The sequence below is a fragment of the Pinus tabuliformis genome, chromosome 7 (genome assembly GCF_031772625.1).
Source record: "Pinus tabuliformis cultivar Carrire ecotype Pingquan chromosome 7, CPIR1, whole genome shotgun sequence".
In the NCBI taxonomy this organism is placed as follows: domain Eukaryota; kingdom Viridiplantae; phylum Streptophyta; class Pinopsida; order Pinales; family Pinaceae; genus Pinus; species Pinus tabuliformis.
Genome location: NC_142293.1, coordinates 1,925,696,133 through 1,925,768,221, shown reverse-complemented (window position 1 = coordinate 1,925,768,221; position 72,089 = coordinate 1,925,696,133). Strand labels below are relative to the sequence as shown.

Here is a 72,089-nt window from a genome sequence, read left to right as displayed (position 1 = left end):
AGAAAGATGGGGAATGGCGGATGTGTCCAGACTTCAGGGCCCTCAATAAGTTGACAGTCAAAGATAAATTTCCCATCCCGGTTGTTGATGATTTGCTGGATGAACTCAATGGGGCTCAATTCTTCACTAAGTTGGATCTTCGCTCAGGCTACCACCAAATTCGCATGAAGGAAGTTGACATTCCAAAGACTTCTTTCAGAACTCATGAAGGCCATTATGAGTCTCTGGTCATGCCATTCGGTCTTTGTAATGCCCCATCTACTTTTTAGAGCCTTATGAACCACCTTCTCAAACCATATCTCAGGAAATTTTTCCTTGTCTTCTTCGATGACATCCTCATCTATAGTTGCACTTGGGCCACACATCTTCAGCATGTAGATCTGCTCTTGCAACTGCTCCGCAAGCATAAATTATTTGTTAAGATGTCCAAATGTTCTTTTGGCATGGAAGAAGTTGAGTATTTGGGCCACATTGTGGGGCGTGAAGGTGTCAAGGTGGACCACAAAAAGATCCAGGCAATGCAGGATTGGCCTCAATCTAAGACCTTGAAGAGCCTGAGAGGATTTTTGGGTCTCACAGGCTATTATCACAAATTTGTCCGCAATTATGGTCGCATTGCGAAGCCCCTCACTAAACTCATGAAGAAAAATTCATTCTTCTGGAATGATGACACACAACAAGCATTTACAGCTCTCAAAAATGCCATGTGTTCCACTCCAGTCTTAGCACTACCTGATTTCACCATATCTTTTGTCATTGAATGTGATGCTTCGGGCACGGGTATTGGGGCAGTCTTAATGCAGGAAGGTCGACCCTTGACCTTCACAAGCCAACAACTAAGTGGGAGGAATCTGGGACAATCTACCTATGAGAAGGAAATGATGGCCATCTTACATGTAGTAGATACCTGGCGACCTTACTTACTGGGGCGACGTTTCCAAATCCGCACAGACCATCACAGTCTTAAATATTTTTTGGAGCAACGCCTATCCTCCCCACAACAAAATAAATGGCTCGCAAAAATGCTGGGATATGATTATGAGATCATTTACAAGAAAGGGTGTGAAAATAGTGTAGTAGATGCATTATCTCGCCAATTTGAGGAGGAAAGTACCCTGCTCGCAATTTCCCTTCCCATTCCAGAATGGATTGAAGAGGCTCGCAGGGAATGGTTTTCACATACTAGGCTCTCCCAACTCATTACTCAATTGCAGGCGGATCCAAATTCCACCAAGGGCTACTCGTGGTAGGATGAGATTCTTCGCTACAAGGACAGAGTCGTAATATCACCAACATCCACCCTCAAAAGCTGCATTTTGGCAGAATTGCACTCATCCCCCACTGCAGGACATTCAGGCTTTCAAAAGACATATGCTCGCACTAGAAGATCATTTTTTTGGACAGGCATGAAAAAGGACATCCTTACTTTTGTAGCGGAATGCGATGTCTGTCAATGCCACAAAGGGGAGACAGTCAAAGCACCAGGCACATTACAACCGTTGCCCATCCCGGCATCTATATAGATGGAGGTTTCTATGGATTTCATTACAGGTCTTCCAAAGTCGAGAAACAAGTCAGTCATCATGGTGGTTGTGGACAGACTTTCTAAGTATGCTCATTTCTGCGCCCTACCCCACCCGTTTACACCGACTTTGGTCGCTCAATCTTTCATGGATCAGATCTTCAAATTGCATGGCATGCCCACTTCTAATGTGTCTGATCATGACCCGATCTTCACCAGTAAATTTTGGCAGGAACTCTTCAGGCTAAAAGGCACCCAACTAAAACTCAGTACTTCCTGTCATCCACAAACGGATGGTCAAACTGAGGCCGTCAACAAATTTCTCGAAACCTACCTTAGGTGTTTCACTTCAGAAAAGCAACATCTATGGGTACGGTGGTTTCCTCTAGCTGAATGGTGGTATAACACCAACTATCATGCCACCACCAAAGTGACTCCCTATGAATTAATTTATGGTCAACTCCCTCCTTCCCCTACTTCTTATATCAAGGGGTGCTCCAAGGTACAAGCATTGGATCAACTCCTACAAAATCGTACAACCATGCTCGCCCATCTTAGAGAGAATCTTCATCAAGCTCAAAACCGCATGAAGCAACAGGTAGATCAGCATCGCTCAGAGCGCCAATTTCAAGAAGGGGATCAGGTATTTTTGAGGTTGCAACCATATAAGCAAACTTCACTCAAAGACAAGGGTTGTCATAAACTATCTCCAAAATTCTACGGACCATATCAAGTACTTCAGCGCATTGGAGAAGTGGCCTACAAGCTAGCTTTGCCACCCACTGCAAAAATCCATCCAGTTTTCCATGTCTCATGCCTCAAGAAAGTGATTGGGAACAATTGCAGAATTCAAACCAGTCTACCTGAATTGGATGAAGAAGGGTCAATCTGGCTCCAACCTGAACAGGTCCTAGACACACGAGAATGGCACCTGCGTGGCCGCATGATCAGGGAAGTCCTCGTCAAGTGGAAGGACACCTCTCCGAAAGATGCAATGTGGGAACCAGCCACTATTCTCCAGTAGTTTCCACAGCTTCAGCCTTGAGGACAAGGCTATTCTTAAGGGGGAGGGTATGTTAGGGTCCCACCCTAACCCCCTTATTCATGTAGTAGGATCGAGTCATAGTTATAGTTAAGTAAGGAGTCAATAAAGCCCAAATTAATAATTGTAAGTGGTTAACCCACAATTAATGACGGGACCACAATTAGTTGCAAATGGGTCATGGTATTAGATAGATGGTATTAATAAGAACCATGGTATCGATCCATGGTATTGCATGTATGAGTCATATATAAAGGATAGAGGCTCCCTGCGAGGAGCATCATGTCTTATTTTGTAATCGAGCTCTGCTCTATTGGAGGTTGCCCCCTCGAAGAGGCAAGTGAACATTGCTTTCTGAATAATAAAATACTTGCTGTTGTTTCTCACTATTCTATGTTATGGGTATATTTCTTCGCATATTCTGTATTCCGGTATCGTCTTGCAGGTTAAGAGCATAACAGACATGCAACAGTGTCTCCATTAATTGAGGAATTTATCCATCAGTTAAAGAGATAAGGATGAGTTGTAATATTGAGTTGTAATTAGTTGGCTCAGTTAACTGAGTCAAGTCCAGTTAGATTAATTCAAATAGTTTGTTGAATTAATGTGAGTTCAGTTATTTAATGCATGTAACTACTGCACTTCAGATAACTGAATATTCTCTCATAAATAACTCATGCATGTTAGTTCAGACAGAGACCCAATTGAGATCAGATGGAGGGGCAGTGTACTATCAGTTGTTAGAATATTCCATTGTGAATATTCCTTACATGCAGAAGGAATTCTTTCCTTGAGGATTGCATAGTTACTTCTTCAGGTTTTGTGAGTGTGATGAGGCCAATTCACACATGTGGCTTCACTGGACCCCAAGAAAAACTACGCAAGGAAATAAGAGGCTTGGAGGGCTTGAGGAGGACATATACAGTGTTTATTCAGGTTGTGAGTTGTGTTTTTTGATTGCAGAGAAAGCAGGATAGCTTGAAAGCTGATTCTTTTTGTAACTTGAACAAGATTTCCACTTGTATGATAATATAGAGATTGGGGTTTTAGGTTGAGGCTTTCCCCGAGTTATTTCTTTTGTGTTATGTGTGATTGATTTCTCATTCTCACTTATATGTGTTCTCTTGATCTTGCTCAATTTGATTAAGCTTCCACAAAGTGTTGTAAAAGTAGATCTTGTATTGTGTTTTAGTATATTGCATAATCTGTTGATCTATTGTGGGAATTTCTACATGGTATTGGAGCAAAGGTGATCAAGGCGAAGAACCGTATACAAGAAGAAGAAGTTTGAAGTTTGTGATTTCTGAATATAGAAATCGAGTTCTTATCACATCTTAACTTCACCAATGGCGTTCAGTGGTTTAAGACTCGAGTATGCCCTTGATGGCAGCTCAAATTATATAGCCTGGAAGGATCGCATGGAGGCAGTATTAGAGGATAACGGTCTAAAGGACTTCATTGATCAAGAAGTCCCCGAGCCGACTGATGCTACTCAACTGACGGAATGGATTAAATGTGTGGCTAGAGCAAGGAGAATCCACCTAGAGGGAGTTCAAGACCACATTTACCTCCATGGGAAGGAGACACCGTTTTTGATGTGGAAAACATTGAAAGATCTATATCATAACAGCAACGATCAGAGGAAGCTGGTGCTGAAAGACAAGCTTCGTAAGATCAAGTGTGAAAAGGGCGACATGATCTCTACATATCTGAATACGCTCACCACCTGCAAGGATGAGCTTGGAAGTGTAGGGATCATGACCGGTGATGATGACATGGTGAGTCTTGCACTCCTTGGTCTTCCTAAGAGCTGGCATAACTACCAAGACTCGATTAATGGAAGAGAAAAACTTCAAGATTGGGAACGACTTTGGTCGAATCTGATGCAGGAGGAAATAAGAAGAAGCACCAAAGATGAATCCTCATTGAATTAAGATGATGAGGAAAATATAACCTTAGCGAGTAAGGTGAGGAAAGGGAAAGGGAAGGCGTCCCATCCCAAATCCGGTTCTTCCCATGGTGAGAAGAATATTGACAAATCGAATGTGTGATGCTTTCATTGTCATGAAGTGGGTCATTATGCTATGAATTGTCCATAGAAGAAATCCAAGAAGGGTTCCTCGAAGGGATCTGATGGTGAGGCACTGACCTCACAGTTTGAGCTAGATTTCTTGCTTATCGCATGCATGGTTTCATCCATGGTGGGATGTGTGTGGTACTTGGACAGTGGAGCTTCATTCCACATGTCAGGTGACAAGAATCTTTTCAATACCTTGGAGGAGAAGGATCTCCATATGCAAATCGAGATGGGCGATGATGGAAAGTACCATGTTTCAGGTGAAGGTACGGTTGTTTTTTAGAGGGAGCATGGAGCTCCTCTCACCCTGACAGATGTAAATTATGTACCAGGTCTGAAGAAGAATCTTGTGTCTATCTCTATGCTAGAAGATAAAGGCTATGATGTAGTCTTTAGTAAAGGAAATGTATTCCTGAGGCATATCAGTACTGGACAAACAAAGCGAATAGGGATTCGAGTTAAGAATATCTACAAGCTGGAGGTAGACGACTATGCTGCTTCAAGTTCCAAAGCTGAGATGGTGCAGAGCCAAGATGTTGGCGAGCTATGGCATAGAAGACTGGGCCACTTACACCATGGAGCCCTAAAGATCATGCAGCAGATTTCTACCGAATTACCCAAGGGAAAACTTGAACAGATGACTACATGCAAAGGTTGTACCTTGGGTAAGTATGCGAAATCTTCCTTTCCGAATCGAGACAGTAGAGCTGGAGCAATCCTAGAGCAAGTTCACTCAAATGTTTGTGGACCTTTCTCTACAGCGTCCACCGCTAAACAAAGGTACTATGTTATTTTATTGATGATTTTTCTCGTAGATGGTGGATCTACTTTATGAAAAAGAAGGATCAGACCTTCTTGAGATTTTGTGATTTTAAAGCCTTGGCAGAGAAAGAATCTAGAAAGAAAATAAAAGCCTTTTATAGCGACAATGGTGGAGAGTATGTCTCCCAACAGTTTAAAGACTTCTGCGTTGCAGAAGGAATTAAATGGGAATTGACGGCACCCCATAACCCATAACATAATGGGGTGGCCGAAAGGAAGAATAGATCAATTGTGGGAACAGCTTGAGCGATGTTGCATGACCAAAGCCTACCACTGCACTTGTGGGTTGAGGCATGCAATACAGTAGTATACTTGCAGAACAGAAGCCCGCACCGTATACTGGGAATGAAGACACCTATGGAGGCCTATTCCGGGAAGCGAGCTGATGTAAGTCACTTCTGAATCTTTGGATCATCAGTTTACTGTCATGTGACCAAACATGCCAGGAAGAAGCTAGACCCAACAATTAATTTGGGAATACTTTTGGGGTACACGGATACACCACACAACTATCGGGTGTACCTGCCTTCCACTTAGAGGACTGTGGTATGTAGAGATCTGAAATTCGACGAGCAGAAAGCCATGCAAGTGTCACTTGAGAGGGAGCTCAAGTTGCATGCAGAGGAGGAACTTTCAGTTCCTAAGGATGAGGAGCCTCAGATTGATGCAGAGCAGCCACATGCAGAGGATCTGGGAGTGGAGACATCCACTCATGCTGATACTTCCAGAGATGCGCTGAAACGCTCAAGGGAAGTTGACAGGTTGATGTTGGATGCGTGGGAGAATGTGGGACATCCATCTTCTCAATGCAGACAGAGGAGGTCACCTGATCGGTACACTGGGTACATGGCCCTGGTTGGGGAGTGTGTAGATATTGAACCTTATTCATTCGAGGAGGCAGTGCGGCAACAAGTGTGGGCTTATGCAATGGTAGAGGAGTATGACTCTATCATTTGGAACAGTGTGTGGGATGTTGTCCCAAGACCTCAGGGTAAGTCAGTGGTGAGCTCCAGATGGCTTTACAAGGTAAAGCAGGCAGCTGATGGCAGTGTTGAGAAACATAAGGCAAGGTTTATTTCCCAGGGTTTCTCACAGGTTGAGGGGATCGACTACGATGAGACTTTTACTCCCGTAGCAAGGTACTCATCAATTAGATCGATAATGGCACTATCAGCTCAGATGGGGTGGAAGATCCACCAGATGGATGTGAAGACAGCATTCCTCAATGCGAAGATTGAGGAGGAGTTGTACATTGAGTAGCTAGAGGGTTTCGAGACCTTCAATCGTGAGTCGCATGTGTGCCGACTCAAGAGGGCTTTGTATGGGCTGAAGCAAGCACCCTGTGCTTGGTACACCAGGATCAGCAGCTATTTCACCGGGTTGGGCTTCACCAAGAATGAAGCAGATGCAAACCTTTATCACATCATGGTAGAAGGTGAACCATTGATCATTGTTCTTTATGTCGATGATCTAATTTTGACAGGTGATGATCAGTTGATACAGTCTTCCAAGGAGGACCTTGCAAGAGAGTTCGAGATGAAGGACATGGGCCTTATGCACTACTTTATAAGCATGGAGGTGTGGCAGAAAGATGGTGAATTATTTGTATCTCAAGGCAAGTATGTCAATGAGATACTCGGGCGCTTTCACATGGAGAAGTGCAAGCCCATGCAGACTCCTCTAGCTAGGAACTGGATAAAGGAGGATGCTACTTCAGGTGAGGTAGTAGCTACTACTGTTTATCGGCAGATAGTGGGTTCACTTATGTATCTGGTGAACACACGACCCGACTTATGCTTTGCGGAGAACCAGCTGAGTCAAGCTATGGTTCATCCTACCAAGATGTTTTGGAAGGCAACGAAGCATGTGCTGAGATACCTCATAGGCACATCTCAGTTCGGATTGTGGTACAGACGGATGGAGGGAGTGAAGCTTCAGGACTTCACAGATGCAGATTAGGCAAGGAGTCCATCAGACTGAAAGAGCACTTCTGGAGGAATATTCAACCTTGGTTCAGCTGCAGTTTCCTGGTACAGTAGGAAACAGAGATCATTTGCACTTAGCTCAGCAGAGGCTGAATACATGGCTACTAGTCAGGCTACATGTGAGGCCATTTGGATGCGGAAGATTTTAGTGGGATTGTTTGATCAGAGGATGGATCCTACAGTGATCTACTGCGATAACCAGAATTGTATCAAACTCTCTGAGAATCCAGTTTTTCATGACAGGTCCAAGCACATTGATATCCAGTATCACCATCTTCGAGACTGTGTGGTCAAGAGGATCATGTTGTTGTTGTATGTTTCAATCGAGGAACAGGATGCAGATATTTTGACGAAGGCATTGTCAAAATGCAAGTTCGAGTTCCACAGGGACAGAATTGGGGTTACTGATAATCCCTTTCTTATTGAGAGGGAGTGTTGAAAATAGCAACAAGAAATGCTAAATATAGAAGTGCTAAATTTAGTACTGTTATAAATAGCATTTCGGGATACCTTCCTATTTTAGTCAGTGCCTAAACTAAAATAGTGAAGTAAAATTCGAATTTGATCTTAGCAGTTGTTTGTAAAATAATTAATTAATTCATCTTGAGTTAATTAGTTAAGGAAAATCAAACATCAAGTCTATGTGGGGACATGCAACAGTTTCTCCATTAATTGAGGAATTTATCCATCAGTTAAAGAGATAAGGATAAGTTGTAATATTGAGTTGTAATTAGTTGGCTCAGTTAACTGAGTCAAGTCTAGTTAGATTAATTCAAACAGTTTGTTGAATTAATGTGAGTTCAGTTAGTTAATGCATGCATGCATGTAATTACTACACTTCAGATAACTGAATATTCACTCATAAATAACTCATGCATGTCAATTCAGATCCCAGTTGAGATCAGATGGAGGGTGTTGGTCGCTTTAATTGTTTTCACAATTCGAGCTCCACATAAATTGTCAACCCGAGAAGGTCTTTTTATTCCAAAGGTAATAGCGCACTGTATGTGCTCAATTTCAAAAGCAGTTCAATGTTGTAGTAAAAGAAAATCACACACAATTGTTAAATTCAGTAATCTATCAATTTACAGTCTACTTAATTAAAGCTGAAGTCAATTAACTTATAGCAGACACGATTTCTCTGTTACAGCAAAAGGAAAATAAATGTATAAAGAAAGAAATCATTCAACTATAGCAGGAACAGGACCCTATTCCTTGGTGGGAACTTCAGCACCTGCTGCCTGGCACTAATCACACTGCAAAAGAAGTAATCTCGAGAGGTCAAGACCCTATTCCCAGGAACAGGAATCTTCAGCACTTGGCCTCTCTGTTCTAATCACACTGCAAGTAAAAGAAAGCAATCAATGGAGCAAGACCCTATCTCTCTGTACCGGGATCTTCAGCACATGCTCTCATCATCCACTCGTGCAATCAATACATGTAGCGCTAAGAAACAGAGTATCACAAACCATGTAACTAGTGTTTCAGCAACAGAACCAAACACAACGCAAATACATAAGAAATGAACAACTACAGGAATGAAGGGGTGAATCTTGTGAGGAAGGCGGGCCCTTTCCTTCTCACAAGATTCCCCAAGAGAAAGAATTAAACTGGAATGCTCAAAACAGGTCTTTATTCATCTGTCTAGAAAACTGGTACATACAAAAGAGGAGACTAGCTCCTGTCTCACACGATGCTGTTCTCAAAAATTACAAATTGATCGATCCCTTCTAATGATGATGTCTCCTCTTTTTAAAGAGGAGGCATCATTTACAATTTTACACAAGAACGGAGATCTCGATTCTGTTCTAAACAAAACTATTCTGTTCTTTCTTAAAAAGAGATACTGTTACAACCGAGACAACAGAGATGCTATCTTCAAGATGATTCAGGTAACCGTATCTTCTGGCTGCTGCTATTATCCACAAAAAGTTCTTCCAGAATCGCAAAACGCATAGCGGGAGTTGCGTGCTTTGACGGTTGTTTCAGCAACTGCGTTGGCTGTTGCAGCAACGGGACAGCTGTTTCAGCAACGGAGTTGACTGTTTCAGCAATGAAGTTCAGCTGTTTCAGCAACGACCGCTCATTCCCAATAAGGCATATATTATCTGCGATCTTTGACTTGTGTTAGCAACAATGCACTTCAATAATTGATAAAATATAAGAGTATTATGGAATTAAATGTAAGACAGATTAATCATATAATAAAGAGAAGGTTTCCATATACCTTAGGATATAGTGAATGAAAAAGACATTGGAGCTTATGGTTTTGAGAGTAAAATGATATGAAAGTATATAACAAAATGATACATATTGGAGTCCTAACATCCCCCCCAGCTAAAAATGTTGCATGTCCTCAGGCAACCCCTTCGTCTGAATCAGAGTCTGAGTACTGGGACTGGCAATGCAGATTACTCAAGCAGTAGCTGGAGAAAGTGGCGTCTGTAGGAGCTCGGAATCCGTTGTTGAGCTGTAACCGTTGCCATGCCGAGGCTTCCTCTTCGTCAGTCAACAGGTAATGATTTTGATATTTCTCTGACGGCAGCCATAAGATGGGAAAACGGAAATGATACCCAATCCAGTTGACTCCGCAATGCTGAATGCAATTGACATACTTAGGGACTCTATACAATGCAGCGTGAAAATTGAGAGGGTTAAGAGGATGATAATCCTGTCTTTCCTTATCTGATTGCTGCCAAAAGAGATCATTGGCCTTCAGTGCAGCAGGACCCTTCAGTCGAATATGCTCTTGACAATTAAAAAGGATGGAAGCCTGTAATTGTTCTATGTGCTCGCTCATACCTGGCTTCTGCAAGTATTCATAGTACTGTGCTATGAACATGGCTGGGCTTACCGGCTCTGGCCTAATCCACAGGAGTTTATTCTCCTCATTATGACTGCTTGTATTGAACGCAGTCTGCCAAGTGAGCTGATTAGACAAGAATGAAGCGAATGCCCTTATTTGTATATCTCCTGCAATTGGAGTAAGATTAACTCTTCTTTCTTCAGGCATGGCTTCATTATGCAAGTAGAATTCGCACAGCAGATGCTGGTCGCTTTCAGGGGCCTCCTTGAAGGTCTCAACAAATTTTTCTGAAGTCAGTACTTCATGTGGTCTACCATGTGCAATTGATTTAATTTGAAAGTAAGCTAATCGTTCAGCAAGAAAAAGAGCATAGTTTACAGAAGGTTTCCGTGTAACCATCAACTTTCGCACCAATGAAAATATCAGGGCTATCCGTTCCTTAGACCGTCTGGCTTCCTTCTTATATTCCCTGTGCTCTTGCAGTAATTGTTCCAAATTCTCCCAGTTAGTGTATACAAAGTTTTGCCATTGCAACTTATGCTGTTGTAATATTATATCCTGGTTCTCGGCATGTTCCTTCTTCCATCTGTTGAATTGTTCCAATGGGTCCCATGGCCGAGTCTGTGTCTTTTTAACAGAAGTAGTAGGCTTGGGCGCTATTTCCTCTGTTTGTGTGGCTGCCTCAGAAGAAATGCACTGAGGCATTATTTCTTCTGTTGGAATACTTGCACCAGTAGTGTGCTGAGGCAGTGTCTCTTCTGCCGAAACAGCTGTTTCAGTAGTAGTATGCTCTGGTGATGTTTCCTCAGCTGGAATATCTGAATCAGTAATCATGTGTTCTGGCAATGTTGCTTCTTCTGGAATATCTAAATCAATAGTGGTGTGCTCTGGCAGTGTTTCTTCTGCCGGGATTGCTGCATCTGTCCCCAAGGGATGAGATATCTCTTGTTTGGTTTCTTCTTCTTCTTCTTGCACCGCAGGAGGTCCCACTGGTTCTTGTGGAGCAGTGGGGCATTCCTCCTGTGTTTCCTTTGTCATAATTGTCTCAGGGAGTGAAATTTCAACTATTTTATAGCCTGCATTCTGATAAATAATGCCACACTCTTTGCACATATATTCTATACATGTTTCCCTGTTCTGCATTGAGGCTACTTGTGCTAATGTATGGAGATTGAGTTCTTTTTCAAAAGCTTCTCGAGCCATGGCTAACTCAGCTTTGTAGGCTTCTATTTCAGTCTTCAGGAATTCATTTTCCTGTAGTAGGGATGCCATTGTATGTGGGCCTTGTATGCTAGTTGTTTCTGCTGGAATATTTTGGTGGTGCATAGTGGTGGCTGGTTGCTGCACCACAATGGGTGCCTCTGGTGTTTCATCCATTATGCCAGGAATGGATTCTTGTTTGTCAGAAACTAGTTCTGATACCACAGTAAATAGTCCTCGTGCTCTGTCAGGAATGAATCCTTGTTCCTCAGCTACTAGTTCTGACATTTGAATCTCTGGGCATTTCCGACTATCATCTTGCTTGTTGTGTTCTTGTGACTTAGTGACTGGTTCTTGTGGAACAGTCACTGGGCATTCTTCAGTATTGATCTGCTCTGTGAATTCTTCTGCCTTAGTGACTGGTTCTTGTGGGACAGTCACTTGGCGTTTTTCAATATCCTGCTCTGTAAATTCTGCTGCCTCAGTGACTGGTTCTTGTGGGACAGTCACTGGACATTCTTCACTAACAATCTGCTCCGTAAATTCCTCTGCTTCAGTGACTGGTTCTTGTGGGGCAGTCACTGGACATTCTTCACTAACAACCTGCTCTGTAAATTCTGCTGCCTCAGTGACTGGTTCTTGTGGGACAGTCACTGGACATTCTTCACTAACAATCTGCTCCGTAAATTCCTCTGTTTCAGTGACTGGTTCTTGTGGGGCAGTCACTGGACATTCTTCACTAACAACCTGCTCTGTAAATTCCTCTGCTTCAGTGACTGGTTCTTGTGGGACAGTCACTGGGCGTTTCCCCTCATCAACCTGCTTGGTGTATTCTTCTTCCTTAGTGACTGGTTCTTGTGTTACAGTCGCGGGGCAAGTGACTGGTTCTTGTGGAGCAGTCACTTCTTGATCCAGAATCATTGTCGTATTATCCCGAGGTACTGATTTTTGTGGGACTGTGTCCTCGGATGAAGCCGGCTGAGGAGTTCGGGATGGGGATAAGGGTTTCAATACAATAGTGGCAGGGTTAGGGAAAATGGAGGTAGATTCTGCCTCAACAGTCTTTGTCCTCTTTCTTTTTGGTAGGAAGGCAGCAAAATCGCTGCCTTTCCTTTTTCTTGAATGGGAGTGCTTTTTCTTCAGGACAGGGTTTTGCGGAGAGGTAGGAATTTGGGATGTGGACCTTGTCCGTGGTTTGGAACTTGTGACTGCTGGGGTTTTCCTTTTTTTCTTGATGGGTGAAGAAGGGGGTGTTGGAGAGTCGTCACTAGGGACAGGAATAATAGAGGGTGTTAGCTCTGCTAACTGTGGCGAGCTCGGGGTTGGGTTGACGGGAGAATTCAGGATTTCCTCCTGTTGTTCTTCATGAGGATTTTCAGACAATTGGGACGTTTTCTCTTGTTGAGGAGTTTCGGGTGGGGTTTGCAAAGGGACTTCAGGTGGGGCCTGCGAAGGAATTTCAGGTAGGGCCTGCAGAGGAGGATTTTGCTGAGCAAAACCCCTCTGTATTAGCAGCTGACATAAGCGATGGTGGGTAAGGGATGTCATGGGAGTTTTGGCTTGCTTACAATAATACGACATGTTCTTAATACAACCAAGCAGATAATAAGGGATATTAACCAATCTTCCATTTCTCAAATGATTCAGCAGAACAAAGTCGTGGTTGTACACTACCTGATAACGCCCTTCGCATGTGAGGTAGTGTTTGACGAATTCTGCCACTGATGGCCATGGTTGAGGAAGTGAATGCAGACTGACCCCGCGGCCTCTAGATTCCACTTGCTCGTCCGGGCGCAAAAAGTCTTGTTGGGCGTTAAGAACGACCGTCTTCCTGCTGAACCAGCGAATGCCCTCAGCTGGCAACCCTGATACCTGAACTATGTCATCCTCTGTCACTGAAATGCGAACCCCCCGGACCACTGAGAAATTGCCTTCAAAGTTCTGTGCGAATTCTAATACTTCTTCTGCGTTAAAATCTCCCAACCTTTCAAAATATGCTGTCCACCCTGCTTGTTGGAAGATCTGATATGCTTCCGGAAAGAACTGTAGAAGACTTATGGAGCCGGGCTCACTTCTAATGGCCGCCTTTCCCATGGCTAAAGCTCTGAGTTTTTCCGCAGAGGCACAATTCAGTATTCTCAGACCCTGATCAGACTTAGTTGTTGCAACAATGGCTGCGAAGTCTAAATGACGGCAAAAATGGATACGATAACAGGCGGCAGGTTGGTGCATGCGAAATAATCATTCCATTTTTGGAATTCCCCCCCTTACGTATGGTATAATTATGATTGGACGTGGGGAGATATGCAATCATTATGAAATGAAATCCTCTCCTTTAATATGATTTAACCGAATTACATAAAACCATATACCTTATACTTTACCTTTAATTAATAATTCGAAGTGTCGGTTGCAATAGCCTTGCGTGATCATGGAAGGGTCTGTGGATTGAAGGTGTAACTGAGTCTGGCATATGACAAATAATTTTCACCAGGAGTATTGTGAAGAACCAGAAAGCTTCTGTAAGAACCAGAAGGGATATTACTTTGATGATAATCAATTGCTGAAACTGTTATTTAAGCAACTGAAAAATGAACAATGCATTGCTGAGGTAAGTGTTTCAGCAACCGGAGAAATTGATCATGTATTGCTAAACCAGGTGTTTCAGCAACGAGTGGAATCAATGATATGTTGCTGAAACAGGTGTTTCAGCAACGGGAAAAATCTGGTGTTTTAGCACGGGAAAAATCTGGTGTTACGTTGCTGAAACAGGTGTTTCAGCAACGGGAAAACTCTGGTGTTACGTTGCTAAAACAGGTGTTTCAGCAACGGGAAAAATCAGAGAATTGGGATAACTGACTTAGGTCTGTGAATGGTAAGGGATTATTTCAGCAGTAAGGAGTGGAAAATACTGACTGAAGGAGGATGTTTCAGGAGTGGTGGGAGTGATAGAAATAATGTGGGTATGGGGGAATATTGCCTTTTTAGGAAAAAGGGGTAAAATGAATGGAAGAGCTTCTTGATTTAAAACTCCAGATCTTCTCAGGATGAATCTGTCCTCCTTATTGCCTTTCCAGAATCTGCAAAATTCAATTGTAATATGCCAATCCTTGACAGGGATTATTAGTGCTAAATCTAATCTACTACTAAAAAAAATATAGTGCAGAAAATTAAGTGCTGTGAGGAGCAGAAGACTCCCCTGGAAAAAGATAATGAATATCAGTCATGCAAGCAGTCTTGAAATCTTCTTTAGAAACAGGGCGTTCATATAAACGGAGCCTATGGCCATTGACTAGTAGAGGTGTTTTAGCATCATCAATTGTTACAAGTCTTACCGTTCCGTTTGGAAAGACATCTTCTACTTCATATGGTCCAAGCCAACGTGTACGTAGCTTTCCCTGAAAATTTTCAAACCGAGAATCATACAGCAAGGCCCAATTACCTTTTTGGAACTGCTTGTGTTTGATAATTTTGTCATGCCATTTCATTCTTTGTTGTTGAATCATGTTTGTTTGGTGAATGGCATCCAATCTCTTTTCATCCAACTCCAAAAGTTGCTGCAATCTAGCTGTCTGCACATCATTCAAATCAAGATTAACAGCTAAGGCAGTCTTTAAAGTTTTAATTTCAAATTCCACAGGAAAAATAGCATTTTTACCGTAAACCAATTCATAGGGAGAAAAACCGGTAGTGTTTCTCCAAGTAGTCCTGTAAGCCCATAATGCCTCAGGGAGCCTTTGGGACCAATCCTTTCGGTTGTCCTTGACTGTTTTAGTTAGAATGGCCTCTAAAACTTTGTTTGTGCTTTCCACCTGCCCATTGGCCTGGGGGTGGTATGGTGTGGTCATTCTATGTTGAATATGATATTTGTGGAGAGTAGATTTGAAACCATGAGAATTGAATGGAGGTCCTCCATCAGTAACTAGCTCTCTGGGGATTCCAAATCTAGTGAAAATATCTTCAAACAAGAAAGACAAAACAGCCTCTTCATTGGCTCTAATAAGTGCTTTGGCTTCCACCCACTTAGTCATATAGTCTGTGCAGACTAATATATAGGTTCTTTGATTGGATGGAGGGTTAATGGGTCCTATGAAGTCCAAGGCCCATCTTTCAAATGGTTCAGAAACTACCTGGGGGTTTAGTGGCATTTGGTCTCTATGATTGGGTTGACCCATTCTCTGGCAGCTATCACAAGCTCTTACATACTTCTTTGCATCTCTGAATAATGAGGGCCAATAGTAGCCCATCCTCAGAATTTTATGCGCTGTTCTTTTATCAGCAAAATGGCCTCCGCAAGGACCATCATGACAAGCTTTGAGTATGTCATACACTTCATCTTCTCTAATGCATCTTCGAATCTCCTGATCAAGCCCAGTATAGAAGAGACATCCGCTGATCCAGCTATACCTGGCACTTTGTTGAACAATTCTTCTTTTTTCCCTGTATGACAGGTGTGCTGGTAGTTTTCCTGCAACCAAGTAGTTAGCAATATCTGCATACCATGGGGAATGAGCAGAAACTGCAAACAAATATTCGTCAGGAAAACTATCATCTACTGGAATATTATTATCAGTTTTTAACCGTGAAAGAAAGTCAGCCACCACATTTTCTTTACCAGGCCGATCTATAATTGTAATATCAAATTCCTGCAATAGTAATAGCCATCTGGTAACTCTAGCATTTGTGACAGATTTGTTCATTAAGTATTTAATAGCTGAATGATCAGTGTGCACAAACGTAGGATAACCAGTAATATAGTGTCTGAATTTATTAATGGCATAGATTACTGCAAGGAACTCTTTCTCGGTAACTGTATAGTTAAGCTCAGCAGAGGTCATGTTCTTACTGATAAAGTATATAGCATAAGGAAGATGATTTTCCTCTTGTCCCAGGACTGCTCCAATAGCACTGTCTGAAGCATCAGAAGATATGTGAAATGGAAGATTCCAGTCAGGCCCCCTCAAAATAGGAGCAGTAGACAGCTGCTGCTTCAGTTCTTCAAAAGCTTTTTGACAAAGACTATTCCACTTGAATTCAGCATTTTTCATAAGCAATACAAACAATGGAGAAGCTATTTTAGAGAAATCTTTAATAAATCTCCTATAATAACCAGCATGTCCTAAAAAACTTCTCACATCAGTTTGAGTTTTAGGAATAGGAAGATTCTGAATGACTAATATTTTAGATGGATCTACCTGAATACCTAGAGCTGAAATAAAATGTCCAAGCACTATTCCCTCACTCATCATCATGTGACATTTTTCTGTACTTAAGGAAAGGTGAGCTTGAATACATCTTTCTAGTACTTTCTCAAGGTTTTGTAATCCCTCTTCAAAAGACACACCATAGGGGGTAAAATCATCCATAAATATTTCCATACAGTCATTCAGCATATCTGAGAAAATTCCTATAACAGCTCTTTGAAAGGTTGCTGGTGCATTGCATAATCCAAATGGGAGAACTCTATAGGCGAAAGTTCCCCAAGGACTGGTGAAAGTGGTTTTGTCTTGATCCTGGGGCGCAATTTTTATCTGATTATAACCACTGAATCCGTCTAGAAAAGAGAAGAATTTCTTCCCTGCAAGACTGTCCAACACCTGATCAATGAACGGTAAGGGAAAGTGATCCTTTTGGGTAGCTTTGTTTAAAGCTCTATAGTCAACACATACCCTCCATTTCCCGTTTTTCTTAGGAACAATTACTAACGGGGAAACCCATTCACTGTCAGATATGGGGTATATAAACCCTGCATTAAGCAATTTTTGAAGTTCTTCTTTAACAATTTCTCGTAAATTAGGATTCATCCGTCTTTGGGGTTGACAAACAGGTCGACATCCTTCTTTAATGTAAATTCTATGAGTACATAATTCAGAAGAAATACCTTTCATGTCCGTGTAATCCCAGGCAAATGCCTCCTTATATTTGTGTAATAGCTTCATTAGCTGCTCTGTTTCAGTGTCTGTTAAATCAGGATTTATGTTTAATGTCTTACCGGGCTCAATCTCAACTGTTACGCTCTTAGATGGGATCGTGTTTAAAGTTTGAGATGAATCTTCAGGTTCAATCTTTTCTTGCATATCAGTTTCGAAAATTGCAGTCAATTGGTTGTGTGTTTCAGCAATAACAGAAGAAGGTTCACAAATAAAATTATTGATTATTTCATCTTCTGTATTGTCCTTAAGAGTTAAAGCTTGTCCTATAGTTAGAATCGGCTGAACAGCATTATCATCATAATCCATCCATAAAGAATCTTCATTATTAACTACTGGCGTAGCGTGAGGATAAAGAGTTAACTGTTTTGTTTCATAACCATTAGAAATTGTCATTGAACCAGATCTGCAACTTATAAATGCATCAGCTGTGGCCAACCATGGCCTTCCTAGAATTAAGGGATGTCCCCCCAGCTTTGTTTTGGTTTGCAATACAACAAAATCAGCTGGATATTTCCAGGATTCAACTGAAATGAGCAGGTCTTCGACAACCCCTTCTGGTTTAATTGTGGAACGGTCAGCTAACTCTAAAATGGTGGGTGTTTCTCTGATTGTGTTATTCAGCTGTAGCAATTGTGAAGTTTCCAGAGTCATTATATTAATTGCTGCACCTAAATCTACCAAAACCCGGGGGATTACTGCTTTACCAATCTGAACTGTAACAGTAGGATGGCCAGGATCACCGTATTTTACAGGAGGGGTTTTTCCAGACATTAATGCAGACAAGTCTCCCATCACATGTACTGTAAGGGGATCCTTGGTTTTCCTACCAGGTTTCTTCACACAAATATCCCTTAATGTTTTGGCATAAATTGGTACATCTTTTAATGCTTGTAAAAGTGGAATCTTAATATACAAATTTTGCAATTCCCCCATAAAATTAAAAGCAGGAGTTTCAGTTGTTTTGGTTAAAACCAAACGCTCGGGGAATGGAGGTTCTGTTGATTCAGTATTTTTGTTAGAAGGTGGTTGAGCTTCTTTTTGCTTTTCGGTTTCATTTTTATCTGAATCAGTTATATCATCAATAATAGGCTCTACTACTCTTCCAGATCTCAAATGAATATCATTACATTGCATAGTAGGGGATATAGACTGATTCTGAATTTCAATAACTTGCACAGCTTTATTGTTGGGGTTAGGATTTGGTTGCGCGGGTAGTTGGGGTCTCATTTGGTTGTTTGGTGGGGCATTTGATGGCAGAGAGAGTGATTGTTGGAATTGAGGCCTCTGATTTGGGTATGGAAATGATTGATTATTCCAACTTAGGTTCCAAGGATTGAAAGGAGGTGGTTGCTGTGGAGGCCAAGGAGTCCACATTGAAGGATCAACAAAGGGAGGGTTTTGCATTTGCATGGGTGGGAAGCTCATTTGATTGAAAAGTGGATATTGCATTTGGTTGAAGGAGGGGTAGCTTGTTTGGCCAAAAGCTGAATGATTATTCCAACGATTAAATGGCATACCAGAATTCGTACCTTGCCCTTTAGATGGCCATTGTCTTCTTTGAGTTAGCAGGTAGACGGCTTCAGCTTCTTCCTCCGTTGGCTGCATCGCTGCTTTTATCCCCGGTAGAGATGGACATTGTTCTGTCTCATGATCTTTCTCACAAAGGGTGCAAACTGGTAATTTTTCTCTTGGGCACTCCCTTAGTGGATGTTTATCTCTACATTTCGGGCAGTAGACAGCCAGAGTTGCTTCTGCCTCAGCCTGCTTCTTTTTAACCTGCAAAGTGTCAATCTGCGAAGCAAAAGAACTTAGCATTTCGGTTTTAAATTCTTCAAGCAAATTACCTATCTCTGCTCTTGTTGCTCCTCCATTGGCTGATTTCTGTACCCTTGAATAGGTGGAATCTCTTATTCTGTTTCTTGCAGCTCCCCTAGAACATCTTTTAGCAAGTTCACAAATCTCATCATATGATTCTTTAGATATGTCTCCCTTAGCAAGCATATTTAACATATTTAAACAATCATCCCTTAACCCTCTAAGTAATATTGTTTTACGAATTTCCTTACTTATATCTGGATGATCGGATCTTTGTATGTTGTATTGCAATCTTTCGATGTAGTCCTCCAAGCTTTCATCCGATTTTTGTGCCATATTGAATAATTCATCCTTCTTCTCTCTTGTCCGGCAGTAGTCCTGATATTTAAGCAGAAATTTTTGTTTCATTTGCTCCCATGTTGTGATTACCTGGCTCCCAAGGCTCATGAACCATCTCAAGGCATTTCCTTTTAAGGTGGCTGGAAACAGTTTCAACTTTTGAGCATTAGTAACATAATCATAGCTTCTGCATAAAATATCAAATTCAAAAAGAAACTCGTCAGGATCCTCAGTAGATAAACCATGAAAGTTAGGTAGGGCAGACAATGGGATATTTTTCATTGTTCCTGCAGGAAGATCACTGATGGGAAATCCCAAGGTAGAAAGAGAATTTTCATCCCTTCTTTCTTCTTCAGGACCTATACGTCCTCCTCCAAAGAGGAGATTATCATTGTTGTCTTCCATTGTTGGTCCTCCTACTGCACTTTCTCGATCGTCAGAATCCTCTATTGGTTCTTCAATATTTCCTACCGGTCGTCCAACGCTTTCTACTATCTCCTCGATATGTTCTTCTATTCTGTTACTTTCCTCTGACTCTTCAGCGCTGCCTGCTGATTCTTCTGTATTTTCAGGACCCACAACTTCTTCTGTTCTGTAATCTGACTGAGGGGAACGCTGAAATTTTGACTTCCGAGAACTCAGTCTTTGTGATGATTCAGCCTTTGATACAATTTCGTCAATAAACGTTTTTCGTCCTCCCCAGCCCTTGCCACCTGCGCGGTTATTTTTCTTCTGGTTTCCTCGTCCTCTCATACAATCTGCACATTAGAAAAAAATAGATAAATGCTTTTTGAAATCTATAATTACCTTCCCCGGCAACGGCGCCAAAATGTTGGTCGCTTTAATTGTTTTCACAATTCGAGCTCCACATAAATTGTCAACCCGAGAAGGTCTTTTTATTCCAAAGGTAATAGCGCACTGTATGTGCTCAATTTCAAAAGCAGTTCAATGTTGTAGTAAAAGAAAATCACACACAATTGTTAAATTCAGTAATCTATCAATTTACAGTCTACTTAATTAAAGCTGAAGTCAATTAACTTATAGCAGACACGATTTCTCTGTTACAGCAAAAGGAAAATAAATGTATAAAGAAAGAAATCATTCAACTATAGCAGGAACAGGACCCTATTCCTTGGTGGGAACTTCAGCACCTGCTGCCTGGCACTAATCACACTGCAAAAGAAGTAATCTCGAGAGGTCAAGACCCTATTCCCAGGAACAGGAATCTTCAGCACTTGGCCTCTCTGTTCTAATCACACTGCAAGTAAAAGAAAGCAATCAATGGAGCAAGACCCTATCCCTCTGTACCGGGATCTTCAGCACATGCTCTCATCATCCACTCGTGCAATCAATACATGTAGCGCTAAGAAACAGAGTATCACAAACCATGTAACTAGTGTTTCAGCAACAGAACCAAACACAACGCAAATACATAAGAAATGAACAACTACAGGAATGAAGGGGTGAATCTTGTGAGGAAGGCGGGCCCTTTCCTTCTCACAAGATTCCCCAAGAGAAAGAATTAAACTGGAATGCTCAAAACAGGTCTTTATTCATCTGTCTAGAAAACTGGTACATACAAAAGAGGAGACTAGCTCCTGTCTCACACGATGCTGTTCTCAAAAATTACAAATTGATCGATCCCTTCTAATGATGATGTCTCCTCTTTTTAAAGAGGAGGCATCATTTACAATTTTACACAAGAACGGAGATCTCGATTCTGTTCTAAACAAAACTATTCTGTTCTTTCTTAAAAAGAGATACTGTTACAACCGAGACAACAGAGATGCTATCTTCAAGATGATTCAGGTAACCGTATCTTCTGGCTGCTGCTATTATCCACAAAAAGTTCTTCCAGAATCGCAAAACGCATAGCGGGAGTTGCGTGCTTTGACGGTTGTTTCAGCAACTGCGTTGGCTGTTGCAGCAACGGGACAGCTGTTTCAGCAACGGAGTTGACTGTTTCAGCAATGAAGTTCAGCTGTTTCAGCAACGACCGCTCATTCCCAATAAGGCATATATTATCTGCGATCTTTGACTTGTGTTAGCAACAATGCACTTCAATAATTGATAAAATATAAGAGTATTATGGAATTAAATGTAAGACAGATTAATCATATAATAAAGAGAAGGTTTCCATATACCTTAGGATATAGTGAATGAAAAAGACATTGGAGCTTATGGTTTTGAGAGTAAAATGATATGAAAGTATATAACAAAATGATACATATTGGAGTCCTAACAGAGGGGCAGTGTACTATCAGTTGCTAGAATATTCCATTGTGAATATTCCTTGCATGCAAAAGGAATTCTTTCCTTGAGGATTGCGCAGTTACTTCTTCAGGTTTTGTGAGTGTGTTGAAGCCAATTCACACATGTGGCTTCACTGGACCCCAAGAAAAACTATGCAAGGAAATAAGAGGCTTGGAGGGCTTGAGGAGGACATATACAGTGTCGATTCAGTCAGTGAACTGTGTTTTTTGATTGCAGAGAGAGCAGGATAGCTTGAAAGTTGATTCTTTTTGTAACTTGAACAAGATTTCCACTTGTATGATAATACAAAGATTTGGGTTTTACGCTGAGGCTTTCCCCGGGTTATTTCTTTTGTGTTATGTGTGATTGATTTCTCATTCTCAGTTATATGTGTTCTCTTGATCTTGCTCAATTCGATTAAGCTTCCACAAAGTGTTGTAGAAGTAGATCTTGTATTGTGTTTTAGTATATTGCATAATTTGTTGATCTATTGTGGGAATTTCTACAAGAGAAGGTGTTTGGGTAATATGAAGAATAGTGGCAACACCTTAATGGTAAGACAAGGTTGTCATTGATGAAGTGATTTGGAGGAGGCATTGCTGAAGATAGACAAGACTCGTTGAAGAAGATATTGGGAGCCATGAACAATCATCAAACTTATCCTGACAAATTGAAGCTTAGGGTTGCAGTGCTAGAGGTAGGAGCCTCGTAGAGACAAGGTTGGTGCCTTGGAAGATAGGTTTGGATCCCTAGAGGATAGGATATCTCAAGAGACCAGGTTGGATCCTACCAGAGATAGGGTTGGAGTCCTAGAGGTTGGTGCTTCAAAGTGACAAGGTTTGAGCCTTGGGAAGTTCAAGTCGGTGCTTGGAAAACTATAGGTTGGAGCCTGGGAAATTGAAGATTGGTGTTTTCATCTAGGGTTGGATCCCTACACATTATTGTATTGAATTTATTGTAAAGAGTATATCAATAGAAGTATTTATTCTTATTGTTCATTTTTTGTTCTAATTATAATTGATCTAATTGGTAAAAATAACAATTGAAAAGAAATATTGATTTAACCCCCTTTCAATATTTCCAATAAGAAATTGATATGTAAGAAAAGAATTTAGGTGAAGGCTTTCCATCATAATTTCATCTGTCAAATTGTGATTATTTTAATTCTTTAGATTTTGTGTGTATGCAATGTTAAATTATTGGGAATTGAATATTTTACATAGAGTTATGTAACTACGGATGAAGTTTTATTTAATAATATCATGTGTCCCAATAAGAGCCCACCAAAATTGTGTTGATAGGGACATACTTTTACTTTTGATATTTGGTTTGTACAAGGGTCTCTCCAGTGTCTCCCATGGTGCATCAATAATCGACCCTGGTTAGATACTTTCAAGCTTGTACAATTCAGGAAATTAACCATTCTTCAGTTGTTTGATCTCAACCAATGAATCTTTTCTTCAATTTCGCCAAATTTCAAGCATTAAAAATTTCATGATGTAATCCCCTATTTACACAATTTGTCATCTCCTATGTAAAAAACAAAATCTGGCACCTTTCCTCTTTCAACCATTGTTGACAGAAGTTGTTGTGCTATGAAACCCTTAGTAACACCTTGTAAATTTCATATCAGATGTGTGTAAATACTAAGACCTACTTCACAAAAAACCAACTGAGAAATTTTCATGCTCACATCTTAGTAAAAGGAAATAAAAAGGCCTCCTTTGCACAAATTCATGTTATCTGGGAATATAAGTACTTTTTGTACATGGTTTAACTTCAACAATATGTTGGCCACTTTTTACCTCCACGGGCTCATTTGCAGGCACACTCTTCAGATGATATAAAAGCTCCTTGGATTGCCATGATCCAAAATCTGGATCAGCTTCCTGATGATTCCAAACCAAATCACTTTATTTAGATTTTATGGCAAAACCATCAATAGTCTCGATATATAATTTCATAACATGCTCTAATGTTTTCTTCCAGTGAAAGTCTGCAGTGGGTAGAAGCGTTGTTACCCATTCAAAATCTTGGCTCCACCTAAACCATACAAAAACAAATTAGAAAAGAGAATTCATGATAAATTAGACTTTGATAAAAAAAAACATGAGAAAATAAGTGTCAAGAGATTACCTCATGAAGTAGTTATGCTCTGCTGCAATTCCTAACTTATAGCAAGCTGAAAACCATTCACCGAGAGATTTCTGACCTCTTCGACTCACAATAAAGACAACATTTTTAGGGTCATTGCATAAGTTGTTTACAACATATATTACTCGTGGACTTGGTGTTTTGGTGATAGAAGTCTGAGGCATCATAGTACCATCATAATCCAACAAAATTTCCATGTTGTAGGTTCTTTTGTATGCAGAGACAATATGTTCTATAGAAAGCTTCCTAAAGCTTGGATTAAGTGCTACAACCCTGAAACTCAATCCAAATCCAATACCCCAACACCTTCTCTTAAAGTGATCCCAACATACTCTCTCCAAATATTGCTCAAAGCAAGTTGTGAGCCCAATAATTTACACCATGTGTGCTCACATGCTTGTAATGTTTTTCATGTCGTAGTTGTTGCTCAACCTCAAGAATTGTAAGGGATACATTCATGGCATCAGCAACAGCTTCTATGTTCCAGGGATTGACCCTGATGGCTCCTAGAAGTCATGATAAATTTTCATCTCTTTTCTCTAATAAACCTCATGTAGATTAGCAAGATGATGTTGAGGATCTCCTGAGATGTTTGAGATACAAAGGAAACCCTAAACTAATTTATAATGAAGACTACAATTTGTGAAACCAATATATTACCCTGCTCCTCTAGCTAACAATGATGTGGGAGCCTTCTAGGCTTTGATCCATTATAATCAACATACAAGCTCCACACATTGAGAAGTAGCAGAGTGTACAATTAAATTTGCAAAGTAAATACATGAAACTCATTTACAAGAATTGAATTTTGGAGATGGTAAATACTAAACATCATAATAGCAAGTAATATTTAGATAGTTCTATATTATGTGATGCTAACATGTAAAGAACCCACATGTAGACAGAATTAGCATAACCAAAGGCATAACATCACATTTTCATCTTTCAGTTTAGCACAATAGCTAAGACTACATTAGGTTAGCTTGTGTATCAACTGAGGTAGATAGCCTCCAAGATAGTATTAAGAAAATGTATGGCAAGAGTATTAAGTATGAAGAAAAAGAAACAAGTAAGAGAAATAAAACAAGAAATCACCACAGGCCACATAAAAGAAAAAAGAAGCATGATGTTTTTAGGGGCTTTGAGAGTGTACTGAAGAAATTCATATGAATAATCCACAAAGTACTTAAATACAATGGCTTTATCAGTTGTCTTTATATATAGAAACTAAGCATATAATTTTCTCGTAAATTTATTATGTAACATCATAGCTCTGCTAAAGTTGTTTTGAAATATCAGATCCCTGCTGAAATCGTCCATTCATCTTAGTCATATAAGATCATGCCCACGAATATTCTTACATGCTCCAAAAGTAAGGATAACAACTATCATGATGTCATGATTAGATCGATGTCTATCCAGTTCTTTCCCTTTTTGTTACAGGTTTCATCTAATTTGGAGAGAAAAGCACTCTGATATTAAAAACGTAGGTGCATCATATAACCTTAGATTATCTACAGTTAGAAATACGTGACACCAAGACAACTGCTCACAATACATTGTATATAAAGGAGGGACATTTCACCTTTCAACACATTGTAGATCAATACCTCTGAATTTATCAAAAATGATAGTTTTTGACGAGTTCCCCACAGTTCTACCAGTAGGATCTTCAATAGTCCCAATTCTAACCAGCTCCACACACTGTTTGTCTAGTAGCAGCATCTGCAACAACTATTGCAGGCTAAATGTAGGCTTCTTCAATGTGGCCCAATTGCCAGATTCTCAAGAAATAAAAATTCACTAGCCACGAAACGCTTTCACTTATGAAAAAATAAAAAAGCTTAAAAACAAATTTTCAATCTAGAAATTACATAAGAAAATAGGCGTGCAAACCATTCATTACTGGGTATGGCCACTGTGTCCTGCTCCAGATCCATGTTTGGGGAGAACTCATCATGAAATAATGTTCAAAGCTCCTAGCCAATCCATTCATGGTAGTATAGCCTTTAGAAGTGAAGCCAAAACACCCAAGCAAACCTTGTCTATAGGGAAAAAAAGGTCTTTTTCTTCAGCTTCTCAAACTGTGCCCTATTGGTAGTAGAGTAGAGCTCATTTGGTGAAATCAACATCTCCTACTAGACTTGGTAAAACTTCCCCTACATCAAGAATTCGCAGTACAATTATTCGATCCTCCTGCCTCTTCCCTGAACTTGATCTAACACTGCAACTGTTTAAATCCTCCTAGTGTTTTTTACCTGAATTTGGACTTTTCTCAATGGATGGAGGCATAATGGTTGAATCTGTTCATTAGAGAAGAGCTTTTCTGTCATAGACAACAAGCCCTCTGAATTCAACACTCCATCCACCATTGTGAACCATGCACTGAACTCAAAACCGTCTCCATTAGAGTTCCCAATAATGTTGTCCTTGCCACCAAATTCTTCAAAATCATCTTCCCTCCATTCTTCTTCAGAATAGCAGGCTTCTCCTCCCACACGAAGGGCACTACGACTCTGGTAGACTTGGCAAACCTAGAAAAAATAGCAGTGGATCACGTTGGGCTAGTGGGTGCAATGAAATAGAACCCTCCATAAGGATATCCATTTCCTATTCCAGGACTAGATGGCGCACTTTATGTTGTGACTATTTAGAGCTATTGACAACGCTACAAATCCTCATTTTTCACGGGGAAAGAGACGTTGTTGATTGTTCAAGTGGCTTCTTCCATTATGTATGCCTCCTTCGGCACATAACAAATAATTTTCCTCATCACTCTGTCGATGCTTTTGGATCATGGATTTTGAATGGCAGATTAATTCTCACTGAATTGAAGGTGGGTGTGGAGTTCCCTAGACAAGGCGATGGTGGAGCCAACAGGGAGAATATTTGCAGAGTTGTGAGGGCATTAATGACATTGGAAGACAGAAAAGAGGGGAAGGAGGTGAGGAAGAGGGCATTGCAGATGGGAGATGTGTTCAGACAAAATGAATCCACATGTAATTTTTTTTACTGGATTGAGGACAACAAAAATGGGGGGTTGGTATTGGTAGGTTTAATAGTGTTTGCCCAGCCCAATCGGGTAGAAAAACACCTTCGGTGTAATTAAAACACACATTGAAATCCCATTATGATAACATTATTCACACTCTAATTAAGAGTTTTTCCAAAATCCCCACATTAACACAAACGAATTAGGAAGATGGCCTAAATAGTGCTATTTGATACTAAACTCACTAGCAGTACTCCTTATGGGTGAGAATTGAAAATGTGACTCCTACTTCTTGTAGGATATGATCATGTGAGAATAACAATACACTAAAGAGATTAGAAAGATAACCCCACGATTGCTAGTTGACACTAAACTCACTATAAGTACTTCTTATGGGAAATATTGAAAATGCAACTCTTACTCAGTGTAGGATAAATGATCACATGAGAATAACCAGCCTAGATCCATCTAACTACAGATCTATCATGCGCCGAGAGGGATCAAATCCCTCGAGATGCAAACATTTCCTCAAATTGTTAATCCAAAGTTATTAAATCTAATAATATTAATAGTATCATATATAAATATTAATATTATATTTAATAATAATAATAATAGTATTAAATTTAATGATGTTTTTTACATGGGATGATAATAAAATTGATAATAAAACTACATCAAATTAATAATTTCAAATATTACAACTTTGAATGTGGAAATATTTATGTCTTTAAAGATTTTGATATATTCATAGAATATGGTTTTTCCTTTTAAAGATTCAATTTATGAATATTTAATTAAAAGAAATATTAAAAGATTTTGGAGCATGATTTTCGATTATTTGTGTTGAATTATATTGTAGTTTTTTTTTTTTATCTACATGATTATTTTCATTTTTGTTTTAGGCGAACACTAATTTTTTTATTTTTTTATTATTTTAATGGAGATGTGACATACTTACACATCCCCTCATACTAGGTTGTAGAATGCACTTCTCGGTGCAACAAGACTCAAAGGAGTTACTTGTTTAAATTGTATGATGTGTAAATGCCTATCAATGAAGCTTGCAAAGTCTCTAGAGTGTTCATTTTGAAGGAGAACCAACTATTTTGTTTTTGTATATCATATACAACTTAAGTGGACCTAATGGTTAAGAGCGTGTGTCTCCTCCTAAGAGGTCACAAATTCAAAACCAGAGGGTGTAGAGTATGTATGCCTTCATAACTTAGTAATCAAATCACTGTGCTCACTAGAATGCACATTTTTTTTATGGTGCATTTGCAAAATATATTTTCTTTATATATATACGATAATAATACCTTTTTCTTCTAAGAAAACATTATCATATATACTAAAAAATTTTAATAAATTTAATATTATAATTTTAAATTGACCATGTATAACATTTCTGGTCAACACAAGTCTATCTAGATTAAAAAAAACAGCGAAATATATTTTCACATTTCTAAGAATATTATTTTTATTACATTTTTCAATATTTTATTAATATTTATAATAATTTTATTTTTATTACATTTTTCAATATTTTATTAATATTTATAACATTTTTATTTTTTTATTTTTATTACAAAATTTTCAATATTTTATAAAACACTTTTATTAATTAATATTAAACCTGGCCTAACAACACATTTTCCTTTTCTCAATTTCTTTTTTCAAATTTTATTTTGAAAATATATAAATTTTTTAAAAGTACTTTAATTCATCTATCTCCATAATTACGCCGTAAGGCGTTTCCCTCTGAAATCAACTCCCCTCTTTGCACCCCTGTCATCTTGTGCACCACAAGATTATATGTTAGACAATTGCAAAAGGTCAAGTCGTTCGATCAAGGTGGTTACCAATTCGTTGCAGAAACGGTTGTGATGCCTCACTCCAAATCTAAGGCACATATTAGCATGGTGCCATTCTTGTCTAGCCCAAACCCTACTTTCTCACTCGTTTATGGGGCAGAGTGTCCCTGGTTCGTATTGGTTCTGTTCGTTTTCGGTTCTGGTCCTGGATCTTGTCCTGTGTTAGTGGTTTCTTTCTCTCTTGTTCTGTCAAGTTTTCTTAAACTTCAGTCTGAGAATATGGCTTCAGCAGATGTTAAGTTCTGATGCTTCGTTGGAGGTCTTGCAAGGTCTAGTGACGACAGAAGCCTGCAGGAGGTTTTCAGCCCCTATGGTGAAGTCGTGGAATCTAAGGTAAAGCCATTATTTGTGTATTAATCTTTCGAATTCTCATGGTCGATGGTGGTAGCTGGAGGAGATAGGCAATATGATGTTGCGCTAAGGGTTTTTTTGTCTGCAAGTGGTCTTATGTTTTGGTTCTGTAATAATCTTGTTGGTGGTAGAGCTATATGCTGGTAACTTTCCTTGGGCTTGGTATTTCGATGTTGTGTAAACTCTGTCTGGTTTTTGATCTCGATCTCTATTGCTCTCGATGATCTGTTACTTAAAATTTCATGCTTGTCCATATCAGCGATTTTTTGAATATTAACAGGCTATGCGTATATATTGTTGCATTTTCTGACCAATAATGGTGGGCTGTAAGTCATATACTCTGTTCCAAGGTAAAACAGGGTACTAATTGGTGAAGGCATTTTTTTTCTTAAATCATGTGAACTTTTGTTATTTTGAAGTAACTTCATTTCGTTTTCGACTTGTAATATTAGAGCTCTAATATAACTCTATGCCTATTATGCATTGATACTCTCGCTGGGTGCTGGGAAGTATGTACCGGCCTCTGAAGAAGCTTTGATGATCACATTCCATGTGACCCAGTGTACTCTCCTAGTTACTTTGCTTAAAATGTTTCATTCAAAGCAGGTCAAGGGACAATGAACGCAAAATGGTAAAAGCTTATCATTTCCTCTTTGCAGACTCTAACAAGAAGGCAGGTCTTATCCTTTAAAGTAGTGTTGTATAGGGCAATGTGACAACAAGAACTTCGTAGTCATACCTTGCATCCAATTTAAGCCAAGGATAAAATTTAACCAAATCAGTTTTCAGTTCAATCTTTCTTTTTTTCTGAGTTGGGTGTGTGTATTCATGGTGGGGGCTGAGATGGGATTTCTTTGTCTTCTGTGACTAGTTCGCCTTTCATAAATTTGAAAGTAAACCTCCTTTAAATTCCTGCTTGTTACGATGATCATAAATTAGACGAGAATCTGCACATGATCGAAGTTGTCTTTATAAGTGCTTGCTTACTAACATTACGATCTTAATGCTTATTAATGTGCATTCAACACCTTGTTGGTTTACATTGTTTGATTGCTTCTGTTATTGAGCAATTCGATGCACATCTCCAACTTTCTGAGTGATTAGTTGTAATCACCATTCTCAAACACTCTATCGAATGTACAGAATCTATGATTAACAAACAAACGATTAAGGAAAAAATCAAGCTTTCCACCTTCAAGAGATACTATGGGCATAATATCCATGATAAGAAGTTTGAAGGGAAATTAAAGTTATGCTGTGTTAGTGATGATAATGTTGTGCTGCAATTTTGTTGGTATTATGTAGGTATCAGTTTTTGATGATGATAGGTGAAAAAAGTATGGAGTCATGGACTCAAACTTGACACTTTAACACATATCTAGGCTGTAGAAGCCAACCAATACACCAGTGTTATGTCTTCTTGGTTAGAATATTTTGCTGCTAGAATGCTAAAATCATCTGGGACTCATATTTTTTATTGCCATTTTCATAACTTGCAGAAACGTATATTTACAAAGTTATATGTTGATAATTCATAATACATTTACTTCATTTTAACTTTTTAAAATGCAGTTGCAGGCTTATGAAGGGAAGGTAGGGTCTATAAGTGTTTTTGATACTCCAATTTATGCATTCTAAATTGTTCTTTCCATGCAAATTCCTTTCAGTTTATTTGAGGTAGAAGTCATTTTCACATTGATGCCTCAAATGTGGATATGATAATGACACTTCATTGGAAATCTCACGAGAATGTTCACAAACAACCTTAACTAGCTTTTAGCACAGGAAATATATATTATGCCACACTTAAAATTAATCAGAAAAAAATAGTATTCCAATGTCAAGAAAGCAGGATATTGTAAAATTGTTCATTTTTAGTAGCCTCTCCTTCTCAATAAATAATTTTTTATTTAAAAGCGAACATAATGTTTCCTTATATAATTTTTTATTTAATAGTGAACATAATGTTTCCTTATATAACATGCTTGTAACCTTCTTGTATGGTTGAGACTTTTGTTATGTTGAAGGTTTCAGTTGTTCTATGCCTAGACCAATTTCAGTCCTTTCCAAGTAAACAAGAGAAAAAGACAGTTTAGAATTGCACTTTTTCTGAACTAAAGTTTGAGCATACAATATTAATTTGTCTAGCAACTTTTGCAGCACGCTCTCCAGTTCTTCTACTTGGGACTTGTCATCATGGTATCGGGATGGTTTGGTATGTTCCAATCCAATTCACAACTTTTGTTTGTCATGGTTTGGTGTGTGATTATTGGTTTGAATATTTTGCAAGTAAAAAGAGAATATTAGACAAGGGGTTTTCATACCCGTACTTAGTTAAAGTTCACTTCAATTTTTTATTTATATTTTTGGTTTTATAATTTAAAATAAATACATCAACTGAACACATGGCCTATACCTTCTAGAGTAGTTGATATTTTGTATCATTTTCCTTCCAGCAAACAATCTATAGTGTTGAATAGCTTAAAATAAGCTATTTGTATGGATTTATGCAGAGGTATCATGTTGGATGCAAACAGGGGAGCGACAATCAGCTTGCATGAGAATGCAATATTTAAAATCTGTTTTGAGCCAAGATGTTACTTTTTTTGACACGAAGACCAGCACTGGAGAAATTATCAGTGCTATCTCTACAGATATAGTAGTTATACAAGATGCAATTAGTGACAAGGTATATATCCTAAATTTGCTAATGAGAATGAGTTTGTATTCTCTTAAAATTATGGCTGTGCATTTTATTTTGTTTTGCCCCTATGGCGAAGTCGTGGAATCCAAGGTAAAGCCATTATTTGTGTATTAATCTTTCGAATTCTCATGGTCATGGCCATCGGCGGTGGCGGCTATGGTGGCGGCTATGGTTCTCGCTATGGTGGTGGTGATTCAGATGGTGGTAGCTGGAGGAGATAGCAATATGATGCGGCGCTAAGGATTTTTTTGTCTGCAAGTGGTCTTATGTTATGGTTCTGTAATAATCCTGTTGGTGGTAGAGCTATATGCTGGTAAATGTCCCTGGGCTTGGTATTTCGATGTTATGTAAACTCTATCTGGTTTTTGATCTGGATCTCTGTTGCTCTCGATGAGTTGTTACTTAAAATTTCATGCTTGTCCATATCAGCGATTTTTTGAATATTAACAGGCTATGCGTATATATTGTTGCATTTTCTGACCAATAATGGTGGGTTGTAAGTCATATACCCTGTTCCAAGGGAAAACAGGGTACTACTTGGTGAAGGCATTTTTTTTCTTAAATCATGTGAACTTTTGTTATTTTGAAGTAACTTCATTTCGTTTTCAGCGTGTAAGATTGGAGCTCTAATATAACTCCATGCCTATTATGCACTGATACTCTCACTGGGTGCTGGCAAGTATGTACCGGCCTCTGAAGAAGCTTCGATGATCACATTCCATGTGACCCGGTGTACTCTCCTAGTTACTTTTGCTTAAAATGTTTCATTCAAAGCAAGTCAAGAGACAATGAACGGAAAATGGTAAAAGCTTATCATTTCCTCTTTGCGGGCTCTAACAGGAGAGCAGGTCTTATCCTTTAAAGTAGTGTTGCATAGGGTACTGTGACAGCAAGAACTTTGTAATCATACCTTGCATCCAATTTAAGTCAAGGCTAAAACTTAACCAAATCAGTTTTCAGTTCAATCTTTCGTTTTTTTCTGAGTTGGGTGTGTGTATGCATGGTGGGGGCTGAGACGGGATTTCTTTGTCTTTTGTGACTAGTTTGCCTTTCATAAATTTGAAAGTAAACCTCCTTTAAATTCCTGCTTGTTACGATGATCCTAAATTAGACAAGAGTCTGCACATGATCGAAGCTGTCTTTATAAGTTCTTGCTTACTAACATTACGATCTTAATGCTTATTAATGTGCATTCAACACCTTGTTGGTTTACATTATTTGATTGCTTCTGTTATTGAGCAATTCGATGCACATCTCCAACTTTCCGAGTGATTAGTTGTAATCACCATTCTCAAACACTCTATCGAATGTACAGAATCTATGATTAACAAACAAACGATTAAGGAAAAAATCAAGCTTTCCACCTTCAAGAGATACTATGGGCATAATATCCATGATAAGAAGTTTGAAGGGAAAGTAAAGTTATGCTGTGTTAGTGATAATAATGTTGTGCTGCAATTTTGTTGGTATTATGTAGGTATCATTTTTTGATGATGATAGGTGAAAAAAGTATGGAGTCATGGACTCAAACTTGACATTTTAACACATATCTACGCTGTAGAAGCCAACCAATACACCAGTGTTATGTCTTCTTGGTTAGAATAGTTTGTTGCTAGAATGCTAAAATCCTCTGGGACTCATACTTTTTATTTCCATTTTCATAGCTTGCAGAAACGTATAATTACAAAGTTATATGTTGATAATTCATAATACATTTACTTCATTTTAACTTTTTAAAATGCAGTTGCAGGCTTATGAAGGGAAGATAGGGTCTATAAGTGTTTTTGATACTCCAATTTCTGCATTCTAAATTGTTCTTTCCATGCGAATTCCTTTCAGTTTATTTGATGTAGAAGTCATTGTCACATTGATGCCTCAAATGTGGATATGATATTGACACTTCATTGGAAATCTCACGAGAATGTTCACAAACAACCTTAACTAGCTTTTAGCAAGGGAAATATATATTATGCCACACTTAAAATTAATCAGAAAAAAATAGTATTCCAGTGTCAAAAAAGCAGGATATTGTAAAATTGTTCATTTTTAGTAGCCAATAAATTTCATTTTGATTTGTGTAAAATAAATCTTCTATTGCAAGCATTATTGGAATAAAGAAAATAATTATTTTCTGAGCTACGGTGCTTTAAAGGAAACTAGTCTTAGCCTTTTTCTCGATCTAGGTGGTTTGTAAGGAATAAAAATAAGATGTGACATACCCTAGTAGATGTTGTTACCTTTTTCTCCAGCTAGGCATACTTATATTTGTTCCTTAATGTTATTGCATCTAGGGTTAAATTAGAAAAGAACTTACTAATCTCTAAAATTTTAAATGCATACAATTAAGGTTGTGAAAGCATACACTTGATTCTTCTTTACCTTCACTATGTTAAGACAATTTAAGTACATATAGGTTATAGTTTTAATGTTATAGTTAACGTGTAAGGTATTAAAGTTTATGTCTTGTAACATTTTAGGAGTTACAATGTGTTTAGTATGAGAGTGTACTAGGGGTCATAATTTTTAGAATTCATTGTGTTAAAAATCATATTGCACTATGGTTTACTTGATAATAGAGTTATTCCCTTAAGGATTATAAGGTAATAAATGCCATTTTTTCTTAATGGTAATAGTGGTTAGAAGTTGCATTTTGGAAGGGTTTGCAATTCTCCAAGAGTGATCAAAGTATATTATGGTTTATACGGGATATGGGACATATAAGTATTTTGACTTTCATAATGGTTTTTGGTTAAGACACATATTGTATTTGATATTATAGTGACCATAGTGGTGAAAGGTTACATTAAGAAAGGGAAACAATTAGTGGGGCTAATATATAGTGCAATATATATGAATATCTAATAATAAATTCATTATAAGTATTTTTATTCTTTACGAAAGTATTTTTTGTTGTATTTGTGTTCTTCAATTTATGCCTTACGGCGTTTCCTTTGCAACATCTAGTGCAAATGCTAGTCATAAATCTTTTCAATATGCCCATCCACTATGATTCAAGAGTCTTCATCAACTCTTGGCCTCGACCTAAGATCTCCATGATTTCCTAGAAGTGAGCATGTTAAGTCTATTTTTTCAAAAATCATTTATATTTGTGATTAATGTCTCATTGCCAAGGAGACGAGCTTACATGTGATGGGAAACACCGAGGAGAATTGGACCATCATAGTGAAGGATAATTCTATTGTCACCTCTTGTAAAATAAATTGGGCTGAGTCACGAATCACGATGAAAGAGGATTGCGCTGTCACGATGAAGAATCAAGAATCACATCACATGGCCACTTCTTAGTGAAAAAATCTGCCAATGTGTCTTGCAGAAAATGGTCATTGAAAATATTCCATGAATATGTGAAACCAGCGAAATCATTTCATTGTAGTTATGGTAAATAATTGTGATACACTTGTATATTATTTAAACATATAAATGAACTTAAACTTTGGACCCATTGTCGATTGGTATGTTTTGCAAATCAAGTGACACAAGACGAGTGAAGAATAGCCCTCCTGTAAAAGAAACTGGATAACTGCACCAAACGAGTTTATTTTAAATGTTATTTTAAAATAATAAATCTAATAAAAGATAATTTTAAAATTAAATGTCAAATGAAAAATGTTGTTTCATAAATTAAAACATTACATTAAATAAGATATTAAATTTCGTTTTTTAATATTTAAATTTCGTTTTTTAATATTTAATGGATTTTAGTTTGATATTTAACAGGTTTTTTTTTGTTTTGTTTTGTATATATGGTGAATCAATGATTTGTTGGAGTAATTTTTCCTATATGGTGCGAACAAAGATGAATGTGAGGAGAGGAGAGGGGCATTGACCAGCTGCACCTTTGTGGCAACAGCCCTCCTCTCCATTGAATATGAAGTGGCAAACATTCAATACTCCATATGGAAGCAAGAGTTGGGTGTGACTATAGGTCAACAATGTTAATGGTCTTTTGCGTATGGAAATCAGAATGGGGATGATTATTGATGATGATTATCACCTCGAGACAATCTGTTGCGCAAGGAGGAATAATGGCAGCAAGTCGCAAGCATTTGCCACATTCTATAACTATAATTTTTTGGAAAAAGTGGAAAAGAAAACAACTCCAAAAGTATCAATGTTATTTGGTATTTCCCTTATTTTCTATGTGCACTTGTCTGGAGGAAGGACTTGGCCCTCCTGGCAAGGTTCCTTCTTTTCTCTTGGAATTCTAAAACCCATTAGAGTGGTGCCATGCTTAAAGTAATCTTCATTCAGAACTCCATGGAATTATAGGTCGCAAATGAACTAGACTTTGCATTGTGGAATGTATTATGTCGCCCTTGCATTTTATTTTGTTTCAAGCTCACTCCACATTTGTTTTATAGTCCTAATCATGAGGCTATCTAGTGGACTGGTCTTGGACTTTTTCTCCTGTTGTCTTGCTTGGATTTCCATCTAGCCCATCACCCTTGGGTGAAGAACGACTTTCCTTTGGCTATTCTTTTGCTTGTCTATATTTTACTTCTCCCCCCCCCATCCACATTGTTTTTCCCTTCTTTTCGCACCCCTTTCTTTTCCTTTCTCCCCTTCTCCCCACTATGCCCCAACAGAGCCAAATATTGTAGAGGCACAAGGGGTCATGGGAATCCTTGCAGTGCTCAAACTCATTTCAAATCTCATGCCTCAGCAAAACGATCCCAGCCACAAAATCCTTTAGGAGTGCAATAGGAAATTCAAGATATGGAGCAAGAAGTCATTGAGGATAGAGAGAACCTATCCTAATCAAATATATGGCAACAATATCAAACTAGGTGCTTGACCTAGGCAATGCTCATGCTCACCAAAACTAATACTTGCACACCATTGACCTTTATTGGAACATTAAGCAACTCTTGGGAAAGGTAGTATTTTCATGTAATGAGAGCAAGGATGATCTACTCCTACACATGGAGGAGCTACAATTGCTCTACCAAGAAATGGATGTAAGGATAGAATGTATGGAGAAATAAATACTCCAATGCAGGGAAACACCTCCACCACTCAATCATGAGTGCTCACCGTCTATGAACGGACCTTGGTGCTACTTCAAGTGCAGCTACAACTAGTAGCAAGGTTTTAATTTATGTTATCTCTTAGTCCTATGTTTCTACAAGTTTTAGTTACTTCGTTCATCATTGACAAACCTCTGTGTTGTATACATGACATTTACTATGTTAAGGCTTCTTTGTTAGTTTTGAGACTTCCAATAAAAAAATCTTTGATTCTGCCTTCTACTACTTAACCCCGCAAAACAGCGTTATCTCAAAAGTTATTTACTATTATCCCAAACACTCAATAAAATCTAACATAACATAACATTAACCTTATTTTTCTATTTAAAAGAAATATATATGCCAAGTGATAAAACTATACATATCACTTATACATGCATGTTCAAATTTTGAGTATTATATGTACTCAAAAATATACATAATACTTATAGACAAATGAGTGCACACTAAATATACCCTCCTCAACTAACATCAAAATTTGTGGAGCCATAAATGACATGCATGTTCAAATTTTGAGTGTTATTTGTATTCAAATATATACATAATACTTATATACAAAGGAGTGCACACTAAATATATCCTCTTCAACGAACATCAAAATTTGTTAAGTTATAAATTTGAAGCAATTGACACCCTTCTTTTTGGTACAAAAATTAGTTCAATATTTATATTTTTCATCAACTTAACACAACATCCCATTACCAAATATTGTCACGAACTTCTTCCTCCATTATTGGTTGTTATGCTACCCATAGCTTCCTTGGATAACTCCTTCCAATGTTAATAAGTACTATAAAAAAAGATGCTTGAAAGAATCAAGAATCAACCAATATCAATTCTCTTAAATAAATACTTAACAATCACATCGAACACTAAACTAAGGTCATGTGAGGAGTGACGAGACTATTCTAAATGACTCTCTTGTTAATTAATCACAAGGACAACCAAAACCACTCATTGTTTCTCTACTAAGAGAAAAAGTAGTGAATAGATATACTTAAATTCAAAAATACCACTTATTGTTTCGCTACTGAAAGAAAAAATAGTGAATAGATATACCTAAATTCAAAAATACCACTTATTGTTTCTCTACTAAAAGAAAAAATAGTGAATAGAGATACTTAAATTCAAAAACACAATGGCAAGAACTCCTAATTGTGCAACTTTGAACATAATTCAAGACTCAAGCATAAAGATAATTGATGCAAAACAATATCTTCAAGTTTGAGGTTTATATGGAAGCCATTGTTTTAAATAGGTGGTAGCATTGATATCGTAATATAATTGTATTAAGAAAATTAAATTGTTTACTAATTAAATTCAAATATACCATGAAAAAGAAGTTACTTATACCAAGCATCAAATGAACTTGTTGATATGATTTTCAACTAATGTAATTCAGAAAAGCTACTTAAAATCATGTTTCTTTCTAATCTACTTCCTAGTCTTCAGAAAGAAGGAAATATATATTTCCTTCTTTCTCAAGACTAGGAAGTTGATTAGAAAGAAACATAATTTTAAGTAACTTTTCTAGATTCATGTTTTTTTCTAATTTACTTCTTAGTCTTGAGAAAGAAAGAAATGTATGTGTTTTTGTATATACTCACTAAAAACAAACTTCAATCTAAATTTGCAAACAAAAATGCACTTTCTAGCACCCTTCCACCTACAAAACTCCATCCAACCCCAAGGGATAACTAAAGGGCTTAGACCAACCGTCTCTATTTGATGGTGAAGGAAAGACGCGATACAATTATTTTAAAGTACAATATTTCCTTATTTCTCAAGGCTAATAAGTAGATTAGAAAGAAACGTGGTTTTCAATAGCTTTCCTAGATTCATATTTCTTTCTAATCTACTTCCCAGTCTTGAAAAAGAAACAAATGTATGTGTGTGTCTATACTCACTAAAAACATACTTCCATCTAAATTTGCAAACCAAAATGCACTTCCTAAAACCCTTCAACTACAAACTCTCCATTCAACCCCAAGAGATAACTAAAAAGCTTCAACCAACTATCTCTATTTGATGTTAAAACAAATAATCAATATAATTATCTTAAAATATAATCATTCCACTAAAAAATACAACTCTTTCCCAGCCCAAAAAATAAAAGAAAAAAGACTAAAACTCTCCTCACACAATAACAACCTAAACCAAAAGACAAAGATTACAAGTATGAATCGACCACTCTAAATGCATAGCTTGAAGTTAATGTCAAGACTATTCAACGAGTTTAACGAAAGCACTCTTCAGCGAAATCAATAAAGTAAAAGATCTCTTAATTTCTTTTATCATTAATAATGGAAATTAAAATACTTTGGTATCTCAAAAGCTAGTTGCATATCTGCAACTTCCTTCCACCTCACACCCTACTCAGCGTCACTCCTTTAGGTCACAAATATTATAGTAACAAGGCAATACACATGACTTTTTCCGTCACACACTTTAAGGATATAATGTAATGTGACACCACTTCACTTCATAGTTCTACGGTAATCGAAGTTACGTGGTGGGCAATGTCACCAGTATGATCATCACGTTGGGTGACACAACACCTACAAAATTGCATTAATGGTTTAGCCTCGGCTGGATATCTCTTTTCAATTCAAGGTTGCCCTAATAAATTTTTACTCTCCATATTTTTCCAACCAACTCCATAAAATTCCCACCTCACAAAGGAAGTTCCATGCATTAGGTAATCTTCCATCTCCTCCCTTTTAATTGTAACAACAATTCATTTAATTTCTTATTATTTTTTATAACAACAATTCATTTAATTTAGTATTACTACATTGTGAAGTAGAAGCGATATTAGTTCAATCCTTCCAAATATGGCTCTAGTTATACAATTCCTCCTATTTCATTTTCTTATTGTTTTTTTTTAAGTTTTAATATAAATCTATTTTTCTTATTAGTGAGAATCTCCAATAACTTTTTATTATGAACCTCTTCCTTTCTAAAAAATATTCTTCCACTAATTCAAACACTCTTCTACATGGACATGGATTTGTATGAAAACCCCCAACGACACATGATTCAACGTTTGTTTTTTTTGCGTACTTCTTTGAAAGTTGGCATGCCCCTAATAGGAATTGAATTGAAGACAGTGTTTGTATGAAAACCCCCAACGACACATGATTCAACGTTTGTTTTTTTTGCGTACTTCTTTGAAAGTTGGCATGCCCCTAATAGGAATTGAATTGAAGACAGTGTCCTCTAATAAAGAGGATGGTGAGAATTAGTAAGTACAAAGTTCCAATGTATTCATTTTTAATTATAACTTTTAAATAGAAATCGAAGACAATGTCCTCTAATAAAGAGGATGGTGAGAATCAATAGGTACAAAGTTCCAATGTATTCATTTTTAATTATGACTTCTAAATCCATTTAGCTTTCCATTTTCTTTTTTAATGACAATTTACAGATATATAATGTTCCACTTTATAACTTAATATTTTTAAACAATTTCTAAATTCAAATAACCATTCTCATTGTTCTTATATTATATCTCATTTTTCATTATTATAGCGCACCAAGATCTAAACTTGGTTAATTGATTATGCATTATCTAGGATGGAAATGGAGATAGTTACAAAATTCCGATGTATTCATTTTTAGTTACAACCTTTAAAACATATAGTTTTTCATTTTTTCTTAATAATAAAATTTATACATATATAATGTAATTTAATATTTTTAAACAATTTCTGAATTCAAATCACCATTATCTTTATTCTTATATTATATCTCATTTTAATATACCATTGTCATTGTTCTTATATCATATCCCATTTTTATATTAAATTTATAAAGTATTTGGATGCATTAAACACACTAACATAAACTTAACTAAAACAAGGTATAATATGAACCTCAAACATTTTAACATTCACATAACTGCTTCCATATAATATTGACATAACTGCTTCCATATAATATTGAAGTAATAGATATACAACTTTATCATATCCTATTTTATATTAAATTTGTAAGGTATTTGGATGCATTAAACACACTAAAATAAACTTAACTAAGCCAAGGCCTAATATGAACCTCAACATTTTAACATTCACATAAATTCTTCCATATAATATTAAAATCATACATATGAATTTTTTTATATAATATTAAAGTCATAAATATGCATCTTTGTACTTACAACTTGGTGCTAGTGTAATGCTTATGAGGAGTCATGCATTACACTATCTAAGGAGTGAGGAGTCATGCATTACACTATCCAAGGAGTCATATAAATAGTGTCATCCCCCTCACAACCCTCATAAGAGGCTCTACTTAGTCAACAATTATAAAGTGCATCTCTAACAATTATGACATGCATCTCTAAAGCCTCGTAATGTGAACCCAAATTGTAAAGAGCTCAATCTATGATTCATGGTTATAATAATTAATATAATATTTATCTAAATATAATAATTAATACAATATTTTTCTAAATAAAAGGCTCATCTTAGTCAACAATCATAAAGTGCATCTCTAACAACTATGACATGCATCTCTAAAGCCTCGTAATGTGAACCCAAATTGTAAAGAGCTCAATCTATGATTCATGGTTATAATAATTAATATAATATTTTTCTAAATATAATAATTAATACAATATTTTTCTAAATACTTTAAATTTTTAGATATTCATTTTCTAAATACCTTTAATCTTTTAAATATTTATTTGCCAATGTAAGGTACGGCGTAGATATTAATTTAATTTCATTGTCATAATAACTGATACAATCTTTTTTCTAAATACCTTAAATCCTTTACAACCCAATTGTAGGTTTACAATCCAATGGAAAGGTAAGGCATAGATATTAATTTCATTTTATTTTACAACCCAATTGTAGGTTTACAATCCAATGGAAAGGTAAGGCATAGATATTAATTTCATTGTCATAATAATGGATACAATCTTTTTTCTAAATACTTTAAAAGACTTTAAATCTTTTAGATATTCATTTTACAATCTTTTAAGGACCTTAAATCTTTAGATGGAAAGGTAAGGCATAGATATTAATTTCATTGTCATAATAATGGATACAATTTTTTTTCTAAATACTTTAAAAGATCTTTTAGATATTCATTTTACCATCTTTTAAAGACCTTAAATCTTTAAATATTTATTTTACAATATTTTAGATATTCATTTTACAACTCAATTTAGATATTCATTTTACCACCCAATTATAAAGTAAGATATAGATATTAATTTTACAACCTAATTATGTGCTTCCATGTAGCAAGTAATGTATTAATAATAATAATAATTTAATAAAATAATTTATAATAAGGTGTCATTTTAAAGTTTTTTTTTAATACGATGGACATAAATTTATTAATAATAATAATAATTTAATAAAAATATTTATAATAAGGTATGACGGACATAAATTTATTAACTCGATGGACACAAATCTATTAATAATAATAACAATTTAATAAAATAATTTATAATAAGGTGTTATCTTAAAGCTTTTTTTTAATTAATAAAATAATTTATAATAAGGTGTCATTTTAAAGTGTTTTTTCAATACGATGGACATATTATTAATAATAATAACAGTGTAATAAAATAATTTATAATAAGGTATTATCTTAAAGCTTTTTTTTTTACTCGTTGGACACAAATCTATTAATAATAATAACAGTTTAATAAAATAATTTATAATAAGGTATCATCTTAAAGCTTTTTTTTTTACTCGATGGACACAAATCTATTAATAATAATAACAATTTAATAAAATAATAAATCTATTAATAATAATAACAATTTAATAAAATAATTTATAATAAGGTGTTATCTTAAAGCTTTTTTTAAACTCGATGGACACAAATCTATTAATAATAATAATTTAATAAAATAATTTATAAAACTTTTTTTAAACTCGATGGACACAAATCTAGCTATAAATATTATGAATTGGTATAACTACGATTTCTCAAGACTCATCCTCATTGTTCCATTCATTATTCTCATCTACCCACAGTTTCTCAAGCCACCCATTATTCTTTTCTCCCCCAACAAATTTCTCAAGCCACCCATTATTCTCATCTCCCCCACAAATTTCTCAATCCACGTGTTCCCATCTACCCCCAGTTTCTCAAGCCACCCATTATCCTTGTCTCCCCCACAAATTTCCCAATCCACGTGAGAAAAACTCCGTGGACACCAATCTAACTATGAATATGAATTGGTATTGGCCCAAGCCCTACGATTTCTCAAGACTCATCTTCCCATTGTTCCATCCATTAGTCTCATCTACCCCCACTAGTCTCTCATCTACCCCCACAGTTTCTCAAGCCACCCATTACTCTCATCTCCCCCACAAATTTCTCAATCCACCTGCTAGTCTCATTGGATTGCGAACAAACTAACCAAAAATACAATTTAATTGCACCCTTTACATATAGTGAAATCTCCTCGCAGTTTCTCAAGCCGCTAATTAGTTTAATTGCACCCTTTACAGCTAGTGAAATCTCCTCACAGTTTCTCAAGCCGCTAATTAGTATCATCGTCGCATTCATTTGAGGACAAATTAACAAAAAAATATAATAATTTAATTTTACCCCGTGTAAAATCTCTCACGGTTTCTCAAGCCGCTCATTAGTATCATCGTCTCATTCATTTGAGGACAAATTAATGAAAAAATATAATAATTTAATTTTACCCCTTTATACATGGAACAAAGAACCTGCCTTCCCATAAAAATTTCATTGCTCAAAATTTATTAAGGTATAAATACTCTACCCTATCATATCTTAGTATATATAAATATATAATTGTTAACCACCAAAAATTCATACTTTCCTTTCAAGTTCAAACATTGATTCTTTATAAATTTGAAAAGCAAATATCCCATGAATTTGAAATTAACTGGTCTCCTATGCAATTAGAAAAAATTTCATACTAAAAAACTGTCTTTGTATCCTTGTTGCACCTAGAGAAGCTAAGTGCACTCTAAAGCATCTATATTGTGTCACTTAACATTTTGTAACACTCACTTAACATCATGTAGCACCATGCAAAATAGTGGCCTTCTATGCATTAGAAGGCCATCTATTATGAATCTTTTACACTTACAAAATGGTTAACGCTTTGTTATATTTTTGCTTGCATTTCCACGTTGAATCTCTAAATGCTAGTCGCTAATTTAACTATCTTCCTGCCACTAGTTTTTCCCTAAGAATTTCAATCAACTTTTTTCTTGACAAGTAGTGATTATAGCGATTGCAAAGAAAATTGAATTAATCTTAAAAGAAAACCGAATCAATCCTCCAAAATAGAAAAACACTATTGAACTGATGTATATAGATGACCAGAATAGGTCAATGTGGATGTAAAACTATTCATGAATTCTATTAAACTAGAATTATATCACTTAAAAAGAAATCTATTCACTCAAAACATTGTATCCAAGGTAACCATCCATACTTGGAAGTAATATGACAAGCATCTCATAAGCTTAGGGCAGGCAGACGATCAATCCCTCACCTAAAAGAGTTTCCCATGATTTTAAAGAAATAGATGCAAGGATATATCGTTCAAATCCCAAGTAACTTTGATACCATGTTAAGATAACAAAAACTTATTAAGTAAAATACAAGAAAGCTCACACACAATTGAATAAGTGCCTTTGATAAGATATAACAATGACTCTTTTATCCAACACACTGGTAACTGCATGTTACATGCTAAAGCTTTATATCTAAACTAGTGTCAGACATTAAACTAGTTACCAAACAGTAAATCACCAAAACATGTTATTATTATTACAATAAGAGAAGATGGGTGCTCCTACAGCGGAAGGAAGAAGAGAGGTGGAGGTAAGAAGAGAGGTGGAGGTGTAATCTAATATACATAATGCTGATATAAATAAAGAAGGAAAAATTTTTGGCAGTTTGAAACCTAAGGATGTCAAAAAGATATTAAATAGAAATATAACATAGATCTATCTTAACCTTAAATCTTTGATCGAGTTCTGATCCCTCTCTGTGCTGGAATATAATATAGCTTAATATATCTGGGATTATAATGGATCTATGCTAGTTTGGTGCTTCGGTGCATCATGTAGAACAGTCATAATAACTGAAATGGCACCACAAAGAGAATTGAATTCTTAAATTGATTCAACTAGCAGCCATACTTGTTGAATATGTTCAGTATAAGTTGGGTTCCCCTCTATCTAATTGAATTATTTTCAGACAAGTTATTGGTGTGTTTTTACCTTAAGAAACGAGCCCATGCTCGTCTTTGATTAGCCTACTCGACCGTGTAATCTGAGAAGTTTGAATCGAAACTGAAGCTCTTCTCAAACGGATAAAGATGTTCAAAGTATTACTTGCGAATGCAGTGGAACTGACAATGCTGATAAGTGTTGCTATAAATAAATAAACATTAGGTAGCATAATCCATGCAAATAATAATTGTCTGCTGAACATTTCCTACACGTACTCCAAAAAGCAAGAAAAAAGAGGAAAGTTTGGACTCGTGGCGCACTCGCGTAATATATTCATCGAGCTCAATAAGTGTACTCACTGTCAATAAGGCAGCCCGGAGTTCAAAAGGGAATTTGATTACAATAGGCTTTTAGGTTCAAAAAAATCCGAAATTAGAATGATTTTTTTCGATAAATACAGTCTTTTTAAGCCCTAAGCCCAACTATACATATGGGGCCTCTAAATTCGGCCTCTAATTGAAATTTCTACAGTTGTTAACATCAATTAAATACTATAATTTATGAATACAAATATAAATTAGTTCAGTTTCTATTTCTGTCAGTTAGAATTTTTGGAGGACTGGATATTGCAAACATAAAATAGCAAGATATCAAAAGACTATTCACAGAAAAATCAGCCAATCAACCCTGAACAGTAGAACACCATCATTATTTTGCAAGCCAATCAACCATGAACAGTAGAACACCATCATTATTTATAAAACTAAAGAAATAACAGCACAGAATTTTAAAAAGTAACTGAATAACAATATCCCTGCCAATGTTCACAAGTTGATGTACATGATGAGCCTTTGAAAACGTTTAAAATCTAAAATCTATCTAATACAATCAATGGAAACTATATTGTAGAAACTGCAGGTCACACAGAACCAAATAGTTTAAAAAACTGAGGTTCAGATCTCCACTTGTGAGAAGTGATTTGTGAATACTTGGGGTTTTTTTAATATAGATAGAAAGTACTGTTAGGGTTTGACATGATGTTTGGGCATAATGGATTGTATCACATAAAAGGAACTAATACTTACTTGCAGCCACGAGTAGGAGAACGGGAATTGGAGGATCCTGAGAAATCTGAAGAGGTGATTGGAATAGAAATGGAAAGCTGGGTAGTGGAGGAGCTCCTATTGGATCTGTCCTCATCCAATTCAGTCCATGAAAGAGTAGATGAATCCCTTGATCTTGGCCACTCATCAAAAAAATGCCTCAGAGGCTGCTGTTCAATTTTAACATTCACGGGCTGATCCTGCACACCTCCAAAACTGCTGGTTAAAAAGGAATGTTGCTGCTTTGTAGCAGCATCAGTAGGGAAGCTGGACTGGGAACTGAATGGGCTCACTTTTGAAGGCATCAAGGAACGCCATCCACTGTCCACAGATGAACTGAGCATTGACTGGGAATCGATACCCAGACCTCTAGATGTCCCAGAAACTTCAGTGGAGAAGAACACATGCTCATCGATGTCTCCTTTCATATACCTAATAAAATCAAACAAGAAATTTGCCAATGCCAGTCTAAAGAAATAAGTACCCTAGATCAATTTTATATAGCTCTCCAATAAGCTCTTAGGATTCCTATGAAAGAATCGGTTATTTTGAACAATATACCTGTGTATTGAACCACAAAACTAAGTAGCATTGCATGATTTTTGTTATAGATATGGCAATAATATACCTGTAATCTTTGCTGGGGAGTGAATACGATCCTACATCAGTATTGAATTGGTTGTTGCTGCTGCTGTTGCTGTTGGCAGAAGAAGGTGGTGGTACTATTCCTGCTCCTGCAAGCCGAGAGGTGGAATAGGGGGTGGCGAAGGGTACATGTGACTGTGTATTGTTTGTGATCGATGGAATGCTATTATTGCGAGCACTAGCTGTTGAGAGACTAAGGGATGAGGAGTGAGAGGCGGGTGTTTCCACAGGCTTTCTTGAACGATTTCTGCCTCTGTGCATGTGGCGTTCACAGTATTTTGAATCAGGAAATGCATCCTTTGAGCAACGCCATTTTTTCCCATCTGTTCTTCTGCATCTACCAGGTTCTGGGTCACAGTTTTTGGCAAAGCCCAACTGAAATGGAGAGCTCCAAGGTACTGCAAAAAACGCCCAAGTAAAATAGATTATATTGGGTTCTATCACACAATAATAACAACACTAAAACTATCAGTAGCATCGTTTGAATCGAGGTCTAGGCATACCTAACATCCACAAGGGTAGTCAGAATAAATAAATAAATAAAAATACATATGCATATTCAGGTGCCGGACAGTTTGCAGATTTGAATGCCAAGACTTACTAGAGTGTACTGGAACTACATTGCAATCTGTCTCTCCATACTATTTTCAACATATAACCAGATTGACCTTTAGGGTTTATATATATGTATTTATACTGTTTCTGTATGCATCTAAATTGATGCCAAAAAAATCCTTAAAATGGGATTGCGTCACATAACCAGCAACAGTGAAAATCTTACTATTGGGATGAATATGATGTGAATGATGAAACAGTCCGGCATTGATAGCCTCCAAGCTCTTCCTGATAGGAATAAGGAGATCAGGAGGCACAGGGATTCCAGCCATCATATACTTGAAGATCAATGCCTGGTGTTCCAGTTCCTGCCATTGTGCTGGAGTGAAAGGAGGCCTAGCTCCGTGCATTTGAATCCCAGAGTGATAGTTCATAGTTTCTCCTCCCATACGCATCAAATGCATTAATCTCTAGCTGTTACAAATCAAACCTGTTTTGCTTGAAAAAACCCACTGCATATACTTGAGACTTGTTCTACTTCCAGCCGCTGTTGGCAACATGGGTAGAAAGGATTCAAGAATGATCCATGCAGGAAACCCTAGTAGAAGCTGGTATTTCATTACCATTCCTGGCCCTCTTCTACCATAACATCATGCTAAACCCTTTCAAACCACCCGATTGCATTAGTAAATTTTGCCTCTCTTAGTTATGAAACCCTAAAACACACAAGACAAACCCCCACTACTTTCGGGCAAATCATACTAATTCGATGGTAATTGACTAAAACACTTGTAAGCTGCTGCTGCCGCTGAGCTTGAGAATGCACAACAACCTCCAGGACTCAGAAATGGATTTTCTGCCGTTGAGAGAACGTGTGATTGGGTTCAGCTTTACTGAAACATGTCGCCTGACTTTTATCAGAAGTGCAGAAGATGGGGTATTCTTTAAATGGGCAGCAGTTTCTGTGACTGGGTAACAAGATGCTGTGAGAAATACAATGCAGTTTTTGAAACCAACGGGCAGCAAGCAATGCAAGGGCCAAAACACTGGGAAAAGACAGGTTACAGGCGGGAAGGCAAGGGCAAAATTTTATGACGAGCAAGAACAATCCCAGACAAGCTTCAAGTACATTCAAATGACCTCTTTACTCACCTCAGCGACGATTCTGAAAATACAATCAGAGGCAGATCTTACAGGCAGGACGAGGGTCATTAAAAAACAACCCAGCTGTCTTGTTGTTATTATGATTATGCTTATAAAGTATGAGAGATAATTAAGTTAATGGTTTCTTGTGAGGAAATCGAGGCCATTGACAGGTGTGGTGGTCAGGCTGTCCTTTTTGTTTTCAGGCTTTTTGTTGGACATTCCAATTGATACTGTGTAGATAGGACACCATATATTTCAGGTAACTTAATTCCCTTGCTAATCTACTAACACTTTCGCATTCAATGTGCTCTGTTTGTGCTGCTGCTTGATTACAAAGTTCAAGTTCTGGCAGCAGACCTATGCACATGAGCCATAAATGCTCTGCTGTTGCCTCTGAATGGACAGAGGCTAACGGGTGTGCATTTGTGAACCTGGGCAACCCGTTTCTGAGTCCTAGATTTTCAAAGAGTGTTCAACATTGGCAGTGGAGATTCGCCTCAACCAGGATCTATAAAGCAGAATAAAATTTATTGTAAGTTGGGTGGAATTTTTTATTATAAGTTTGGGAGTATAAAATCGGCTTCTTTCGGTCCTCCCACATCGTTCAATGTGTGGGCGATGGCATGGTTTGATAGAGTCTATGGATTTATTAATCCATCTCGTTTTCAATATCTTGCAAATAATAATAAAAATGTAATGGATAAGAGTTTTGATACAAGTCGGAATTTATTCATCAACTTTGTCTAAAGTGAAGCGAAATGGCGAAACGATAAAGTAGGACGAGAAAAAAATACTATTATATTTCATTCCATTCACAATTCAAGAAAATGATAAGGAAGTAGGATATGCAACATAATTTTGTTTTGTCGTTTTAGAGTTTAAGATGGGAAAATATTAAATAGATATTCATAGAATTTTAACGGGTATTTGTACATTATTGTATTGTTTTGTCGTTTTAGAGTTTAAGATGGGAAAATATTAAATTGATATTCATAGAATTTTAATTGGTATTTGCATAGTATTGTATAAAGGAAGGTTGATGGAGTTAAACAGGTGTGTGTGGTGTTAAAATTGCAGGAACGGATACCTGTTCAAGATTTTGTTAGAGATTAACAGTGTCATGAGAATAAACATTATAATAAAAAAGGTTTTTGGCTTAACTATGAACATTTAAATAAAAAATTAATTATTTTAAAATATATAAACATGTTAAAGGGAGTAGTATAACTTTTTTGAAAATTTTCTGGTTTATTTTTTAATCTAATGTTTTTAGAATCTGGCAAGGATTCATTGAAATCACAAGTTTGAAAGGTGAACTCTTCACCATGAAAGTGTGGCAAGGGTTTTTGACAGCGTTGAATTCATATATGCAATGGAAAATCTGTTTAAACAACATAAATTAAGATGGCCACAAATTTTTTGGCTCAATTCCAACCAAACATCCACTTGAAAATCCAAAAATCACATTTAAAAACTACTCCATATATAATTAATTTTAAAAATGGTTTGGAATTAAAATGATTAAGAATAAAATTTAAATTAAAAAATAATAATAATTTAATATTTTATTTCTATTAATTTTTTATTGTTATAATTTGTTTGAGTTTTTTTAATTATAAATAATTATTTATGTAAATGTTTTTTTAATTAAAATATTGTGGCTTTGGATAGCTCAATTGGCAATGGGCGTGGAAATGAAGTCTCACTGAACCTGAAGATCTGAAGTCTTGGGTTCCAATCTTGTGATGATGGTGGTGGTTAACGTCCATTGAGACCAAACTTTGGTCTATCAGACCTAAAGAAACTAATTATTTAGTTTGATTTAAGATTTTATTCCTATGCTCAAAAAGCTTGGAGAGAAGCCTCCCGAGCTCACTGTAATTTTGACAACGTAAAGGCCTAGGAAGGTCAGTGTTGCAACAAAGATTTTGAAATTGAGATCTAATGTGGTTGTACGCGGGGCACTCTAAGAGGAAGTGATTTTCATCCTCGATGTTCGTATTCTCATAGAGATGGCAGAACCTTTCCATCCATGGTGTTTTAGGAATTGCCCAACGACTCGTTTCACTATGGAGCTCATGAGAGTTCGTTCTAATCTTGGCTATATTGATTTTCTTCTTTGAGCTAGTTAAAACAGAGAGATACTTTTGATCTTCTAGGGTGGGGTTGATGACCTCCTTATAATATCTTAATTTTCTTTTAGCTGCTAAATCTTTCTAACACCACATTTTTTCTTTGAACTTAGATTAATGTTTTGCAATGCAACATTCTCGTCGATCTCCCAATGGTTTAACCAAGTCCTGGTGTCTTTATACCAACCTCGTTTGAGCCTTAGGTGGTTTTGGCTAGAATTTAAAGCTACCTTAGGAAATCTATGGTCTCTTATGTTATTGAGTTTGTGCTTGTACAACAGAAGCCTAGTCATAGCTAGGCTCTCGATAGGGGAAAGACCCATTTCTATAAGGAGAATAGGATAGGGTGTGTTTCTTTTAATTTTGAGGTTATACGTTATAAAATGCTTCTGGATTTGCTCAATCTTTCTCCAACATTCTCTAGAGATGCTACAAGCCCAAACCTCACATCCATATAAGATAACCAGAGTGACTAAAGTTCCAAAGAGGAACTTCTTTCTATCCCACATTACGAGGTTTGTTGTTTTACAATTATTTTCAAGACCAAAATAAGCTTTCCATCCCCCATTAATCCTTTTCTCAATGCTATAGTTCCAGTTAAGCTTGTGATGAATATCAATTCTTAGGTACTTGTAGGAAGACACTTCCTCCAAGTTACTATTGTCATACATAAAATTAGCATAAGTGTCCTTCTTGGATTTGATAATCATAACTTTTGTTTCGTCAGTGTTAACAATCATACCCATGGTAGAGCAGAAATCCTTACGAAGTATAAGTTTCTTATCAAGATCAGATGGGCACCTTGATAGAAGAACAATATTGGCAGTGTAGAGAAGAAGGATGATGACTATCCTAGCTAAGATCGTGCCAGCACATCCTGCTTCCTCTAAACAACCTTCTAGCTTGTCAATGTAAATGCCAAATAGGGTAGGGAAGAGTGGGCAACCTTGTTTAACTCTGATATTACACTTAATATCTTTCGACCACCCCTCGTTGCTCTTTAACTTGGCAATTACATTCTCGTATAACCTTATAGTGGCAACTCTCAACTCAAAAGGAACCTGTAGCTCTTCTAATATGCTCCAAAGGTTGTTTCTAGGAACCGTATCGAAAGTCTTTCTAAAGTCCACAAAGCAACAAAAGAGATTGGATTTATCATTGCGACATTCCTCCATAATGATCCTAAGCATAACAATGTGGTCTGTTGTTGAGTGTTGCTTTCTAAAACCCGCTTGGCCTTTAGCCCGCTTATCTTCACTTTCAAGCCATACGCTCAACTTCCTTTCCAAAATAATACCATATAACTTGGCTAGGAGAGCGCTGATCATAATTATCCAATAATTAGAGGGGTTATTTGTATCCCCACTTTTAAAAATAGGGATAATGAGGCTTTGAGTCCATGGTTTAGGGAACCCTTGCTTGACCGCTTGATTGAAAAGCTTGTGAATGTGGGGGATGAGGACAGGACCTCCAATTTTTAAGATTTCCGCCTGGTAACCTTCAATGTCCTTAGCTTTCCCATTAGCCAAGCGATTAACCCCAAAATCAATGTCTTCTAATGAGAAAAATTCTTTCGTTGTGAGCAGGGTTTCAAAGTTATCCATGACATTTGGAGATTCATAAAGCTTTTTAAGATAGGAATTCCAATCGTGTAAAGCAATTTTATTATTATCTTTAGTTTTCCTAGTTAGAATCTGCCTCCAAAATTTCTTAGGAGCTACCTTAGAGAGGTGTAAGAGATTCTCTTGTCTTTTACGAATATGTTGCCTTTTTTTTCTTTTAGTTAGGCCTTTGTATATTTTTATCTTGTCAATTTTAAGAGATTCATCAACAACTTCCTTAATTGGTCTCCTCGCACTTTTACAATCTTTGTCATACCATGGGTTGGTTTTTCTATTCCTTTTATTACTTGAAACTTCAGTTGAGAACTTGTTAATAGAATGTGATAGGGTTGTAGTAAAATTATGATAGAGATCTTCTATGTTGTCTACACTAGATAAAGGAAGCAAATTAGTTTTTAATTCATTTAGAAAGAGATCTTTTTTATTTCTATCAAAGATTAACTTCTTTTGGCTATAAGGATTATCTTCAATGGGATCTCTATGCATGACAAAATTGAGAGTTATAAGTAAAGGCCTATGATCAAAGTCAGGGGATCCCATTTGGGGTGAGAAGTTAGAGAATCCTACCAAAACTTACAAAAAAAATAAGGCCCACTTGGGGATGGCCGTGGAATGATGTCTCACCGAACTGGAGATATTAGGTTCGAATTTTGTGCTACCCTCCGCTTAACAAGGTGAATAATAAACATGTAAAACTCAAAAATCAAAAAATCCTACCAAATTTAATATATATAAATAATATTTTTAAGAAATGAAATTTCAATCATGAAATTATATTTTGAATTGTAATTTCATATGAAAATTATTTCAGGTTTATCATTCAAAAGGTAATGGATAAGAGTTTTGATCCAAAGTTGGAAGAATTCAAAAGGTAGTGGATAAGAGTTTTGATCCAAGTTGGAAGAATTGTAATTGCATAGGAAAATTATTTCAGGTTTATCATTCAAAAGGTAATGGATAAGAGTTTTGATACGAGTTGGAATTTATTCATCAACTTTGCCTAAAGTTAAACGAAATGGCGAAACGATAGTGTAGGACGAGAAACAATACTATTCTATCTCATTCCATTCAAACTTAAAGAAAACAATAAGTTTTTTTTAAATGATAAGTAGTATACTCAACGTAAAATTGTAATGGGTTTAAATTTTAATGGATTTATGTACAAGATTTAGTCAATTGAGTTATTGGGAAATTAATAAATTGTTATTTAAAGAATTTTAATTGTGAAAATTTAAATAAATAAAACAATATTTTAAAATATAATATGTGAAAATGCTATTATAATTAATTGTAAAAATTGTTTGGAATTAGGATGGTTAAGAGTAAAATTGAAGGAAAAAAAATGATTATTAATTTTAGGAATTTAATATTTTATTTATAATGTTTTTTATAATTGTAGTTTTTTTAAGTATTTAAGTATTTTTTATTATAGTAATTATTTATGTAAATTTTGGGCATTAAGTTTCGAGGTTGTGGTCTAATGGTTATATGTGGAGTTTTGGCCCCCATAAGATCGTGTGTAAGACTATGTATGCTTGAGAGCTGCTCCATGCGTGATTTTCTTAATTAGAAAAAAATAAATATATATTATTCACAATGTGTGTTTAATTAAAATGTTATATATATTTTTTTGGGAAATGGAAATTCAAGTCATGGAATTATATTTTGAATTGTAATGTCATATTAAAATTATTTCATGTTTATCATTGAAAGCATATTTTTTTAATTTTTTTTAACAATTTGTTAATTATTCCTCGATGGGGGTGTTACTGGGAGTAATGAGGGGGTTTTAGGGTTGTGCCCACCACCCTTGGATGTGATGTACATTTATGAGTAGGGGGTGCGGTCAACGCCCTTCATGCATTCACATGCAAGACCCCAAATGCCCTCGACTCATTATAAACTTGTCCAAATGATGTCTTGCGGAGTAGTTAGTGGTGGATTGAGAGGAGGAGGTGAGGCTATGTTGTCGACCTCCCTATGGGTGCTTTTTGTTACAATCGGTGGTGAATCATTCTTTCCATTTTGGTTTGGGTCTATTGTAGTGATGGCGAAGATAACGTTTTCCCGCTCATGAGGGTGTTGGTGGCAAGAGTGGAGTATCTTTGGTGTTGAGGTCTTTGGTATGAAGCTCAAAACCTTGGAGCGTGGGGGGCCGATGTGGGCTTCATTTTCAAACTCTTGCACTGGAATTCGAGCATAGGTATTTACAGTAGCTTCAGACATGTTGCCTAGGTAGCGAATGCGTTGTAGGCATGGGGGAGGGGGCAGTGATCCACGGGGACAAAGAGGAGCGAAGATTTTCACTTATGACTCTGTTGCGACGTACTTTAATGTAGTTTTGTTGTAAAATAGAGAAGAGATGCGTGACTTAGAAACTCAAGTTGGGGTGGAGAGACAATCTCACTCTTATTTAGAAAATCTTCAAGGATATGTTTACTTCCTAACCCTGGGCACACCAGGGGAAGGAAGAAGTAATATCTGAATTTTGTGGCTTGCATTAGAAAATGAAAACCATGTTGGGGCTTGTACTAAAGGACAGGAAGGCGGAGCAGTATAATTTCTTTGCCACCTTGGAATATATCAAGGGAATGCTCAAAAATCAATACTTTTGCTCGGAAAAAAGTGATGCTTGTCTTGCTCATGTTGAGGAGCGTATTCTATGTGAATCTGATAACGAGGATCTACCAAACCTGCCATGTTTGATCACAAGGGCTCCTGCGCCAATTTATTCCTCCGAAAATTATTAAAATGTATTATATGTTAGCTTTCTTGGTTTCTACCTACATTGGCTTAGCCTAGTCAAGAGGGCTTATGCTTTTATGATGTTTTTTGTCTTAGTTTTCTATATGACAGATATGGTGTAGCACCATGTTTTGTGAATTTTTTTAACCATGAATATCTGGAGAAATGTTAGCATATTAGTTTCATGGTAGGTGGTTTGAAGAAGAGTAAAATCCTCATAGGCCAATTTAGCACAACTATGTAATCCTGTTTTTTTTAATAATGCAAAGTATCAATTCACAAAAAAAAAAAAAAAAATCCTTTAATTATGAATTATAAATTAAATTATAATGCAAACAATTTTTGACTGAAGACAATTCAATTTATAAATGATGAAATGGTCGAACCTCCATCAATTCCGTAGAACGTCAATGTTGGTTTGTTGCTTCAAAGGTTATTGGATTCAACCAAAGCATTTCTGGTAGCTAGGAAACAACAAGAAGATATGGCAGAAAAGAAAAGACAGGGAATTTAACTCCTCTTGGAAGCCAAGTTACTTTGGCATGTTAGTAGTATGGAGCATTTACTAAATGGTTTGCAACAAGAGGTCAATTCCCTCAGTGCCCAGGTCTCTACTTTAGAAGATTTAATGTCTGACAGTGCTCAACTCGTCTTGGGGGGCATTGAATCTAGCTTTGCTCCTAAAAAGAAAAAATGTCACTGCTTGTGGGGCACTGATACTTTTTGCCATAGTCATTGCTAAAGGATGGGATCAATGTCAGTGTTTATTGGTTTTTAAACATCCCTGGAGTTTTATGCTTCTCTGTAAATATCTTCTAATAATTGGGATTTTTTGTCCAATTATTAGTAGAAATGTTTTTAGTGTAAGAAAGAAATGCAGCTCTAGAACGCCAACTATTTTGTGTGGACAAATGAATACTTCCATTGTCAAAAATCAGAAATATTTTGTAAGAGTTATGACCCATAAACAAATCATTATTAATATCAAACCCTTACCTATTTCTTAAAAAGAAAAGCATAAATATAAAATATATTTAAATATTTATCATCTGAATTATATTTTACAATGATATTAAAAAAAAATTTATAACTAATTTTATATTTTTAAGTATCATAGATATATAACATATTAAAAAATAGATTATATACGTCATTTGAAACTATATTTTCAATATCATTTAAATTAAATTCATAATTTTTAAATCATTTGTCAATTTGTTTAACTACCATTAGTATTTATAATATAGAGTTGTTTGAAATTAATATTTTTTATTACATTTTTTTAAATTTATTTATTTAATATTATTAAAAGAATAGTTTTAGGGACAATTCGATTGGTAAGCACCGCGAAATTGAAGTGTTATGTACCAAGGAATTAGAGATTCAAACGACTTACCCATATTCACAAAAGGGGCATACCTAAGCACCTAGGGATTATAGTGGTAGACGTTGACATTGACTCCCTATCACACTATTACAAAACATACCCCCCCCACCCTCTCTCTCTCGATGTCTATATATATATATATATATATATATTTCATTTTTCATATATATATATATATATATATATATACTTTCTCATTTTTATTTTTATTTTTTAAATCAATTTTATATCCAAAAAAATTTCTTTATATTAATACTAGAAAAAAAATTATAAAAATAAAATGATTCACTAAGTTTTTCCAACTTGCAATCATCTTTATCCAAATTCAATAATGAAATCCATTATAGTGGTAGAAGTCGAGGTAATTGATGAAAATTCAATTTATAAATGATGATAAATATAGAATATACTCAATATTAATCATTATTCAATTCATAAATGATGTATATTAGGGGAAGGCAGAAGCATAAGGGGCATTGTTTAGCCTCGATGGAAAAATTGTGTCGCAATTTGCTTAGGGACTTGGCCTTGCATCCAATAATCAAGCTGAGTACCTTGCTCTATGGAAAGGTTTGGAAATAACCCTCACAAAGAAAATCCCCAACTTATTGGTTTCTTGTGACTTGATGCTTGTATTCAACAAATGGTCAAGGCCTAGAAGGCACCATACTCAGATCATCCTCCCATTCTTTAAAGGATTATCCTAATCACCTCTCAGTTTGAGCAATTGGAGTTCATGTGTATTGACATTTAAATTCAATGGCAGACGCTCTAGCAAAAAAGGACCCACTGTGGGACAAGGAAGAATAGAGATGGACCAAGGTTTAATTAATTTTTCCCATATTCCTTAATCGTGACTAGAATTTTAAGAGGCTCTATCTCTAATTATAAATATGCCATCACCGGAAGAAAAAAAATCGTTTTGGAGTGAGGCCATCTACCTCCTACTCAGGTCAGCCTTTTTCTTTATTTAAGTGAATAAAAGGCACCAAGATCCGATGGCCTTTCATTTTCTGACCTCGGATCCTCACTGATTCTTCCCAGTGTCACATGCACCTCAAAAAGTGGCACATTAACAAAATTCACCTCAGTATAGGGTAGTATATGTATTTAATTTTCCTTTGGTGGGAGTTCTTGAAGAACACTATGGTCATGGAGTTTCATTCATTGTGCAATAGAATGGATTTAATTTTGTCGTCCTACAATTCCCAACATGAGTCTATTCACGGTCCTTCTGAGGATTTTGGTCTGGCTATGGAAATTTTGCTTCAGTCTGGCTCATGACAGGGTTTCAACTTTGATTATTTAAAGATCCATCTAGCTTCCCTGAACTTCCATGGGACATTGTTGCTTGCTAATCTTGGAGTGTGGTTAAATTTTTTTTGCTAATCTTGGATGGAATGGCTTTCTTCTTAAATGGGGGAACCTCCATCAATTCTGGAGAACGTCAATGTTAGTTTGTTGCTTCAAAGGTTATTAGATTCGACCAAAGCATTGCTAGTAGCTAGGCAACAACAGGAAGATATTGAAGAAAAGCAAAGACAGTCAATTCAGCTACTCTTGGAAGCCAAGTTACTCTGGCATGTTAGCAGTATAGAGCATTTACTAAATGGCTTGCATCAGGAGGTCAATTCTCTCAGTGCCTAGGTCTCTGATTTGGAGGATTGAATGCCTGACAATGCTCAACTCGACTTGGGGGGGAATTGAATCTAGCATTGCTCCTAAAAGGAAAAAATCTCACCACTTGTAGGGGGGTGATCAATACTTTTGGCCATGGTCGTTACTAAAGGACAGGATCAATGTCGATGTTTATTGGTTTTTAAACATCCCTGGAGTTTCATGCTTCTCTGCAAATATCTTCTAATACTTGGGGTTTTTTTTCGTGTTTTCCTCTTAGATGACTCTAGGTCAACTAGTCATGCTAGAGCATCTAAAATATTTTGGTTGTTTTAAAAAAAAATTGGATGACCTTAGTTATGAATGATTTGGAAACCGGTGTTTGGACTTAAATACTTACTCAATTAATTAAAAGGGTTTCGTGTTTGTCCAGAATATAAATTTGATTTAAAGTGAATGATTTGTAGAATTTGTGAGATATAGCTTGCTAAATATTCAAACATAATATTTGATTGGCTATAAGACTGAATACAAGTAACCAATGTTTACTTATACAACAAGATATATTTAAGAAAATGCAAAGGGTGTGGCAATTAATAGATAAAGGGGAGTTTACAATAACAGATAGCTTCATAAACTAGTCCCTGATTAATATTTATAACTCCACAGGGGATTTAAGACTGATTGAAACTCAGTTTGATCTTACCCAGGTATTTGCATAAAGAATTAAATATATGAAGAAAACATTATGAAATATCACAAAGAAAAACTCACAGGAAGGACAAGCTATAGAAGGCAAATTCAAAATCCTTTTATTAATTGCAACAAATCTCCAGCTTGATTACAATTCTGCTCCAAAGTTCATACAAGGGTTCAACCCATAATAACTCGAATGAGGAGTTATTTATACAAAACTAAATATCTTCTAGAGATATTTCTTACAAAATTTTACAAAAATAGTACAAAATAATAGGAAATTGAAAACTACTAAGTGGTGGCACTATTCTTTAGGAATTTGTTGATGACTAGTCCCCAAAAAGTGCTACCCATTTGTCTATCAGTTGAAGATGAAAGTTACTCAATTACTTCGCAGAAGTGATCCCATATTTGTTCACTTGGTATGGTGAGATTTACCAACTTCCTGTAAACTTCATCTACTTCTGTGTATTTCTCAAAAGTGGGCTTATTTATAAAAAGATGTTTTATTTCATGCTTAATGGTCAAATCAAAATCTAAAGCTTCCAATGCTTGCTTCCCTGTAATGTGCCCTTTTATGCCTGCAAAACTTGATTTATCAGTTGCTATGTTGTAAAGTTTCTGGCAATATTCCTCCAAATTGATAAGCCTATCATTTGGAGCTACTAATCCCGGAAATCCTCTCTGATTAAGTAAATTAAACTTAAAGTGAAACCTTTGAATAGAGGTCCTTAATGCTTGACATTTAGTTTCTAGTTGTGTCATGAAGTTTTTCTTTTGCAGAACCTTCTTGATCTCTAAAATAGTTTATGTTCTGTCCATAATTTGTATTTTCTCCAACTCAACTCTGCTCTTTGAATTAAGAACTTTGATCATGTCAGTGGCCTCACTTGGTTTGTCTTTAAGCAACTACTTCACTTCATCAATGGCTACTTGACATTTGTTTATGAGTTCCTCCTGCTCGAAAACGATCTGAATGGATGGCCATATTTCAGTTATGGCTTGACTAATGTTTGCCCAAATGCTTTCCTTGGCTTGGGCCAAGGTCTATGCCATCAGTGATTGACTTTGCAACTCTTCAATCCTTCTGTTCAACCTGTGTGTTTTCTGCATTTCCTCAACATACAAACTGTCATTCTTTATTTTCTGTGCTTCCAAATTCTAGAATTTCTTATGGAGCCTTTCATTCTCTTGCTTTTGATGAATGAGTTCCTGTGAAAGTTTGTTCAAATCCTCTGTTGTCAATGTAGATTCCCCTGTGGCTGATGAAGATGTAATAGGAATAGTTGTGATGGGGGCTATAGATAATTGAGTAAATTTCTCTTTTTCTTTAAGCAACTTCTCAATCTATTCCTCCATGGTTTTAATTTGTACATTTTGCTCAATTATCAGTTTGAGAATTTCTTCCTTATGTTGTTCAGTCTCTGCTATTTCCTTAGTCTGGGGGTCCTCTATAGAAGGCAGTTTCAATTGTTTTCTCAATGCTACAATATCTTTGTTCTTCCTTCTGATTATATCTTTTGCTGCTTTTACATCAGTAGGGTCATATCCTATTTTAATCACTAAGTCTTCCAATGACTTAACCCTATTTTCCTTAGCCAGAGATGATATTTTATCAATATTTAATTGAGACTGCACATTGGACAAAGCAATTTTAAGCTTAGACAATGCCATAGCAGTGTTGGTCATGGTTGAGAACAACATCTCACTAGACTTCCTATGCATGTCCATTTGGTCAATTGGATGAATCTGATTGGCATCAAATGAGAATATAGTTTTCTTATAATCAGAAGAACCTTTGGGAAAAGGTACTTGAGCCTGCAGAAAGGCCATCTGCATTCTTCCCTTCTCGCTATCAAATGTTGTCAGTAACCTGTGTTGTGAAGTGGAAGTCTACTTCTAGAACTGTGCATAGACATTAGCTTTTAAAGCTTCATTCTTCTGCTTGATCTCAAGAAAGTTAGTGAAAACATTTGACTCCTTTGTTTCACTTGGTCCAGCAAACTGAGTAATTTCTAGCAAATTTTGTGAAGTAGAAGAGGAAGAAGGAGTAGTAATTACAGGCTCCTCAGTGCCTATAGATACCTGTGAATCATCCAGATTGATGACAATATGCTCCTTTTGACCTTGAGTTGCAGTAGTAGTAGTACCCTTTGATTCAATCCTTGGTTTCTTCTGATAATGGATGAATTCCTTTTCTCCAATTGTTGATGATGATGATCCTTCCCTAGGCCTTTTGTCAAGCTTAGTTTGAGAAACTGGAGTCTGATGAGTAGAAGGAGGAAAGACTTGTTCCTCTACTTCTTGAAGAGTATTCTCTTCCCACTATTCCTGATTTCTAAATTTCTCAATCTCAGGCCTAGGTGTGTGATTATAAGGAGTAGTCTTAAGCTCCACCCTTAAATCTGAAATAATGTTGAATGGATCGTAGGACCAAGTGAAGTTAGGTTGAAAACCCATTTGTTTGAGTATGGCATCTGCCTTTGAGCCAGCTGATATGGTGTTGCAAATGAATGACCCAACCTGTGCTTTAATCTTAAACTGTGATTTTCTCTTTCCTGAGATGAAATGTAGCTCATCCATATTCATCATTTGCCTAATATATTCCAAAGAGAAAATTCTCATTGGAACATACTTTGGCAACTTATATGGAGCCAACTCACACCCATATACTCTGATATCTATGTAGTTTTGGTAGAGATACTAGTCTCCTATTCTTACTTGATCACTAAGGTGCAATATCTTCTTGATTTTAGGATTGACTCTTGATTCACTTTGACTGTTGAAAAGCTATGCTATTGGGTGAATGAAACAGTCTATGAAATCTGCAAATTTGAACTCAGTTGAGTTCTTTCTGATCAACGAGGTCTAATGAATAACTGATTTATCTTCTTGTTGTTCATCCCGCTTATTCAAAACAATGCGAAACTTGTCTCCCTGCTGAAAAATAAACATGTGAAATAAGACAGAAGAGTATTTGAATACTCCTTCAATTGTGATATTCATAAGTTGCTTATGCATAACATCAACCAAAAATTGATTGTAGTTACATGAAGGTAGGCTTGTTTTCTTTTGAAAAGATAGACAAATAACCTAAGATAGCCTCGTCTACCCATTGATCTGATGGGTAGCCTAACAGGCAGGAAATGAGGGAAATAATTTGCTTGGCTCTCTCTAGAAACATGGATGCTGAGTAAGGAGGATTTTTCTTAGGAATCTTAACATATTCAGGGAGAAAAATCTCAAAGATCTGAGCTCTCTAAGGGAATGTAAGTTTATGATATAGGTCGATCAAAGCTGCAGGGGAGAAAAAGCTGAGGGAATCACTCTCAGGTATCAAAATCATTTTGTTTATGGCTTCAACAGTGATGGTTATCAGAATGTCACCATTCTGAGCCACTATTGTTCTTTGCAAAGGATTATACTTAGATTGACACCAGATAACCAAATCAGGGAAAGAATGAGCTTAGGGAAACATGTATAGAGGAAGGTTTGATTCCCAGAGGTTTATTTCATCCTCTGAATCAAGGTATGTTTGTTTGAGCCAATTGTGTAGTTCGAGCATGTCAAATTCACACTCAGTATCTGTGATTTTGAAGTATTGATCGGCTAATGGGATATGGTCCAGGTCAAGAGGATCAAGAGTTTGCAGGTTTTCCTGTGCTGAGGAAGAACCAACAGAATATTTTTCCTTCTTAGGAGCCATAATATTAGACAGAAATGGTAATCTGACAGAAAACTGCAGAGATAGCTGAGAAATGATTTAGGTTACAGAGTTGGCTCAATAAAGAATTTGTAGGAAACTGAATAATTAAGAAGTAATGGAAGAGTAAGAAAAGCAGCTGTAACGGGGACAATGAGTATTTATAGGGAAATTTAAGCTACCATTACAGCAGAAGCTGTTAATAATGGGCTAATCGACAAATTAATAACTTAACGGGAAAGGATTGTAGCAACGGATAAGCATTTACAGTGCAACGAGAAAGCATTTATTCAGCAATGGATAGCGGGAACGGTTATGAAAATAGGTGGAGGGTACATGGCACAAAAGGATTGGACAAAGGTGGCGCGGAGGGATCGGTCGTTGAGGTGGTATCGGAAGATGCAAGACTGAGAATAGCGGATTTTGGAAGGTGGGGTAGTGGTAAGCAGTTTAGAGTGGGGAGCGTTGAGAGGGTGACACATAGGTGGGGGGCCCAGGTGAATGAAACCACTTTTCGCACCCCCCCCCCCCCCCCCCCCCCGGTTATTATCTCATTTCATAGCGGGGGGGTGTGTGAAGCGCTTCCCTGCCGTTGATCTCGGCGGGAAGAGAGGCAATCGTTGATTTCGGTTCGATCATTAACACTTGCCGACAAAAATCTTTGTCGTATATGAATTTGATCATAAAGCATTAAAACATGTTTAATTACAATAGTTAATCACCGCTTAACCAGGGTAATTAACGATAAAATAAAAATTAATCTAATCACGGGCGCTTTTAGACTAGCTGCCCTTAATACATTAATCAACTATTCTTAACCTAATCTAATCATTACTTAGGCCAAAATTTAAGCATATTAGGCCTTTTATTTATCCTAATCTATCATAATTTCTTATTTTCAACCAAGATTAAACTATTTGGTTGAATTTATTCTCTAATCTAATACAAAAATTTAAAATGATCTGATCAAGATTAAACAGTTTGATTCAGATCAGAAGAAAAGGTTGTGGCATAAAAACAAACTGCACACAAACCTTTATTATTACAAAATGAAATTTATTCATTAAGTGGCATTTAAACAAGCACACTTATGCAAATCTTTTGACTTTCTTTTGATGGGATTTTATTTCAATTTTTTTATTTTCTATTTTTTCATATATTCATTTTTTTCTTTATTTTTTAAAATACCATTTTTTGTAAAACAAAACTAACTTATCAAAAATAAAGCATTTTACAACATGTCAAATTATAAAAACATTATAGATGCTCATTTGAAAGTACCTTTTCAATATCATTTAAATTAAATTCATAATTTTAAATTAGTTAATTCAACCATCACTATTTATAATATAGAGTTGTTTGAAAATAATATTTTTTATTTTTTTATTAAATTTTGTTTTTATAAAATTAATAAATTATTTTATTTAGTATTATTAAAAGAATAGCTTTAGAGACAGTGTAACTGGTAAACATTGTGAAAATAAAGTGTTATGTATCAAGAAATTAGAAATTCAAATAACTTACCCATATTCAGAAAAAGAATACCTAAACACCTTAAAATTATAGCAATAGACGTAAAATTGACTCCTATCACATTATACAAAATATACCAATTCCCTCTCCTTATATATATATATTTCTCATTTTATTTAAAATTTTTAAAGTAATTATATATATATATATAGATATTATTTTATTTTAAATTTTTAAATTATTTTTATATCCAAATAAATTTCTTTCTATTAATGCTCTAAAAAAATTATAAAAATAAAATGATTCATTAAGTTTGTGTGAGTGTGGAATCATCTTTATCCATAACGAAATCCATTACAAATTATATTTCAATCGCAAAAGTGTTACAAACGCTTTTTGCGAGTGTGGAATCATCTTTATCCATAATGAAATCCATTACAAATTATATTTAAAATGCAAAAGTGTTACAAACGCTTCTTGCCAATGTGGAATCATCTTTATCCGTAATGAAATCCATTACAAATTATATTTCATCGCAAAATTGTTACAGACGCTTGTTACGTTGAAATTAAACAAAAATGTTTTTTCATTTTATATATTTTATTTTTCTTATTATGGGTTTTCCCATTAAAAGGTGGAGAAACTTTATAACATAAAAGTCAATAGATTTTCCAGAATTGTTTCTAATTTTAGTCAAAATTTCTACCTTTGACTCAAGTATGGGTGGTATAAGGGTGCCGAGTCTTGGCTCAATGATTGGAGGATGAAGGAGGAAATCATCTTGGGAAGCAAGGATAGTGTCAAAGATACTATCACTTCCAAATTTAAAGATAAATTGTGGGATGATAAGGAACTAGAGGGTAAATGGAAACTAAGATATTATAAGGAGGTGGTCAGCCCCACCCTTGATAACTAAAATTATCTCTTTGTTTTTGATCCAAAATGGATATTGTATCAAACCTCTAAGTCTATGTCTTCATATGTATAATAACTATCAAAAAACACTATCGCAGGCGAAAAACACTAAGGAATGGCGGAAAACAGAGTATATCGGAGGTTTAAATGTCGTTGCACAGGAGCCGTCGGATCGGGCCGATCAACGATCCAGATCAAATCAGCGATATCGCATCGGCGGAGGTCAGTAGGGCATATCGGCGCCAACTCTGAGTAAGTTGTGACTGCGATCCAGGGATGTAACGTGGACCGTCAAATCGGTGTGCAGATCAACGGCGGAGACCACGTATATTGCATCGCAGATTCCAAAGGGGAGGACTTAACTAGCAGGCCGAAGATTACGCGATATGCACGGACCCGAAAGGGTTTATAAATGCGGCTTTATATAATTTTAGTTCCGTGGTAAACGATATTTCGGGCGGGCTTCAGGCGATAAGCAATATTGGAGAGGCTCCACCTGATTCCATACACTGGCCGACACGGAGCACACCGTAGGAGAGAGAAAACTGCGTTTTCGGGCGGGGAATCTCCATGCAAGTAGGCCACCCGAAATGGCCGTCAGCTGTTGGATTAGCGATCATGGATCGGACAGTGAAGAAGGCACGAGCTGGTTAGATGATCGGGTTGGATGCAAACCGTCGGATTGAAGGTAGATCAATGGTGTGGAATACAAAGGGCCTGCGACAACGATAAAACGCAGACCTGAGAGGATTATAGTGCGGACTTTATATTGTTCGAAGTCCAACTTTGGTGTTTTTGTCGGATTTTCTATGTTTTCTGTGTATTTCCTTTGGGAACTAAAAATACGTTGTTTTGAGGATTTGTGCTGAGGGAAGGCCAAATGGTTGGTTCCACCCGTTCCTGCCAGTGTTTCCACCTGTTAGCTGCCTTGTGCCCCAATGCCTTAAGCATTTTACAATGATTGCTTAAAACGCTCAGCAGGGAGATGAAGGGATAACGTCGGGAACCAAAGAGCCCAAGAAGGGGATTGAACCGATAGCGTCGATAGGCTTAAAAATTAATTCAATGGTAGCACAAAGGGAAGTTAGAGTTCAGAGATAAAGGAGAGATAGAGAGTCAAAGAAAACTCACAGCTACGAACAGTTGATCAGAGGCACTAAGAGGGAGAGTCTGTGCACTCTTTAGACTCGAGGTTTTCGAGTGAAATCCCTGTGTAATATCACTATTGTTGTGTTATGGCTCTGATTGAGCTCACACCTGTAAACTCTGTTCTTGAAGACATAATATAGAGGTCGACACTGAAAGCTGGACCAGGAGATGTAGCCAGGGGGTCTAGTGAACTCCTTCATTATTTTGACTATGTTGATGTGTGTTTATTATGTTTTATAATTGTTCATTGTCTATATTATTCGCAATCTTTTCGATCCGTTGCACTAAATAATATAGGCATTCCTGCACATGAGTCTATAATACCTTTTCTTCTTAATTTAGTATCCATTTTGGATCAAGTGGTATCAGAGCATTTGGTTTTGGTTTTATTAAGGTTAGACAAGCTTGTGCTGGATTTTGAATGCTAACTAGATTAAAGCTTAGACTAGGAGAAGGAGAACTTGTTGAGGCTAATCCAGAGATTGGAAGAGTCTATTCTCAGAGGAGAATGGCAGAAGAAGCTCCATTGGGATCAGAATCTCAGTTTATAGAGAGTTTTAAGACACTCCAAACCATGGTGGAAGAAATGTATCTGGAATTTAAGAAGGGTCGAGGTGGAAGCACTTCAACACCTAAACTAGACAAAGGAGCAGAGGAACCTTTTCTAGTTGCCCCTCCAGAAGGCAAAGGAAAAGGAGGAATGAATCCTCCACCATCTCCTCCATCATCATCCTCATCATCATCATCTTCTAGCTCTTCTAAGAAGAAGAAGAAAACTTCCTTAATCAAATTAGATGTGAAGTTTGATTTGCCAATTTATGATGGAGAACTCAATGTAGAAAAGCTAGATAATTGGATAAGACAATTTGATGTATATTGCAGGGTACAAAATGTTGATTTAGAAAGGAAGAAGATTCAGTTGGCTAGCCTTCGACTTGGAGGAACTGCACTAGTATGGTGGGAAGGCAAGACACAAGTTGATCTGTAAAAACATGGTAAAATCATTTCTACTTGGAATGAATTTATTTCTGCTATCAAAAAGCAATTCTATCCTTTAGCTTACATGCAGCAGGCAATGATGAGATGGCAAACTCTTCGTCAATTGAAGGGTCAATGTGTACAAAGTTATACTCATGAATTCAGAAATAAAGCTTTAACTCTAGGTATATCATTGGACTCACCTGAGACTTTATTGAAGTATATAGGTGGTCTTCATAACTATTTAAACCATACTATTCTCATGTTTAATCCCACTAACTTAGATGATGTATCAGTTCAAGCCACACATCTAGAAGCAAGAGGTAAGAATGTAAACCTACAGGTTGGGGGATCATCTAAATATTCTGTAAGCAAGAGAAAGGAAAAGAAGAAACTGAAATGGAAGGAGAGGAAAGAAAACACTGTAAAGAAGGATAAACCTTCATGCACTCATTGCAAGAAAGAAGGACACGATGAGGCACACTGCTGGTTTTTGCATCTAGAACTGAAACCTAAGAAGTTCGATGGAAAGGAGAAGAAGAATGATGCTGCTATTCAGCGGGACTTGGGATCAAATTCAGGCGATGAAACAACAGTTACAGCCACAGGTATTAAAGGTAAATATTCTGAAGCATCCACAAGTAATTCTGCACAATCTATTGATAATGAAAATAATGAGAGGGAAAGAAATGAGCTTTTTCGTATTAGAGTAATTTCCAAGCATAATAAGATTGATACTTTATTTGATAGTGGATCACAAGTAAATTTATGATCTGAAAATGGGGCTCTTAGGCTTCTTGTCTAACTTACAAGAACCTCTCCCACTTCCAAAGCTTGAATTTTCCCAAGTCTATTTGATTAACCAATGCAGAAATAAGAAATGCTTTAAAGTATAGGCATATGCTTGTTTTTATTGTTGGCTGTTATGTGCTTTAAAATCTACTGTGTATGCTGATATTTAAATGTTCTTGAACATATACATAAATGCATATAACAGTGAATAAGGCAACAGTAAAACAATACACATAAGACAACAAATTAATATGGAGTTCACCTTGATATCTTGGGCTACATCTCCTTGAGCTCTAATCAACTCGATTAGGCTCTTTGGGATTATGGATGAATTATTTTACAAGTCCGTGACTCAACTCCATATGGTTTACAAATAAACCAATGGGCTTAGAATACCATCTTATCCCTGGCTGTCCTTTAGCTGCAAACAGATCTAGGCTTCCCTAGACTAATTCTTTCAGTCAGTGTTCTGAGCTCCTTTGAGCTTCTGGCTTCTTTAACTCCCTCAAAATCATTTTCCTCAACTGTTGAAGCTAATAGCATGCTTGAATTCAAATTGGCCCTGACTCTCTGGCTCTCGGGCTCTTTGTGGGTCTCTTGGCCTCTTTCACTCCACCTCCTGCTTCTCTGTGGGATTGTGGTTCTATGTCCCTCTTGGGATTACGGCTCTTTGGCTCTGAGCTCTCTGTCCCTCTACTCTTTTGCTCTCGGGTTCTTTGGGATCATTACCATTTTTGAGCTCCTTCACTGGCTCTGGAACAATGGGATTTATCCCCGTGAGATGGCTCGAACTCCTCAAGTCCACCAAGAATAACACTTCTAGCTCTTGTGGATGGTTACCAAAGCCTCTTTGGTTCCCCAAAAATGCCTTCCTCTGGCCGTGCCTCTGGCTATTCCTCTCTGGCCCTGTGGTTCTCAGGCAATCAGGCTCTCTATCCCTCTGTCCGTCCATTCACCTCCCTGTCTGCATTTTCATCATTTGCCTAGGCGGGGAACAATGATGTTTGGAATAGAAACGACTTGGGCAATCAGCGCTTTAAATTTTTCTGAAACAATCGTTCTCTGTTTACATAGAGAATGCTGTAAAACACAGGAAAATCTGCATAAAACACAATTCCGAACTTGAAACAATATACAGAGGAATTTTGGAACCCTTTCGGGTCTGTAATATCGCATCGGCTTAACTCCCTTTGTATTTCATTTAATAAACGAAATACACAATTACAAAGGAAATTGGCGCTTTCCAGACTTAAAAACACATACAATCGCATCTATAAACTTATCAGGTCCGCCTTCGATCGCATATTGCAATCGCAACAGGTAGGAGCCTCGGTCCATGGTCTTAATGCAAATAGCGATGCGATATTTCTTGTTAAATCTCCACCCTTCGATCAGACTCACCATCCAATGGTTCAAATGCGATCGCATTATCGCAATTGCAACATCGCGGTGCTATGGCCCGGGGGTCTTCCCTTATGACATACGTCGATCCGATACATATCGCCGATGCCGATAATTGGTGATCACATGTCGCATTAACCTCGGCCTTTGTTAAGTCCTCCCATGGATCTGTGCGATGCGATAAAGCGGAAATCACTTATCGCAATCACTGATGGCCCAAGGTCCTTACCTTTGAAATAATTGTGATACGATATTTCCTCTTTGACCAATCAAACAAGGCCACGTGGCCCAATCCCAGCCTACCACATGTCAGCTGTAGATTGGCCCGTGAGCCTATACTAAAATCAAAATTTTCAATATAGTTCAAAATTTAATGAAATTGCCTCCTTTTCTAAGGACATTGGGCAATTTTCATTTTACAATAACTCCTTCATCCAGAGTCTATTTTTGTCCATTCAAATTGCGTCAAATTCAGAATGAATAGATCTATGCAATGGGACTATTTCTGATAGCATCCTGCAATTTTTTTTTCCTATGATTTACAAAGGATTTGTGCCATTTGGCACCTTTTACCTCTTATATGAAGTCTTTCACACTTAGAGGTTTATCCAGGATCCATTTTTGGATCAAACCTTCCCACTAAAAGAAATTTTGGTCTCCAAAAGACTGATATACTGATCTGAAAAGTAAATGAGAGTGACTCACCCTCTTCTTTCAGCCTCCCTACACTTGCCTTTACATAGTGCCTCTGAACCAAAGTTTTTGACCACTTCCCTTCTTGGATGGGCTGGTCTTCTCGGGAAGAACTGTCTTCCTCCTTGCCTTCCTGCAGAACTTCTACTGAAATGGTCATAGAAGGTATCTTGAGCTTCTTTGCCTTGATCATTGATCCAAGGTGTCTCAAACAAATGTGAAGTACATCTACTCCACAAAACTTTCATTTGTACCTGTTTGACAAGCTGCCAACAACACTGTTAACAACAAAAAGCATACAGACAACAACTGGATCGACTAAACTCCTTCTTCAAAAAAAGAAATAGATTTTCACATCTTGTGAACACCTCCATGTCTTACATCTGCATACAAATGATGGACTAGCTAACAAGCCCACAAAACATGCCTTTAAAGCAAATGACCCTTCAAGTCAAGCATGTGGAAAAAGACCATTAAGATTCTTTTCAAAAGATGAAACAATTTCCTCACTATCTCTGCCAAATCAACTTTACATGCATGTTTACAACAAAGCAATCAACCCTTCAAGTCAATTACACACACATGTTTCGAAAACAAGGAAAACATCAACATCCCTGTGTTCATGCACATCATGCTCATGCATGCATTTCATCCTTCAACTTTCGCTTAAGTACACTGTACTTTCGAAGCTGAAATGCACATAATGTTGTAGCACAAAGTGAGTCTCCTACTCAACTTCTCCATTCACCTTCTTGGTGGAAACCTGCAACTTGCATTCAATTACCACATAAATGCAAATAGATGCATCATATCCATAGGCATGCAAATTTTTAATTGGATAAAAATTCTAACCATTTTTTACCAATCCATTTCAAAGGTCCCTCCTTTGTTTGTACATCAGCATCAATATCTGAATCATCTTGAGACACACCATTCATGGAATCTTCCTTTCCATTTTTGGCTTCTTCTCTTTCCACCTTCTCCTTCAGCTTTTGTGGAAGCATTGTTGGATTCCGAGTCCGACACCTTTCAACAAGATGCCCTTGCTTATGGCAGTAAGTGCACTGCATGTGCATCCTCTTGATAGCATGATTTACCTTGTCCAATGGGCCTTTGGCTGCTTGCTTTCTTTCCTTCAAAAGTTTCCTGTATGTGGCCATTCTCTTCCAACATCTAGAAACATGATGGTTAACCAAACCACAAAAGGAACATGCAATTCTTTTCCCATATCTATGTGGAAATTCATCATGCTTTGCAAAATCAAAAGGAAAATGTTCAGAACCAGATTTATACCTGCCCCTTTCACCTTTATTTCCTTCATGAGGAGGTGAAGCAAATGAAGAAGTGGCTCCCTTTTGAATCCCATCAATCTCTTCAAGGCTGTCAGAGTTTCCACAACTCTTTGGTTCAAGGGTGTGCTTCTGAACACCTACACCCTGCAAATGATGTTTCAAGCCTTTGCATTCCTCCTGAACATAATCTTCATACTCTTGATATAGAGGACTTGCAATGAATCTCCTTCTTGGAATCATTTCAATTGCTTTCATGGCAGCTTTGGAACTCTCTCCATAAGATTGTCCATAAACAAGACCCAAATATTTAGGCCTTTCCTCAACCATTATTGGTTCAATGATACCTTGTGCATGCTTTCCCAAGCCCTTTCCTTCATAGCCCATCTTATACATTAGCTCAAAACTTATGCCTCTAGTATGTTTTTCAAAAGAACCAATACAAGCATTCTCAGAAGAATTTGAAGACAAACTAGAATGGCTTACCTCTTCTTCAAGTTGATACTTGACTAAGGCTTCTTTGGCAACAAAGAGCTGTGACTCCAACTCATGCATCCTTTCCAGGTTCATATTTGCAATATGAAGTTGCCTCTCCATTTCTTGCAATTTGTCAGCAAGCAACTGCTTCTCTTCCTTCATGGAATTCAGCTGCTTTCTAAGTATGCTGCTCTTCCTTCCATCCTCATACATTTCTCTCGCCATATCCATCATGGTGGATAATTCTTTCTTCATGTCTTCATCAAAGAGTCTCGTGAAGAGAGCAAAATTTGAGGACCCACTTGTAGAAGTTGTCATTATGCCAATGGACAAAAAAAAACTTCAACAAGATAAAATAAAGAGCTTATTTAAGCAACCTCTTGCAACAAAACCCTTGTGCTTTGGATTGCCTTGAGGTCCTTTTGGATAGAAGAATGCCTTCAACTCTTCTTCCTTCTTGTC

The 72,089-nt window shown here is 36.8% G+C and overlaps 1 protein-coding gene across 1 annotated transcript; it reads right to left on the bottom strand.

The window, feature by feature from the left end:
* Positions 1–45,833: 45,833 nt before the first annotated feature.
* Positions 45,834–48,620, bottom strand: LOC149256214 (growth-regulating factor 5-like). The gene is made up of 3 exons (XM_089460689.1): positions 47,639–48,620; positions 46,841–47,255; positions 45,834–46,644 (listed from the first exon to the last, which is right to left on the bottom strand). The coding sequence occupies exons 1-3, from the start codon at positions 47,874–47,876 to the stop codon at positions 46,191–46,193; spliced, it is 1,107 nt and encodes a 368-aa protein (XP_089316815.1). The 5' UTR covers positions 47,877–48,620; the 3' UTR covers positions 45,834–46,190.
* Positions 48,621–72,089: the final 23,469 nt, after the last annotated feature.

Excerpts from the sequence above, each read along its gene's own strand:
- LOC149256214 (XM_089460689.1), bottom strand. The coding sequence starts at position 47,876 with ATGCATTTGATGCGTATGGGAGGAGAAACTATGAACTATCACTCTGGG. Across the intron at positions 47,256-47,638 it reads ACATCATATTCATCCCAATA|TACCTTGGAGCTCTCCATTT; the intron begins GTAAGATTTTCA and ends CGTTTTTTGCAG. Across the intron at positions 46,645-46,840 it reads CTCCCCAGCAAAGATTACAG|GTATATGAAAGGAGACATCG; the intron begins GTATATTATTGC and ends TGATTTTATTAG.